Genomic DNA, 72,089 nt, shown 5'->3' with positions numbered 1-72,089 from the left:
TTAATATCAGGGCATGAAAGAAATGTTATGTTCTAGTCTGCACTTATTGTGCTTCTATTGATATTTTCTATAGGAAGCAATGATTTTCAGTGCTTAATAAATTGCAATATAGAGTATAGCTATTAGTCTTTTCACCCCTAACCTTGTGGAATGTAATCAGCAGATATACAAAATAAATGTTAGGGTAATTATGACCAGAAATCACTTCTTTACTTTTATCTTGAAATGAATTGCTGGCAGTCAAAGCAACAAGGAAATATGGGAAATCATACCTGAAAAGACCAATGTGCTCTCATTTGATGATGATCTTTTACAGGGCCTTGCCCAACAAATGAATCAGGCTATGTAGGACAAAGATTTGCTGCTCTTATAGGAAGAGGCAGATCAGTCCTTTATCCATCACATTCATAAACCATAATTTGTTTAGCCATTCCCTAATCGGAAGGCACCCCTCAGTTTCCAATTCCTTGATACCACAAAAAGAACTGCTATAAATATTTTTTTGTGTATATGGGCCCTTTCCTTCTTCCTTTGGTCTTCTTATAATATAGGCTTAGTATGGTATCATTAGGTCAAAGGATATGCACAGTTTAGTAAATTTATACAACAATTACAACATTATAAAAAGGATCGACTTTGAAAGATTTAAAATCTATTATTATCTTAACAACCAGACTTGATTGCAGAGTACCAATATGGAGAATGTTACCTATGTCCTAACAAGAGATAATAGACTCAATATGTGGTATAATGCACTCATTTTTTGGATATGAAGTATGTGGGAATTCGTTTTTCTTAACTTGCACATTTGTCATAAGGGTTTTTTTCTCCTATTGGAAGGGAGGGAGGTGATAGGGAGTAAAAAACAAACATTTATTAATTTAAAGAAATTAATTTAGAAAAGTCCCTTAACCATTGCTGCTTTAAAGTCACCATAGCAATCTGATGTTGAAGATCTTTGTATATCTACAACCTTTTTCAGAAATCCAAGGTAAAGAATATTCAAAATAGGGTTGGTGGAATGTGAACATATATATTTTACAGATACATATGTATATACGTGTGTTTATATACGTATATGTGTGTATAGACACCTATATGTATATATATATGCACATACATACACACACTTCACACTGTAAGGATTTATAATTCTTTTGGTGTGGGTACTATTTCCACCAATGGAGATCATGATCCTTTTATTCCTTAGTGGACAGTATCATGAGTTACTGTGGTTAAAAAATTCATCACCTTTCAACCAATTTAATCATGAGTTTCTCTGAAATTAGCATGGTCCTCATAAGACAGATATCCATTCAATTGCTGGACCTTTGTGTAGACCCTTTCCACAGAGTTAGGACCTTCTAAAGCTTGCTATGGGCTACCTTGTGAGAATGAAGCCTTAGATCAACTCTTTGGTTATCATTGTTGAAGGAAAGATGATTTGGTCTAGCGTGAGAGGGCACAGGTTTGAGTCCTGAGGAATTCCCCAGTAGAATTGGGGAACAGAAGGGAAAATCATTTTATTAAGCACCTACTATGTGCTAGACACTATGCTAAAGGCTTTACAAATATTAATCTAATTTTTTTCTCACAACAACCCTAGGAGGTAGGTGCTGTTATTAACCCTGTTTACAGTTGAGGAAACTGAAGCAGAGAGAGGTTTTGACTTGCCTGCGTCATACAGCTAGTATGTGACCAAAACAGAATTTGAACTCAGGTCTTCCTGACTCGAGGCCCTGCATTTTTTCTATTGCACCATCTAACAGCTGCTTACCAGTTGTGTGACTTTGGCAGAATCACTTCTCTCTGGGTCTAATTTCCCTCATCTGCAAAATGAAAAAGTTTTACTAGATCTCTAAAGCTCCTTCCAGTCCTAATACTCTACTCTCTAAAGACAAAGTGAGCTGTTTGAGGGCAGGAACTGTTTAATTTTTGTATCTATATCACTTCTTTGCATATAGTAGATCCATAAATGCTTATTGGATTAATTGAATTGGGCTTTTTATTTAGCACACATCGTTTTCAAGGTGTAATGGTCACAGCCTGGGTCTATCTAACCCCAAGGTTGGCCCTCTATCCACTATACCTACACCAAGAAGCCTTTCACACAGTAATGTACTAAGAGTACAAGATCAGGGTATAATGTAAAGGTTCCCTCCTGACATGAATATTTTTATATTTGAACTCCCACATGAAAGGAAGATATAGAACTCAGCTATAGATCCATGTAAATGGATTCACACTTGGAAAAGACCTTTAGGCTGGGTCCTAGCTGTAATATACCCACTCATGTAAAAGACTTGTTCCTATATAATAGGCAAATTACATGTGATTGAGTTCCAACTGTAATAACAACTACAGGTCCTAGGATAAATGATAATGTGGAATGGAATGGTTTCTCTTATGAGAATGATGTCTATGAGATGATTTTGATTTATATTCTGTCTCAGTTCCCAGTGGAGGCTAAAGATGTCTCCTGTTACTTTAAGAGCAAAATCTCAAATATCACCCTGAGCTACCCTCATTGTGTCATACCAGTCAGAATTTTGATAGCCATCAGCTTTTTATAACAAATAATTGAAGCAGAACCAGAACTGAAAGGGTTAATATTCAAGGTAACAGAAGTACCAGCTGCTTTTTGGCTGGTAGCCTAGAAGGGACAGATTGCATGTCTCTCTCCCTTTCTCCCTCCAACTCCCTAACTTCCCCACCAAGGGAGCTTGGAATTAATCATTCCATAGTCCATCTGGGAATTAGAGACTTTGAGTTAAATTGTTTTAGTGGACAAAGGGGAGAAGCAGAACCATCAAACAGCCTCCAGAAGTTCACCCTCACCAACATGTTATCAGCTCCAGTATTTTCTGCAACAACAACCCATCCAAGAAGGGAGGATGCCCAGAGAAGAGACATCATTGGATGGCCCATCTAGCAGATATTCTGCTCTCCCCTGTTCCCACCACACCCATTGTGGGTATGGCCAAAGGTAGGCTACACATATTACTCTTTCAATGGATCCTTGATTTAATAAATGTTATACCCCTTTCATACCTTCTCATCCTGGATCCAAGTCCTTCCGTAAATCCTCCGTAGACGTTCTATTCAGTTCGTGAAAGGTCTTCATCTACGTTTTGACATTCCATGGGTACTAATTAAATACTTGGGTATTACAACTTTTATCCCTTGCTCTTGCTACATGAGCCACTTTCTTTCCCAATTCCATAAGAAGCAGCTAGGTGGTACAATGGATAGAATGCTGTCCCTGGAGTCAGGAAGACCTGAGTTCAAATGTCGCCAAAGATACTGCCTGTGTGACTGTGGGCAAGTCACTTAACCTCTGCTTCAGTTTTTTCATTTGTAAAATGTGGATCACAATAGAACCTACCTTCCAAGGTTGTTGTGAGGATCAAGTGAGACAATATATGTAAAGCACTTTGCCAACCTTTAGTGCTACATAAATGCTGGCTATTACTATTATACTACCTGGGTGATAGTGTTTATGCCATTCTTTTGTACAAAGCATTACTGCTTTATTAGCTGCAGCATACTTAAACCCACATTGTATCTTTTGGGTTACCTGCAATTTTGGTTTTTCACACATTGTGGTATTCCATGACTTTTATTAATATATCTCTGGTAACACATCCCTTTAATTATGTAAGCTGTTTTTACACAGACACACAGACATACATTCAAAAAGCCTCAAACTCCTGGCTTGTATTTAGTATGTTATTACATGGAGCCTCCAACTTAAGTGTGACTTCATGTTACAATCAAATATATAATTAAGGAATAGAAGATACACATTCTCTGAGTTTGTTCTACTCCAATATTTCCCTGTCCTGGGATGCAGAAGGTCCTAGGAATTGAGAGGCTCCTTTAAGAATCCCAAGCAGTGCTCACAGTTTGATCACATTTAAGTGTTCCTTGAAGAACTCTGAACTTCCCAGAATGTCCTGTAGTCAACTCACACTGGGAAAAATACAGATGCCATGAATACTCTGATGGGTAAACATTGCCTGGGTGGTGCCCTTGATTTCCCCCACACCACTTTGGGGTGTGCAGAATTAGGCTTGGATTGACTTGCCCTTAGTACTTGATCCTTTCTGTAGTCACATGAGGGTCTCTTGTCTATTCCAGCCCGGGAATTTCAGAGGTCCCCAATCAAGAAACAAATGTTTATTCAATACCTATTATACGATATGCTGAGAATTTAGGTTCTGGAATGATAACATTGTTGTTGTTGAGTCTTTTCAGCTGTGTTTGACTCTTTGTGACTTCATTTGGTTTTTTTTTTTTTTGGTAAAAGATACTGTAGTGGTTTGCCATTACCTTCTCCAGCTCATTTTTACAGATAAGGAATTGAGGGTAAATGATTTGTCCAGGGTGACATAGCTAATAAGTGTCTGAGGCCAGATTTGAACTCAGGAAGAAATGTCTTCCTGACTTCAGACACAGTGCTCTATCCAATGCACCAACTAGCTGCTCCGGAATGATAACATAAAAAATTTTTATTTGTTCCAGGAAGTTTTCCAAGGTCCAGGATTATCTCAGTTTCTTAGGTGTCTGCTATGCAGACTAGCCCATCTAGAGAATTAACCAAATATATGCTCTAGGGTTTGTCTGTACTGAGAAGCAGTGTAGATTCCCAAGGAGATCCTTCAGTGAGGTCATAGGTCTTCTGGGGCTGCTTGGATACATACCTACATGACTGTGTTGAACACAGAGATACAATAACCTTCTGAAGCATTCCTATATGTGTGTGTGAGGGGGAAGGTTGATGGGGAGAACAAGCTGATGTTTGCATTGGCCTTTAGGAGAATGACAAAAATATTACTTCATATGGCTCCGGTTATGAAAGTATCAGGGCCTCATGATTTCCCAGTCAAAGGTTTTGGAGGTAGAGATGAGGACACTTTCTTGATGTTACAAGGAGCTCTGTGTTTTTAGGAATGAAATAGGGATTCTTGGACCATCTACATGAAACTGAATGAACGTTCAATCAGTTTTGGTACCAGGCAATCCAGATAAGTGGCGGTCAACAACCTATATTTAAAATAATCATGCCACTAACTTAACCATGAAATCTTAAATAATGAGTAGGTCAAAGAACAAATCATGGAAACAATTAATTCAGCTAAAGTAGGTCTTGGGAGGGAGGGGAAATAATATTCTTTTTTTTTGAGACTTTTTATTTTTAGTTTACCACACTCAGTTGCACATAATTTTGAGGTCCAGATTTTCTTCCCCCCTCCCTTCTCCCTCCCCAAAATGGCATGGAATCCGATATATCTTCTACATATAACTTCACATTGAACTTATTTGCACAATAGTCAGGTTGTAAAGAAGAATTATGACCAAAGGAATGAATCATGAGAAAGAAGAAACAAAACAAAAAAAAAATAAAAAAAAACCAAAAGAGAAAAAAAAAAACAAAGGGAAAAAAAAGGCAAGCATAAAGTGTGCCTCAATCTGCATTCAGACTCCATAGTTCTTTCTCTGGATGTAGATAGCTCTCTCCATCATGAGTCCTTTGTACTGCTGAGAAGAGTGAAGTCTATCACAGTTAGTCATCACAGAATCCATATATCTGTGGTTGTGCATAATGTTTTCCTGGTTCTGCTCTGCTCACTCAGCATTATATCGTGTAGGTTTTTCTAGGTTATTATGAAATCCGTATCATCCCCATTTCTTATAGTACAATAGTATTCCATTACCTTCATATACCACAACTTGTTCAGCCATTCCCCAATTGATGGGCATCCCTTTGATTTCCAATTCTTTGCTACTACAAAAAGAGCCGTTATAAATATTTTTGTACATATGGGTCCTTTTCCCACTTGTGTGATCTCTTTGGGATACAACCCTAGAAGTGGTATTGCTGGGTCAAAGGGTACGAACATTTTTATAGACCTTTGGGCATAGTTCCAAATTGCTCTCCAGAATGGCTGGATCAGTTCACAACTCCACCAGCAATGTAACACTGTTCCAATTTTTCCACATCCTCTCCAGCATTTATCATGGGAAATAATATTCTTACAAATATACATTAATAAAGAAGAGCTGATTAATGAATTGAATATGTATTAAAAATTTAGAAACCCAACATACACAAAATAAGCACAAAAGAAGATATAATAAAAATTAGAGGTGAAATAGACAATTTGGAAACAAACAAAACATAGAAATGATAATAAAACTAAAAATTGGTTCTTTGAAAATACTAATTAAATGGATAAATCCATAGCTAATCTGATTAAAAAGAAGAGAGTAGAGAAAAATCAATAAAATAGCCAATAAGCAAGATGAAATCACAGTAAAACCCAGAAAAATATCAGAATATATTATGTGTAGTTATATGCTAACAAAACTGAGAACACAAAATAAATAAAGGGATATCCTCAAAATTTTAACATCTTCAAACTATCAGATGACCAGATAGAGATATTAAATAACCCAATCTCAGAAAAGGAATTAGATCTACTTGTAAAAGAACTACCAAAAAAACAAAACTCTTGGCATTGATGGATTCATAAGAGAACTCTATTAAACTTTTAAAGAAAAATTAATACCTATACTTTACATATTACCCTGAAAAATTGAGAAAGAAGGCACCTTACTAGAATCTTTTTTTGAGACAAATAGAGTCTTAACACTTAAACCAGGAAAAGATAAAACAGAAAGAAAACTATAGGCCAATACAATCAATGAACATTGACTTAAAAAATTTAAACAAAATCCTATCACAGACCACAACAATTTGTCTAAGAAATCATTCATGACCAAGTGGGATTTATATGAGGGATACAAGGATGGTTCAACTTTAGGAAAACAATAAACATAATTGATCATATTAAAAATCAAGTATTTAAAACCACAGGATTATCTCAATAGATGTGGAAAAATCCACAGCTAATTAATTCAGCTAAAGCAGTCCTAAGCAGGGGTGGTGGTGGAGGAATCATATTCTTACAAATATACATTAATAAAGAAGAGCTTATTAATGAATTGAATATATATTAAAAATTTAGAAACCTAACAAATAAACAAAATAAGCACAAAAAGATTTATTAAAAATTTGAGGTGAAAGAGATAATTTTGAAACAAATATATTTTGACAAAGTATAACACTCTTTTATGCTAAAAACCCTACAAAGTATAGGCCTATATAGAGACATTTTTTGATATCACAAAAAAAATCTAAAACAAAAAGTAAACGTCATATACAATGGGGATACACTAGAACCTTTTCTAACAAATAAGAGTGAAGCAAGGATGCCCACTTCCCCACTCTTATTTAGTATAGCACTAGAAATTCTAGCAACAACAATAAGACAAGAGAAAGAAATTAAAGTTATAAATTTAGATAAAGAGGAGATAGAACTGTCCCTTTTTGCTGATGATATGATTATTTACTTGGAAAATCCTAGGGAATCAGCAAAGATACTAATTGAGGCAATAGCTTTAGCAAAATTGCAGGCTACAAAATGTAGCCTCAAAAACCAACAACATTTCTGTATAATAATAACAAAACACAAGAAGCAATAATAGAAAGGGAAATCCAATTCTAAATAAATACAAAATGCATAAATTATCACGCAAAAGACTTATATAGAGTTTATTTCAAAGAATCCATAAAGAAATAATGAGCAACTTAAATAGCTGGAAGAATATTTAGGGCTCATGGCTAGACCATGACAATATGATAAAAATGGCAATACTACCAAAATGAATTTACACTTTTAATGCTACAAATTACCAAGGGGATTTTTAATAGAACCCAATAAACTAGCAAAATTCATTTGGAAGACAAAAGATCTAGAATATTGAGGGAAATTATGAAAAGAAGTAGGGACAAAGAGAGAAAAGAATTTCCAGAGCTCAAACTCAGTTATGATGCAGAAATCATGAAAACCATTTAGTGTTGGTGAAAGAGTAGAGATCAATGAAACAACAGACTAGACAAGGGAAATTCAGAAACAACAGAACTCAATAACCCAGTGCTTGATAAAGTGGAGAAAATAACTTACCCAGGAAAAATTCCTTATCTGATAAAAACTTCTGAGAAAACTGGAGAGCAGGCTGGCAAAAATTAGACTTAGACCAACACTTTATACCTTATTTGACAATATTCCAAATGTATATTAGACCTTAAGATTAAAGATCATGCTATAAAAAAATTAGAAGAGAAATAGATAATATCCTCTCACAGTTCTGAGTGGTAGATATATTCTTAACAAAACAAGAGATGGAGGCACATGTAAAAGATAAAATATATAACTTTATTTAAAACTTAGAAGCTTCTGTACAGAAAAAATGAACAAACGTAGGACGAGAAGGGAATTGGTTGAATGGGAAATATTTTTTTTGGTATCAAATTTCTCTGATGAGATATACATACACATGTATATTTATACACATACATACACATATAACACACGTACTTATATATACACTCTCTCTATATGTGTATGTATACATAACGAAAAGAGTTCTCAAGACAAGAACTGCAAAGTATTCACAATAACATGAAAGAATGCACCAAATTGCTAATAATAAGAGAAATGCAAGTCAAAGAACCTTTTAGGTTTCACCTCACACCCTGTAAATTGGCAAAAATAACAAAAAATGGCAACAGACAATTTTGACAAGGATAAGCACACTAGTACATTGCTGGAGCTTTGAAATTGTGCAACCATTTTGGAAAACAATTTGGAATTATGCAAATAAAGTGACTAAGATGTCTGTGCCCTTTAAACCAGTTAATTTATTAAAGCCACAGATTTTTAAAAAGTCCCCATATACTCTAAAATACTTATAGTTGCACTTTTTGTGATAGCAAAGAATTAGAAACAATTAGATGCCCATCAATTAGGGAAGGACTAAACAAATTATGGTACATGAATGTAAAGGGATATTACTATGCTGTAAGAAATGATTTATGTGATGCACATGCAGAGAAGCATGGAAAAATCTATATGAACTGATGCAGAGTGATGTAAGCAGAGCCGAGAAAACAATATATATAATTCCTTTATTATAGTTCTTTAAATATTGAACACAGTTATCATATTCCTCCCTAAGTCTTCTCTGTTAGGCAAAGAACAGTGTTTCCTCTGGTCACTTCTCTCTGCATAGCTTTGTGTTATCTGTAATTTTGATAAACAAAATCTATATTTTTATAAATTATTGCTAATAATTTATTTACTTCTTATACTTATTTTCCTCCTGATTTTTCTTATTTTACACTTTACTCTTTAAATCAGTCCCTCTGTACTCTTTTCACCATCTCTCAGACAATGTTCAGGCTTTTTTTTTAAGAGATTCAAACAACAGGCAAAGGACTCCCTCACCCCACTTTAAAAGCCCTAGTCACATGAAAACAAATAATTCATTTCTTAGTGTTCATTACTATTTCAAAGTATTTAACTCCCTGCCGTTTGGTCTATTTGCATATTGAATGCCCTGTTCACCTCTAGGCTTTGTTGAAGTAATAATTTTAATTCTTCTCTTTCATTGAACACCCAATCTTATTTTACATTTAGGCTTAGTTTTGCAGGATGTGTTATGTTTTGGGGGCCAACTGATGTCCTTTGTTCTTTGCAATATCATAATCTATGTATAGATTTCATCTGATTCTTTATAAACATGGAATAATTGTGGTAATTCTTTTTGGAATTTGTTTTTCCCCTCTTGCTTCTCTCCCAAACTATTCTTCGATGTTATATACTCTATCTTTATTTATCATATCATATCACAATCATCTATTTATCTACCTATCTCTCTGTCTTATACCTTCTAAAATCTACTTAAAATTCCTCTGAGTTAACCTTTAGATTGTATCTTTGTAGCCTGTCTTTAACTTCAGTGTTCTTATTTTCAGAGCACTTAGATATTCTTCCAGTCTGGTTTCTTTTCTTATTCTTTTTTTAAAGTGATCCTACTGGTTTTCCTTTCACCTCTACATTTTTGCATTTCAATTCTGCTCTTCTCTTTATCCAAGAATTTGCTATGGAGAGTGTCTCTGACTTTTAAAATTCTCTGGTTTCTGGTTAGAGCTGTTTATCTCTTTCTTAAGAATAGGTCCTTTCTGTCTATATTTCCCAGATATTTTCACTTAATTTTTTTATTGCTTTTCCTGTGGTTCTTGGGGTTGTTCCACTGTCATTTCAGCCTTGTACATCTTGTAACAGCTTCATTTTCGTCAGGGGATTGTGACTGTGACTGTTTGCTTTTTCTGTGAAAAACTCCTTTGAGATTGCTCTTTTCTTTAAAAGTTTTTTCCTTCACAACTAGCTTTTGTCTTTGTCAATCACAGTTGATTTTTCCACAGTGTCCTCAGCTACATTTAGCTGCCAATCCTTTACCTTCTGAAGGCTCAGGACTGTTATGCCTCTCCTCCATTCTCTGCTCTCTTACACCATAAGAATTGGACTAAATCTGTTTCTTCCAAAGGGTGACAATGCCTATGTGGTTCACAGATACCTAGAGACTCGTAGTTGGGTCTCTTCTTTCCCTTGCTTTCACTTCTGCAGGCAACTTGTCTCCTCTTATGTTGTATCAAATAGTGTAATGATTATTACATTTCTGATCATCTCTCTCCCCCATTTTCTTGACTTTGGGGCTCTTCCTCCCTATACAGCTGTCCAATTTCCTTTCTCTACAGCTTGTGTGTTGGCCTGATTCACAGGTATTCACCTACCCTGGGAAGAATTTCCTCTAGGACACCGCCAAGGAGCATTTTCTGAAAATTGATGCCTAACGTTGTAATAATTACAAGAGCTGGTGGCCACTGGGGCCAGAGTGTGATGGGAGAGAAGCTGGGGGTGGCAGTTCCCAGAACCACTAAGTCTTTACCAGCCCTGGGAATTGGGGAACCCCTTAGGATTCTGCCAAGGTATTAACCGTGAAAGTCATTGCTAAATATTGCAGTAGTCCCAAGGTAGAGAGGCTGCCCTAGGCTCAGATGTGGGCTGTATTGGGGAGTGGAGGGAAGCAAGCTGGGGCCAGGAACACTATAAGAATGATGGTCTGATAAATTGGTCTTTAATTATGTTCTTTTACTTTGCTGCTTTCTATTATTAGTAAGTTTTCAAAATTTTGGTATTCTGCTCTTCATGGGCAGCTTCCTTTCCTTTTTAGAAATCAAGAGAAGTACAGGTCTTCCTCTGTTTGGCTTTACTTCTTCCTGGTGGGCCAAGGAGCTCTCCTTGACTCTTTGCTGCTTTTAGTTGACCTCATAGCAGGCTTGATTGCCAACATATTGTCATACCCTTTTCAGAAATAATTATGTGCCTTATTTCTCAGGATTATTGTTACAGATTTTGTTTCCCTGATTTGTTCATTAGATAGAAGTCATTTTTGATAGATTTGTATGTTTTTATTGAGCTGGGAATTTCCTGTGGTAGTCAACATGCTTAAAAAAATCTATCAATAAACTTATACAAGTATGCATGTCCATTATGAGCTAAGAATTTCTCTGATAGTCCATGTTCCTAATAATTATTATTAAACAGCCTTTATCTCATTCTCTCTTCCCTTTCCCTTTCCCATTTCTCAACTTGAACCTTTACTAGCCAAATGGCATTCCATTGGTCAATTTCTCAAAGATCCCAAGAGTATTAACCATCCATAGAATAAAGGAGGGGGTTGGAAGGCTTGGGTGGAGATGGTGGACAATGTAGGTGAGGAGTTTATTAAATATCTCTCCCTCTTGCTCTCTTGATATGTGTTGGCAGAATATTCAGGAAGTATGGGTCCCAGTATTCCTTTGCCAGAGGGAGTACCTACATCAGTGAGGTTAGAGATGGCTAATGCCTTGAAGTAACATTATCTTAGATTAGTTACTTTTTTATTATCAGTGCCCATCTAGCAATTTTTGACCTTTCCACTGTAGCATCATTCCACCAGACTTTGCTAGGAAACTCACATTTACCAGACTATTGGTTGAGGTCAAGTATAATAATAATTATCATTATTAATTATCTTCTGTCATAGTCTTGAATTTATGGTAAGCCATTTCATTAGCCATCCATGAGTATTCCTAGCCCCTTATTGTCCATGTCCTATCTGCTGATCCCAGTCCTGGATAACCACCATTCCTTTTCTTCTCTGTTATTTTGGAGTAGGCAAATAGAGTTAGGGGAAGTAGTTAAACCATGCTTATCGGCCTTGTTACAAAGTCACTCTATCTAGATGATTCCCAAGTCTTTATTTCTACCCTCCACTGAGTGCCAGTCTTTTATTTACAACTTGCCAACGGATATCTCTATTCTGAATAGTCCATCAACACCTCAATGTTGGGATGTCTAACACCAAGTTCATCTTCCAACCTAAACCCATATTTCCTCTTTACTTTTCTGTCTCAACCATCCTGCCAGTCACTTCTTCCTTATCCAATTAGCTATCAAACAAATCCTATTGATTTTTCTTCCATCATATCCATGACTTCCTTTCTACTGTCACTGTCACTACCCTAATTTTGGTCCCCTTCATTTCATATCTCAAAAATTGTCATATCTTTTTGGTCATTTTATTTTCAGTCTCTTACCTTTTCCAATATATCTATATTACATTGTAGCTATAGTAATCATACTGATTTGTGTTTTTTATTGTTGTTCCCCTGCTTAAACACCTTCGGAGGTTCCCCGCTGCTTGTAAAATAAAAACAGAAACTCTTCGTCCTGGTTTTTAAGACCCTCTATAATCTAATGACAACCTACCTTTCCAGCCTTATTTTACTCTATTCCTCCTTGTACATTTTATGTTCCAGCCAAATTGGACTACTACTAAGGGGAGGAGAAGGGAAGAAGTTGATTGGGAGAATCTGGTTGGTTGATCTCTATTGATCAATCAACTTTGTTCCAAAATCCTTCTCTAAACTGGAACAAATCCCATTGTTTGTTCAGGCTGTCTGCCTTTCCCCTGTGTACTGGAATCTTTGAGGCAGCAGTAATTATTGCCCCTCCTCTGCCCACAACTTTCTGTCCTTTAAACCTCACTAGATATGCAAAAGAATGGAGACAGTCTGCTCATCTTTCTGTGTTAGCTCACACAAAAGAGGGTTACTTTTATTTATGGTGTTGAGCTGATATGGCATCAGTGTTGTCATCCAGTCATTTTTTCAGTTATGTCCACTTCTTTGTGAACCCATTTGGGGTTTCCTTGGCAAAGATTCTGGAGTGGTTTGCCATTTCCTTCTTCAGCTCATTTTATAGTTGAGGAAACTGAGGCCAACGGGGTTAAGTGACTTGCCCACAGTTGTCATGTAGCTAGTGAGTGTCTGAGGCTAGATTTGAGCTCAGGAAGATGAGTCTTCCTGACTCCTAGGCCTGGCACTCTATCCACTGTATCATCTAGCTGCCCAAAAACATATATGTTCAATATTAAAAAGTAAATCCTTTATCTTAAGGATACATGAGATTGATAGAAAAGATGCTGGAAAGATGAGTCTTCCTGACTCTAGGCCCAGTGCTACCCACTGCACCATCTACCTGGCATCGATACAACATTCTAATACAGTAGAAAGTATTTTTGATTAGTAAAACCTCACATAACAGTATGAATTAACAAAATGAACTTATTATATAAGCCATATTTATGATATATGAACTTCCTAACAACTCTCATGATTATCTGACATTGTAGGAAATAAAGTACCCAAATTGTGAATAGAATCACCATTTAATTATGTTGAAGGTGGCATAACTGCATATCTTATAAAGTGGATGTTGTAGCTAGCATAGTGCTTTGTACATAGAAAGTTTTCAAAAATACTTATTTAATTGAATTATATATGACAACGACTTTGCAAACAGACATACAGAAAGATAGACACATAGCCTTTGACTGAATTGACTTTCATGGTTCAGGAACAATAGAATCAAAACAGCCAAGGAAGATTTCATCAGGGAGTAATTAACGGAAAACATGAGGGTAGTGCACAACATTGGTGATGATGCCTATAAGCTATTTAAATTCAACATACTAAAAATTGGATCTATGGATCACTGAAATTAAGGGCATTTGATTTAAACAAAGCACCCCAGGTCCCTAAGAAAATTATCCACTTATTTTATTATTCTTTTTGGGAAATAGGTCTAGAAATTGGGGCAAACAGGCCTTTCTGGAACAACAGGGTTAGTGAATATGTTAACAGTATTTTAGAAAGAAGAAAACATACACACGCATACATATATATACATATACTGTTGGCCATTAATAACAAATTCTTAGTAAAATAACAGAATAGATATTAAGAGAAAAAAATCTATATGTATCAAGAGGGTAATGAAACCACGAGTGATAAATAGCATAGGTTTATAAAGAATATATCATGCCAGACAAATTCAATTGCCTTCTTTTGATCAAATTACAAAGTGGATGAAGGGAATTCGGTAGATGTAATATATCTGGACTTTAGTAAATCATTTGCAACACTGCCTTATGAAACCTTACTTGAAAATTTAATTAAAATTAGCTTGACTGTTCATACTATCACATGGCCTGAAATAAACTCATAAATAGAGATGATGTTTCCAGAAGTATAGGGAGCCAAGGAAGAGGGCAATAAGAAGTCACAGAATTATTACTGGACCTTTGGGGATAAAGGGAAGAGAGAGAGGGGGGGGGGAGGGAGGGAGGAGAAGAGAGAGAGAGAAAGGGAGAGAGAGAGAGAGAGAGAGAGAGAGAGAGAGAGAGAGAGAGAGATAGGAGAAGAGAGAGAGAGGGAGGAGAAAGAGAGAGAGAGAGAGAGAGAGAGAGAGAGAGAGAGAGAGAGAGAGAGAGAGAGAGAGAGAGAGAGAGAATGAGAATAAGAATAAGAATAAGAATAAGAATGCCAGGATGGTGTTATTTACCCAGTGGGAACTTTAAAATAATACTGAAGAAATATTCCAAGGGACTTAAAATTATTTATTTTATATTCTACACATGGTGCAATGCCTTGTGGTTAATAAAGATTTGTTGAATTGAATGGGATAGAAATCTTGTTAATTTGTAACTGACATTTGTGTTACTGTTTATAGAGTTGCCTTGCCTATTCACAGTCCCCAAAAGCCTAGTATGGCTGTATTTTGAAGAAGTTGCTACTAGAGGGCACTTGGAATTAATTAGCAGAGACCTTTCACTCAAAGGATTATGGACATAGTTTGATACTGGATGATAAGCCATTTTCAGATCAGATTATCAAAATCTCATATTAAAAATATTATTGTATAATAAATAGCTCTCTATTAAACATAATTAACTTGGTTGTTGTTCACTGTTCTTGAAGAGGACAAAAATGACATCACTATGTTGGGGTCAAGGTACAGTGTGTCTGACTGTGGCTAATCAGACCAACACAAACTTAGAAGGCTCTATCATGAGTCAGGCACAAATAGTCCATATGAATGTTTGGAGTAGAGATGTCTCTAAATCTGTGCACCTCATGTTTCTTTTGGGCTGCTGCAATTCTGAGTTGCCCGTTGAGCACAACATCTTCTTAAATGGGGGCATGCCACGTTGAGTGGTCATGTGCCAGTGTCTCCCACGTTTCATAATTGATTCCAGAGTTCTTCAGAGAGACCTTGAGAGTGTCCTTGTATCACTTCTTCTGACCTCCTTGTGAGAGCTTGCCTCGTTTGAGTTATCCATAAAATACTCTTTTTAGCAAACATACATTTGGCATTCAAACAATGTGGCCAGCCTATCAGAGTGGCAGTCTCTGCAGTAGAGTTTGAATGTTTGGCAGTATGAGAAAGGACCTCAGTGTCTGGTACCTTATCTTGCCAGATGAATTTCATCTTTCTAAGACAATTCAAATGGAAGTGATTTAGTTTCCTGGCACAGTGCTGGTATACTGTCCAGGTTTCATAGGTATACAACAATGAGGTCAACACAATGGCTCTGTAGACCCTCAGTTTGGTAGGCAGTGTGATACTTCTCTATTAAACATAATCAACATAAAATAATATATGAGGAATACAAGAGAAAACTGGACCTCAGTTTCCTCAGTTGTGAATGGAGAGAAATATGATAGTTGATCTATCTCTAAGGTTGTCCTCTAGGTCTGAAATTTTATATCTTTATTTTTACGTACTTTTGATAAACTTACTGTCTCTTAAATACAAGTGCATCTTCATCCTACCATGAAATCATGTAACTGCAGTGCAACTGTTGTATCTGTAGGGTATGCTGGAGGCAGCACATACCAGCTTGCAGGAGCTGAGTATTGAATTTTCAGTGTGAGCATTTATATCCTGCGATTGGAAAATGGTACAAATCGGGCTTGACTTGTTTTGCTGATTTTTATCCATAAGAAAGTGAAGGAGAAAATGTCAATAATGTTGATTAAACTGAAAAATGTGTTGTGTATACATATATTTCTCTTGGAGAGTCAATTGCTAAACATTTAAGAACACACTACTGGTAATTCCTTTCCTAATATCCAAATTTTGCTGAACTCTTTACCCCGAGATGCAACCCCAGTAGGTATCTACAGGTTTTCCCTGATTCAAGTCTTACCTGCAGTTTTGCTTTTGAGCTCAGTCAGAAACTAGTTTTGTGTCTTTTATCTAGTTAAGTTCTATACTTAGTCAATCAATTGCTTGGTGGGACTATTACTAAGGAAGATTTTTCTAACTAAAACTTAAAGATCAGAACCTTGGTTCTGTTTCCTTGATCAATTGTTCAGTGACATGAAGAAAAGAAGACCCAACTTGTGAAGCAACAATGTCTGGATTTCTTCCGCATATTTTCTACCCTTGAATCCATTAGATTTCTGGCTTTTAAAATTTGTACAAAATAAGATAGGGATACTTCTCAATAGATTAGATTTTTATATCAGCCTGTTTCTTAAAGGAGATTTTCATTAAGAGGATAGTTTTTATTTTGCGCTGTGTAACATACGTATTTATGTATTTAAGTATTTTGTTGTTGGTGTTAAAGTAATTTTTCAGTTGTGTCCAACTCCCTATGACCCCATTTGGGGTTTGCTTGGAAACTATACTGGAGTGGTTTGCCATTACCTTCTCCAGTTCATTTTACAGATTAGGAAACTGACTCGAACAGGGTTAAGTGGCTTGTCCAGGGTCACACAACTAGTAAGTGTCTGAGGCTGGATTGGAAGATGATTCAGGAAGATGATTCCTCATAACTCCAGGCCCAGCATTCTAACCACTGTGCCACAAAGCTGCCTATATTTAAGAATACTCTAAAATATATTTATCATTTACTGATGGAAATATATCCTATAGCAATGGCTCATACAAGTTATTTAGGTTTTTATCATTTCTATATGGCTCTAATCCAAAAGCTATCCCCACCCTGCCCCCACAAACTTCACAAAACCAGGCATTGCAGCACATACCAGACTTCAACACAAAAGGTGACAGCACCTCCCTTTTCCCTTTGGATATTAGGTTCCTTTGGAATATAGACAGAATGTTAGAAATACACTACCTGTCCGAGGTTAATTCAGAGATTATTCAGGGAATGATTAAAGCTCTTAATTGTCTTTTGAGAAAGACATATTTTAAGTAAATGTTCCCTTGACTAGCAGAGACAGGCTTGACTATAGAAAGTAATACCTATTTCACTAATCATTGACATAATTACAGTATTTGATACCAGGCTTTACTGACTAATTTTTAAAAATTATTTTCCTTCAAGCCAAGAGAGCTTCCTGTCAAATTTTAGATTGCTAGAGTGGTTTTTTCTCTTTTTCTCTTGGTTAAATTTGCATGAGAGATACCAACAGATTAGTGTATAAATGAACAAAAAGTAAGAACCATTGAATCCCAGAATGTCAGATTTGCAAGGGATTCTAAAAGTCATTGTAACAACAATGCTGCTAGCAGCTGTTGTGGAGGTGTAAGACCAACAACAAGACCAACAACACCAGCACGCAGGAGGGCTGCTAGCACAGGTGCCTTGATCTGCTTTTTTTAAAGGAAAGCAACTTTAAGGGGTTTACAATCTCAGTTTAATTAAACATACATATATCATTCACTTAGTTCAGGGGAAAAATCCAGCACCCTGAACTTCAGAGAAAACACAAACATAAATTACAAGCAGAAATCATATAAACAGAGAAAATAACACAAATCAGCAGACAGTGCTTCTAACTCTCTGTCCATAGCAATACATACATAGTTACCAGAGAGAGAGGCACCAACATTTGGGTTTTCAAAGCTGGGGGGCTCCTTAATGGCTACCCAGAGTCTTGTCTGGCCAAATCACAGGAATGCTCTTCCAATGAATGAGTCCCCAAAGCAAAATGCTAACCTCAGAGTATATATACATTTCTTCAAGGTCAGCCCACAGAGGGCATTGAAGCCATGTGACTCAAATTCATGTGATTTAGACTTTCTTGTGACTTAGGCATGTCATCAAAGTCTCTTGATTCAATCAAAGACTCTTGATTCAAACAAAGGCAAGACTCAATCAAAGGCACTTGATTGCCTTAGTTCTGAGAAGAACTAGAACTCCGAAAGAAAAAAGAACAAAACAAAAAGTCCCACTTTGCCATTAAGGTCATCCAGTACAAACAGAATGAGGATGAAAATTCCCCTTATAAATTACACAGCAATAAGTCATTGAGATTTTCCTTGGAGACCTTTTGGTAAAATGGAGCCCACTTTTGATACAGCAAGGTCTACTTTGGGACAGACTCATCTGTTAGGAAGCTCCTGACATCAAACCTAAATTTGCCTTTTTGCATTTTCTAGTCATTGTTTTGAATTTTGCCTTCTGGGGCCAACCAGTAAATCTAATCTCTTCTACATGTTAGCTTTTCAAATATTTGAAGACCAAAGTTATATATTCATCCCCCTCCTCACTCCCACTGTCCCACCAAACACTGCCTTCTCCAGACTAAACATCTTCACTTTCTTCAATTGATGCTTAAATAGCAGGTTGGCAAGACTCTGTGGTACAGTAGGTGTAATAAGTGGCTTGAGGCAGGACAAGTGGGTTCAGGTCCTGCATCTAATGCATATTGCCCATATGACTCTGAGCAAGTCATTTTTTCATAATTTCTTAATTCTCAAGATGGCAATCTAAGACTATAATAATAACAGCTAACATTATGTAGCCCCTACTGTGTGCTAGGCACAGTGCTAAGTACTCTAACACTAGTAATAATAACTCATATAGCACCTCCTACATGCTAGCACTGTGCTGAGCACTTTAATAATCGTAATAATGACAGCTAACATTTATATAACGCCTACTCTGTGTCAGCCATTGTGTGAAGTGCTTCATTCGATGCTCCCAACCATCTTGGGAGGTAGGTGGTATTTTCATCCTCTTTTTACAGATGAAGAAACTGAGGCAAACAGTGGTTAAGTCATTGGTTCAGGATCACACACCTGGTAAATGTCTGACATCCAGATATAAACTCAAGTCTGCTTGATTCTAGGCCCAATACTATTCTTTGTGCCATCTAAATTATAGAACAGTTGCCCATCTGCTTTTGTAAAGGAAGTTTCCCAACCAGGGAGTTCCCTACAGTGATAATATCACCCATGTTGGCCACATTTTTTAAAATGGCATGATAAGTATGCTCTTCATCATTGTGGTAGCCCTCTGTTGGACCCCTCTAGCTTATCAGTGTTTTTCTTAAAATGTAGTGCCTAGAGCTGAACATAATATTCCAGATATGATCTGAATACAGTGGGCTGACCACCTTCCCAGTCCTGGATACTGAGCCTTTTGTGATGCAGCCTAACAATATTTAGCTTTATTTTTTTGGCTGCCATATCGTATTGTTGACTTATATTGAGTTTGTCAGTCAGTCACTTCTTGATAGATTGATGGCTATCTGCATTGGTGAAGGGAGATCCCATACCTGGGAGTTCCCCACAATGACAAAAATGACAGATTTTTAATACACTTATTTTTATTTAATTTTAGCTCAATAAATATTTGCTAAGTGCCTACTATAAGCCAGATGCTCTGCTAAGTGCTGGAGATACAAAAAGAAGCAAAAGACAATCCCTGTTCCTCAAAGAGCATGCAATCTAGTAGGAAAGAAAACATGCAGACAAATATATACAAAGCAAGCTATATACAGGATAAATAGGAAATAATCAACAGAGGGAAGCCACTGGAACTATGAGGAGTTAGGGAAGGCTTCCTGTGAAAGGTGGGGTTTAAACTGGAATTTAAAGAAAGCCAGAGAGGTCAGTAGTTGGAGTGGAGAGAGTTTCAGGCATGGGGGACAGCCAAAAAACATGCCAAGAGCTGAGAGATGGAGTGTCTTGTTTATACAACAGCCAAGAGGCCAGTGCCTTGGATGGAAGAGTATGTGTAGGGGAGTAAGGTGTAAGAAGACTAGAAAGGTAGGAGAAGTAGGTTAGGTCATAAAGGGCTTTCATCCAATGTAATTGAAAGAGCAGGGCAGCTAGGTGACACAGTGGATGGAGTGCTGGGTCTAAAGTCAGGAAGATTCATCTTTAGGAGTTCAAATCTGGTTGTGTGACCCTGGGCAAGTCACTTAACCCTGTTTGCCTCACCTTCCTCATCTGTAAAATGAGCTGGAGAAGGAAATCACAAACCACTCTAGTATCTTTGCCAAGAAAATCCCACAAGGGGTACAAAGAGTCAGACATAACTGAAAACAACTGAACAACAACAAATTGGAAGAATATGGCATAGAAGTCAGGATCCCTGGCTTCAAATCGTGACTCACTTATTCTACTGCATCTGTGACTAAGCTGACTGTCTCTGGGCCTCATTTCCCGCATCTGGAAAATGCCTGTCTCACAGAGTTTCTGTGAGGAACATGCTTTGCAAACCTTAAACACTTTATAAATGTGACTTCTTGTTATCCTTGTTTAGTTAATAGCACCTTGAGGTTGATTGTGGGGGCCTGTGACTTCTCTAAGTAAGGGTTATTGAGACAGTTTTTCTCCATGCCTCCACTGCTCATCTGTGACAGTCAAGTTCATTAAATATCTTGACTATCATAAAATATCTGCTTCTCGGGACTAATCATTTTCTGTTTTCAGTGTTCTGCCCTATACTGCAACAAATTATAGTGCTGGAAATTTCTGATTTAGATTGATTTTAGGGGCTTCTTCTAAAAATGGTGACCCACACTACTATAGCACCCCAAAGGTTTTCTTCAGAAGTTCCAACCCCATAAGGCAGCTAGTGCAAGTACTATTATCACCCCACATTACAGGTAGAAAAACTGAGTTTCAGGGAGTTTAAGTGATGTGCAGAATTTCACAGGACAAATTTCCTAAGAGTTTATGGCATTTTGACTTTACCCTTTGCAAGCTACACAGATTATTCCAAAGTACTGAAGGCTGGTAGTATCCCTGTGGCAAGGAGGCAATTGGTTTGGTTAAAAGAAATCCAAAATCAGGTAAGAGAAATAGTTTCTGACTCTTCGTGACCCCATTTGGGGTTTTCTTGGAAAAGATACTGGAGTTGTTTGCCGTTTCCTTCTCCAGTTCATTTTACAGATGAGGAAACTGAGGCAAACTGAGGGGCTAAGTGATTTGCCCAGGGTCATCATGCAGCTAGTAAGTGTCTGAGGCTGGATTTGAACTCAGGAAGATGAGTCTTCCTGACTCCTAGTCTGGCACTCCATCCATTGCACCACCTAGCTGCCCAAGAAAGATGTATGTTCAATATGAAAAAGTAAATCCTTCTTCCTAAGGATACATGAGATTGAGAAAAAGGATGCTGGATGTCACCTTTGGACTTCATTGACTAGTAGCAATAAGACTTAGCAGGGCATATTAGCATCTTGGTGATGTACTCCGGGCTTTTCTGTCATGCTTGATAGGAGAGAAGTGACATCCCTGCCACAGAGGCTAGGCCAGTTTTTCTATAAAAGGCCATAGAACTGTCCTCAAGTGCCAAAGGCCAGTGCATATGGAGTTGGGGGCTCCTTTGGTTTGACATGTATTTTCTCCAGATGTATCACAAATGCAGAGGCAGGAGCCATGCTCAGTCTAGATCAATGCTGTATTTTTGCTGATTATCATTTTTATGCTATTGTTACGTAAAACTTTTGTTAAATACTACATGACTCAGGAGTGTCTCTTTTCATTTTAACCCTAAGCCTGAACCACAGGACTGGCCTGAGGTGGGCGTGGCTCAGAACATTGGCCATTAGTTGGTGGTATTCAATGGGAATGACCTCATGGTTGAAGTGACATCAAGATTATATGGGGCTAAGGGAATTTCAGATGATTGGATGTTCTTTGTGTAGGTGCTTTGTACCCTCTGGCGGACATACTTCTGTGAGTACTTTTGGCCGCATGCTACAAAGTGGGTTCCCACTGATCCAGAAGGATTAAAAATGAAACTGCTTATGGGTATTAAGCAACTAGAGACTGTTATGAATGTGCTTTGGATTTTTAAGAACTGTGCCCTGAAGATGCAAAGTTTTATAACCTATCATTCATTGAATTTGCCTAATTTTTATTGGAGGATGATAGTAATCTTTCATGTCCTGGTAAGCCTGGACTCTCTGTGAAGACTGTTAGTTCGGAGATTGTCTAAGTACTATGCTGGTTGGACGTCTGAGACTCTTTATGTAGAATTTGGGAAGCCTTAAGGATTATACTACATAGATCTTGTTGAGATTCTTTAGTGACTCTTTCCTGGGGTAGATGGGAGCACTTGAAGAGATTTGCACCCCCTGCCCCCTGACAGAAATGCCAGAAACTCTTCTGACGTGGCATTGGTATGACAAATCTACTACCGGACTGCTTCGTGTCTCTTTCTCTGAACATAGGTGAGTGACCAGAGATTCTGAAAACATTCCTAGGTTTCAGAAGCCCCTCAGTCCCTTAGGGGGCATTGACTAAGCAGCAAGAGTTTCTGCATTGAAGAGGATGAGCCCAATACCTGTCTTGACTTGCTATAATCCCTTGGAGTTTCCCCAGCTATCCTTTGTGTCTGTTCCTTACCTCATCAGTGGATCTGCTAAGGGTATTGTGCTAGAAGTGGACATAACCATAGTAGTGGTGCAGGGGGACTCTGCTTAGGCCTGGGAGAATGGACACTGATGTGGGTCCTGGCAGAGTGGGCAACATCACAGGTTTCAAGAGCAGCATTGTTGGCCCCAGTGGCAGCAGAAAGGGCAGTGGCACAGGTCCTTGAAGTAGAAGAGCAGGATGTGGTATGGGCCCCAAATGAGTGGGCCATCATGGGGACCAGCAGAGTGGGTGGCAGGTTATAGTATCCCTTAATCTGAAATTAATAAGGTCCCTTCATATTGCTAAAAGTACAATATCCAGTGCAAACCCATCAAGGGCCTCTGTAACATCTGCTAAGGTCCCTGACACATAGGCTATGCTAGGGTTTTCCTTGAAATGTGATGAAACTGCCTTTGAGATTTGATTGGTTAAAGGTACTAAAGTTTGAGCTGTTGATGTGACTTTCTGATGGGTTTAGGACAAAAGCCCAGAGCATGAAGAGTTGTGAGCTACTCAGGCTTGACAAACCTTGATGACCAAGCATACCACCACGGTAAGTGTGAAGGCCAGGTTGCTGTGATCAACTAAATGAATACCTCTTATTAAATGCTAGATGGTTTTTAAGTGTTTCATTTATTATTTCCCCAAACCTGAACCTCTGGTTTGACTGGAGTCATAGGATTATAGATTTAGCCACATGCTACATTGAGCCATTGAGTACTGTAAGGCCTGTTTGACAGCTGAGGAAACCAAGGCAAAAGAGGTGAAGTCATTTGCCCAGTGTCACACACCTGGTAAGTGTCCATAGGAGGGTGTCAGTCCCAGGTCTTCCTCACTCCAAGTCCAGGGTCCTCTCTCCTCTGTGTCCCTCTGTGTCCCAATCCTGTCCCAGAACATCTAGAAAGCCTAATACCTTGGCACCAAATCTCATGCCAAGCAATGCAAACATATGGATTCTCATGGCAGACCCTGGCTGAATAAAAAACATTCAACCATTTCCACCTACAAAGTAAAAACATTGTCTACTTCTGCAAGTTTTCAAGATTCCCATTCAGAGATGTTTTTCAGTCCTTGTAATGTTCTCTTTGTCATCTAATTTTCCAGCCACCTACTTCTAGCTGTTAATAATAGAATGCATAATATCCAGATGAGTGTGTGTACCAGTCTCTATTTTGTGTGGACAATAATAGACATTACTCATACATAATAATAGAGGACCATACCTCTAAGTGAGACTGATTTATTTTTATTTGTGATGCCATAAGTTTACCAGTTGTCTATGCAGTGGGAAAATACTAAATTTTATTGCACTATTATAAATTATTTTATGAGGTTTTGAATACTTCGGGCATGCTTCATTGTAAGTGAAGGAAATAAATATTATTTCTGTAAGTGATACAGAGGAAACATTTAAATGTTGAGTAAAGCCTTGGAATTTTATGTTCACAACTTTGTCAAAAAGATTTTATCTTCCCAGCAGCATCATGTTATCAAAGATGTGAACCTTAAATCAACAGCTGTTACACCTCAAGCAAGTTATGAATTTCTCCTGATTTATGGCAGTCATTTTTTTATTCCTCCTCTCAGTCATGCAGAGAAGTAAAGGTTATTTTCATGCACAAGATAACCATGCCATATCTTAAGGTTTTACATAATCCACATTTCTTACCTTCCTAAATTAAATTCCTATAGAAACAAGCACAATCGCAGTGTTGCTTTTGATTAATCTTCCAAATATTGTCAGCAAGGAAAAGTGAGAGACAAATATTTATATACAAACAAAAAATAACAAACCTGAACATACCAGTCCTCATTTTTACGGTTTCCCATGATTTGTGTAATGGTGAAAGATCAGGATATTATGGAAATGGAAACTAAAGAGATTTGTAACAGCATAGGGGAGAAATAGAAGGGCTTTATTTTTCCTTGGTTTCAGTTGAACTGATAAAATCAAAGGTCTTTGAAGTATTTAGTTGAGCTGTTTTTATTCAAGTTGGCCTAAGTAGTTCAGAGGAGCTGCCTTTGGCAAATTTAGGTAAATAATATTCTAAAGGTGTAAATCATTGATTGATGTGAGAAGTTGAAAGAGTTTCATGCTCCTAACCCCTAACAGGATAAACATAAGTTCAGGCTGTGGTATCTCCACATAACTAAGTGTCCTCACTCAGAAGGACCAACATGTAGGAACCCAAAGTTGGTAATGGCACCATCAAAAAATAAACTTTGAAGCCAAACTTCTTTTAGGGGTGATTATGGATCTCATTTAAGAGCTGCTGTAATGTTCCATGGTTTGATGCAATCAGCACAATATTGATTCTAAGCAGACACATCTAGAGAATCCCATAATCCCTAAAGAATTTCTCTTTGACCTGGATTTAGTATTGGAGCTCCACCATGACAGCAGTGAACTCTTTGGGTAGCATGACTACATGTTGTATCCCTTGCTTGATGTTAGTGATCAGAAGCTTGTGAGGGTAACTCATCTGGATATTATGAATTCTATTATTACCAGCTAGAAGTAGGTGGTTGGAAAATTAGATAACAAAGAGAACATTCCAGTGACTGAAAAACATCTCTGAACTGGAATCTGGAAAATTTGCAGAAGTAGACAAATGTTTTTACAATGTAGATGACAAATGATCGAACATTTTTATTCAACCAGGGTCTGCTACGAGAATCCACATATCAGAGGGTTAACAAGGCTAAGTATTTTGATGGGTAATAGACAGACAGCCTATCTGCTCCACTTTTATACTTGAAATACTAAGAGAAAGGGATAAAAATCTCTACTATGTTGGGTGGACATCCTATGGTGAATTATGGGACGCCATGGACAGGAGTTGCACAGGATGGACAGGTAAGGATGGAATGTATTAACATTGTTTTCCTCCAACATAGAGGAAACATTTTCCCAGATAAAGTCATAGATCTATTCTTGTATTGAATTTTTTTTTGAGGCAATTGGGGTTAAGCGACTTGTCCAGGGTCATACAACTAGCAAATGCCTGAGGTCAGATTTGAACACTGGTCCCCTGACTCCAGGGCTAGGGATCTATCCACTGAGCACTATTGTTAATACACCCTCTTATACTGACTATTAAGGTTGAAGCTCCTGCATCCCCAAAACATTTAGTGCAAAGCCCTAGAGTGCCAGACTTTTCCACATTAAAATGTAAGCCTAGCACAGTGCCTTTTACCCAACCTGTGCTTTGATCAGTTTAGGGAGTTCTGAGTTAGGTCCTTCTTCCAATGTGGATGATCTAGCACCTTCATTGCAACTGATAGTCTTAGAGAGTAGCCTCAGAGTTTTAAATGACATGTCCAGCATTTTACAGCTAGTATATAGAGAAGGTGGGATGTGAATCTAGATCTTCATGACTCCAAGGCTAGGTCTCTGTCTATTACAACACATTGCCTCTTGTCTGGCAGATATTAAGTGCTTAATAAATGTTTATTGAATGAGTTAATGAAGTTCCCAGACAAAGAATTCCAACTACAAATATTTGATGGATGATTTATATTCTCGTTCACCCCAAGGATGAATCTCTAAAGTGCTTTTCAGCCCTGCAGTTCCATGATTCACTGGAAGTTGCAAAGAGAGAGCATAAAAGAATGACAGTTTAAATGCTTAGATCTTCCTAACAACAGAAAAGGCCATGTTATGGTGCAGGAAACTACTTGTCTCTAGTCAGGGTTCTTTACTTTTTTTCATGTCCTGGACACTTTTGGCAATTTGGTGAAGTCTATGAACCCTTTATCAGAATACTGTTTTAAGGTACCTAACATAAAATACATAGGATTACAAAGGAAATGAATTATGATTTTGTTGTTCATTCGTGTCTGACTGACTCTTTGTGACCCCATTTGGGATTTCTTTTTTTAGCAAAGATACTGGAGTGGTGTGTTGGTAAGCAAAATGGGCTCTTAGCACTTAGTTCAACCAAATGCCCTTGAAGAGTTTGGCTTTTGTTTCCTTTGAGTAATTCAGTGTATTTCATTGAGTCTTACTAGGTGCTAAGTCCCAGGCCCAAACCCCTATTAGGTGTAAAACCTATGTGGGTGTGGATTGGTAACCAAGGTGGGGCTAACTAAGGGCAGGGCGTAGTTTACACATGAGTTTGAATGACATGTCTGGGACAGCAGAGGCTTTTATACCACGTGAGTTTAAGTCGCCTCCTTGTGACGATTCTAGGTCACATGGGTGAGTTGCATGTGTGACTCACCCCTGACCCTGAAAAAGATATAAAATGAGGGGTTGGCTTTCTCTTCTTTGGAGCTCTTACCCACAGCAGTGGTGGTGCGAGTGACTCTGGGCCAGCCTTCGTTATGAGCTCCCGGGCTGAACCTAGATGTTGGTAACTATGAATCTGTATTTGGTCTGTCTGTCGATGTTTGTAATTTGTTTAGGGCTCTCACTTGAGATGGTGTTGATGCGGAGACTCTGGGCAGCTGTAGCTAAGAGCCCTCCAGCTTGTAACCTGGATGCTGAGACTTTGTTAAACTCTGGTAACTATGTATTGGGATTTGAATCAGACAAGATCTGTCTGTTGATGTTTGTAATTTGTTTGTATTTTGTTCTGAAGTTCAGGGTTCTGGATTTTCCCCCTGAACTAAGTGAATGCTGTCTGTATGCTGGATTAAAGTAAACTTGTCAACCCCTTAACGTTGCTTTCCTTACTAAAGTAGATCAAAAGAACCTGTACTTCTGCAGCGTGTTGGCAGCTTTCTGGGTGCGGGTTGTTGGTGGATCTTACACCCCCACAGAAGCTGCTAGCTGGATTGTTGAAACAAGTGGTTTGCCATTTCCTTCTCTGGCTCATTTTATGGATGAGGAAACTGAGGCAAAGAGTTAAGTGACTTACCCAGGGTCACACAATAAGTAAATGTCTGAGGTAGGATTTGAATTCACGAGGATGAGTCTTTCTGATTCTAAGCCCAGTGGTGTATCAACTGTGTCACCCAGTCACCCCTAAATGGATTATATTAAAATGCAATTATCAAAATAGTTTTTTTTCCTAAAAGTTCACGGGCACCAGATTAATACCCCCTGCAATCTAGAGGTTGTCAGAGACAGGATCTCAATCTGTCAGCAGTGTCATAGAAGTGATTTCTGCATCAAGCAAGGGCCTGGAGGAGTGGACCTTTATGGTTCCTTCTAACTGCAAGATCACATAACAGCAATGATAATAACAAACATTTATGTAGTGCTTTACTTTTTGCAAAGCACTTTCCATGTTTAATGCTATTGGATTCTCATAACAACCCTCCGGGGGGCAGCTAGGTGGCACGGTGAATGGCGAGTAGAGCACCGGCCCTGGAGTCGGGGGGACCTGAGTTCAAATCTAGCCTCAGACACTTGACACACTTACTACCTGTGTGACCTTGGGCAAGTCACTTAACCCCAATTGCCCTGCCTTCTCCCTTCCAAAAACAAATCAAAACAAGAAAAACCAACCCTTTGAGATAGGTGGTATTATCATTCCCACTTTACAGGTGAAGAAATAGTCTAAAGAAGATTAAGGGACATACCCAGAATCACACAGCTAGTATCTAATGCAGGATTTGAATTCAGGTCTTCTCGACTCCAGTGATGTATCCCCTACACCACTAGCTACCTCCTATAAATATCTTCCGTGTTTTTGCCAGTATGGATCTATGATATTATTTATGTGGGGAATTCTCAATGTGGAGACTACCTCTGTGAACGCAAATGGGCAATGTCTGTGTAATTTATAGTGTTGGAGATTTGCTGGAGTGTACTTAGCGTTTAAACAATTTGCTCCTGGTCAAGCAGACAGTGTGTGTTAATTAGGACTTGAACTCAGGTCTTTCTGCCTCTGTTCATTATTCCAGGCTTCATTTAATTTTGTGGGAAGTTATTTGGCAGTTTGCAACTTTTGTAGGAGTCACCACCATATTCTAGGGTCTTCACCTGCCCCTAAAACAGGGAAATTTTTCCCTGAATAGGAAAAGAGTGGGGGACAAAAGCCAGCATTTAGTACAGTGCCTGGCACATAGTAGGTGCTTAATAAATGCTTAGAAGATGGGAAGCCTTCAAACCAGTTTCACAGCAGCAGCAGCCAGGGGAACATGCAGCAAGGCATGGGCATTGGTGTTCTACTGATACAGTCCAAAATGCAAGTTCTTGGACTCATAGCCTATTTGCAAAATTAGGATAACAAGCATTTTAAAGTCTCATACTTTCCAAGTTATAGTGGAAAGATGTGACCTGTGGTATAGATAAAAAAGGACGCCCATTTTGTACATAAAATCCATTTCTTAATTCTCAGCTTAAATCCCATTTCCTCTGCAAAGTCTTTTGTGATTTTCCCATCTAGAAGTGATATTTTTTCTTATTTAGTTTCATAAGAGTTTCCATTACTTGTAGAAATTGGTTCAAATCTGGCCTCAGATACTAAACTAGATGTGTGACCCTAGACAAGTCATTTAACCTCTTTTGCCTCAGTTTCCTTATCTCTAAGATAGGGATAATAATAGTACTATCTCTAAGGGTGGTTGAGAGATTTGCAAAGGACAGTGTCTGGCACATAGTAGGTGCTATATTAGATAGTTTTTATTACATATTAGTTAGTTTTTATTAAATGTACTTCCTAAATTAGATTTTATCTGTCAGTCTCTCATCTCATTTCTAGACTACTGAAATAGCCTTCTAGTTGGTCTTCCTACCTCCCACTCCAATCCATTCTTCACTCATCTTCCAAAATGATTTTCTTAACGCAATTCATAAATGTCTATTGAATGAATGAATGAGTATGCCATAGCTCTTGAACATATATTTTTACAGTAGAGAAATAACCTGGCACTCCAGGTCTCTTTTCGTCTGTTTATTATATATTAGGAAGCTCAAAGGTTGACCAGAGAGAGGAAGACTGTGCAGGTTTAAGTTCTTAGTTGAGATTTTATGCTTCAGCTAGTCCCTTCTGCCATTCTTGGAAGAAGATGGAGCTGTAGCAGCTGCTACTGCTGCCAATCTGGAGCAGCTGGTACTAGGTCCCACCCTCTGTCTTAGTCTCTGGTTTCTGTCTCAGTATCCTGGTGATTCAGTGTAGGCTCTTGTCCTAAGGGTCTCTGTCTCCTTCTCCTTACACAATCCCAATTGGGGACTGGTTCCATCTCTTGCTATATTCCTGACTGGTCCCAGGGGGTTGTTGGATATCACACTGATTCCTAGGTGTTGAGTTTGCTATGTCTCCTGCTGTGACTCCTAGTTCTCTACGGAGTGAATGGCTGATTCCTGTCTTTCTGTCCAGCGACCTATGGGTTCTCTCTTTGTCCCATTTCTCTACTGGCACCCCAGGGTCTGAATCTGGCTTCATGCCTCTGTTACTGGAGATGGTGCTGGCTTGCATCTCTCCTGTCTAAAGTGTTAGCTTCAGAACCATCTGCAGGAGCCCATACTGATTTCCCTGGCTCACTGCTTCCCTCATCCTATGCCAGCTTATGGCCCATTTGTGAGAATTTTTGCTGATCCCTGGCATAACCTGTCTCTAGCCTCTGCCTTTCTGTTATTTGCCTGAACTCATGCTGGCTTCTCTGGTTTAACTACTCTGCCAGCCTCTACTGGCTTTAGGATTGGTTTACTTTTGTGCCACTCTGGCCCGGATGAACTTTTGTCTCTTTCTCTTCAGTGTTCTGCATCAGCGGTCTTTCTGTGACCATTTTTCAGATGCTAGCTAGTATCCTTTTAGGAGATCTGGGCCTTTCTATGACATTTCTTGTCACCATCCCAACCCAAAGTTTCCCACGCATTCTTTTGAACCTACAACAATCTTGTAAGGTAGGTAGTACACTTATTAGTATCATCCCCATTATACAGGTAAGGATACCTAGGCTCAAATGCACTAAGTGACTTGTCCAGGTTGGATGGCTATCAAGTGGCAGAGCTAGGACCAGGATGCAGAAATCCTAACTCTAAATCCAATGCTTTTTTCTGCCACACAACACTTGGCTCACTGAATGTCCATTTGTCTGTCGGGGGCTCAGAAACCTCACATCTCCTGAAAGTAGTATTCATCCTCATGGATGACCATATACAATGAAACTAATGCTCAATTTTGTCTATATATTGCTATTGGAAGATGAAATATGATATGAATTCTTCTCTAGCGCAAACCTCAACCTCATACTGGGCTGAAGAGGCTTAGGTAAACTTTGAAAATAAATCTTTAATTAAAAGTGTTATTTATGCCATAACTCACCAATTACTGGTGCAATCATCACAGCCCTCACTGAAGCAAGAGCCACCCAATGCCATTATGGAATAATTCCTCTGGACTCAAGGACTGTGATTTCTTACTTACTTTTCATCTGGGAGAATCTACAATACATAGATCATATTTTGGAGGTGTCAAGTTTTAGCCCTTATTTATGTCAGCTGTATTATTGACTGATGAAATCTGGGCATACTTTATTTCCTTTAAAATATCTTAAAGTGGTTGCTTTTGTATCTTACATTTTTGACAAGTGCTTTATTTTTTTTTCGTGCTGAAATCATATTATGTCACAGCACAGATAAGTGACTGGCTAGCATAAGCAGGATTTTCTAACCTAAAGCAGCTTCTTTCTTAAGTCAGCTTTGCTGCAGTTGATACCATGCATTCTGGTATGATTTCTTGAATGTAGCTTGAACATTTAGGCAACAGGTTAAGGTACCAGAGAGTTTGAGTTAAGTATGCATGCACTAAAGTGATGATAGGAATAATGGCCACACCTATGTAAAAATTCATGCTTAATTATCTTAAGTCATTTGTTAATGGTAAACTTCAGCACCTTGCATCTTAAAACAGTGACATCAAAATGCAGCCAGCATGGTGGTGAATGCCTGTAATCTTTGCTACTGTAGAGAGCTGGGGATGGTTGAGTGCTTGCATTAGGGACTTCTGAGTTCAATTCAAGCTGATAGAGTATCTTCATTAAGTCTAGCATTTGTATGAGCTCCCCAGAGCAGAGAATTACCATCTTGCCTAAGGAGATCCTGGTAGGAAAAATGAAGTCAGGTTAAAACTTCCATGCCAATCAGCATTTGGATCTGCCTCCCAGTGGTGGCTGCATTTCCAACCTGTGCAAAATAGGGAGATCTAGCCTCAAAAACAAACAAATAAATAAATAAATGAAATTAAAAATAAAAAACATCACAGGTGTTCCCCGCACTTATTTTACTCTGTCTTACTTATTTTACACTTTTCTTGGTCTGGTTTAGGCGCCTCAAGACAATTTTCTTTTCTTTCTTTCTTTTTGTTATTTTGGCAGGGCAACTGGGGTTAAGTGACTTGCCCAAGGTCACACAGCTAGTACATGTGTCAAGGGTCTGAGGCTGGATTTGAACTCAGGTCCTCCTGACTCCAGGGCCGGTGCTCTACTCACTGCACCACCTAGTTGCCCCTTCTTTTCTTTTTTTAAAGGACGACCTTCCTTCTTTCAAAGTGTTCTAGTTCTGCTTACCTCTATCTGTGCCATTTCATACCAGTTTCTCTGAAACTATCCCCTTCATCATTTCTTATAGTACAATAGTATTCTGTTATACTCATAAATCATAATTTGTTCAACCATTCTCCAATTGATGGGTACCCCCTAGTTTCCAATTCTTAGCTTCTGCAAAAAGAGCTGCTATATTTTTGTACATATGGGTCTTTTTCCTCATTCTTTCACCTTCTTGAGGTATAGACCTAGCATGCTTTTGCTGGGTTAAAGGGTATGCATGATTTAATATCTTATTGGTAATAGTTCCAAGGGGGCAGCTAGGTGCACAGTGGGTAGAATGCCAGGCCTGAAGTCTTTGAACTCATCTTTGTGAGTTCAGATCTGGCCTCAGACAATTATTAGTTGTGTGACCCTGGGTAAATCACTTCACCCTGTTTGTCTCAGTTTCTTCATCTGCAAAATGAGTTGGAGAAGGGAATGGCAAATTACTGCAGTATCTTTGCCAAGAAAACTTCAAATGAGGTTGCAAAGAGTCGGGCATAACTGAAATGACTCAACAATAAAAATAGTTCCAAAATTGTTTTCTAGAATGGCTGTACTAGTTCAGAGTTACACCAAGAGCACATTAATATACCTGTTTACCCAAAGCTCCTACAGCATTCATCATTTTCTCTTTTTGGTTAGTATTGCCAATCTGATGGATGTGAGACAAAATGTGTTTTAATTCACATTTTTCTCATTTTACCTATTTTAGAATATTTTTCCATGTGGCTATTGATGGCTTGGATTTCTCCTTTTGAAAATTGCCTGTTAGTTACCATTTAGAGAATGGGTCTTACTTTTATAAATATGAATCAGTTCCCTACATCTTTTATCTTTATCAGAGAAATATACTCCAAAGATTTTTTTCTCCTTTTAACAGCTTCTCTTCTAATTTTGGCTGCATTGGTTTTATTGGCACAATAATCATTTAATTTTATGTAACCAAAATTGTTTGTTTTACCTTGTTTCCTTCTCTATCCCTTTCATGTCCTCTCCTCTTCTCTCCTTCCTTCCCTTCCCTTCCATTCTTTCCCCCTTCCTTCCCTTCCCTTCCTCTCCTTTTGCTTCCTTTTCCTTTCCCTTTTCTCCTCCATCCTTCCCAATCCTCCCCTCCCCTTACCCTTACAAATCTCCCTTCCTTTCTCCTTCCCTCTATTCTCCCCTTTTTCCTCTCCTCTCTTTTTCATCTTACTTCTTCTTCCTTTTCTTTCAAATAAGAGCATTGGTTTATGAGAGGGAACTCCTCTCTGGAGCTAAAGCAGTTGGTTCCTCAAAATCCATATTTTTGAACTGAACTACCATATTAAGATCATTGTGGATAAAAAGGAAAATAAATCAGCTTGTAAGCCATTATCATTCACTTTACATGGTGAAAACAAATATAGATGCTATTGTCTAATGCTTACCATAGATAAATTGAAAATGTATATCACTCCTTAACACAGTAAGAAAAAAAGAGAGTGCCTGCTACTCAGTGATGTACACTATTTTGGCAATATGTCTTATTAAAGAAAAATAAGTGAGCTTCCTAGATTGTGATATTGCAAGCAAAACCCAACAGAATACTGAATTATAAAATTCTGATTTAAAGAAAATAATCCTATTCAGTTAAGTATGATCAAAATATAATTGTTTCTGTTTGCTAATATTCTCTTTAACCAATGGTAGAGGAGATGAAATATATGATATGTGGTTTCTGCTTGGAGCAACTCAATAAAAAAACACCAAAGCAGTCAAGTACTGAGCTCCATTAATTTCTGAAATAGTTGATAGCATTTTCAGAACACAGGAAAGGTATTAAAGGTATGTATTAATTGCAAGAATATTTCTTTGTAGCAAGAAGGCAATTAAATTAAAATGCCAATACCATTTTGGTCTAGCTCAATGAATATGAATTATATGAGAAGACAGGCTGAGACGTCTGGCATAGCATAAAGAGGGCCAGCCTTGCATTCTGGAGGACTGGAGTTCAAGATGTACGTCTGAGATATACCTACTTTATGGTCATAGGTAACTCACTCATTGCCCTCAGTTCTCTAAGATTATAAATTAAATATGCTTTGCCACTCTGCATCAGTGGAAGGTGTTTCCATGTCAGGAGACCCTTATAGCTAATGAAATCACAGCTTCTGGACCAAATACATATGTATGTAACACACCTACACAACAGGCAAAAACTTGGGGGTTCATAAGATTTCCATGGCTATCCTTATGGCTCATTAGGTTATCTTTACTAGTCAGTTTTTCATCTCATATATTCTGATACTGTATCATCAGACATTGTAATATCATCAGATGTATCACATCGTTAGATGTGATAAGATGTAGCATCAGATATTGGGTATATTCTGATACTGTGTCATCAGATATTTTAAAAAATGGCCCCAGATAATCATTTGCTCATTGATATTTCTTACGTAACCCTTGTATTCAGTGTTGTACCTTTTGTACCTTGAGGAGTTAGTATTCTAAAGAATCATGGCCTAGAGAGGCCCCTAAAGTTTATCTCTTGGAACTTATTTTCTTTCTTCTGGCAGGACTACACAGCAACCATTCATGTCTGATAAGAGTCTATCTTCTTTTCAGAGTTCTTGCAAAGAAGGGAATTCCAAATATTCTTTTTATGAATCTCACATTTGTGTAGTGCTTTATAGTTCGTAAAATACTTTACTGATAAACTCTCGTAGCTTATAAGTACTACCCTGTTGGACAAATCCGCCTTATCTCTAACCTAAATTCTGTATGGTGGGTGTTATTTTTGTCCTCATAGAGAGTTGGTTACTGATTTTTTTGGAATCCTTATTAGATTGAAATATAATTATTATGTCCTGTCATCCCTTTCACCAGTATAAATTATATTTGTTGTTTTAATTTAAATTAACAGGATCTTCACTGTGTCAGGTAATTCTTCTTTCTTATCTTACTGTAGAGCCTTTGGGAAAAATGGCTGGATGTCATCAGGGTACCTGAAATGTTTTTAAATAGTAAGTTTAAGTGGGATAGGCAGAAGAAATATTTCAAACACAAGAACAAATGTTTCAGGGATGCCTGATGAGGCAAATCTAATTAAAAGCAAACAAACAAAAAATTGCCCATTTAATTTTTGAAAAGCAGCACACTCAAGAACTGGGTCTCTGAATAAATTGTTCAGATGGAAAAGATCAATAAGATTGAGTATTTTCAAGAGAGTCTTCTACCAGCCTGGCTTGTTTGCCAGTTTTCAACCAGGTCCTGAATTCTTTGGTTTCTTGTGCTTTTGTTCATAGTGTTTCCTCAACTTGGAATTTCTTCACCCAATCTATGACATTTTCCCTTCCCCTGCTAATCCTCTGTATTTTCTGAGGCCTAGTTGAAATGTCATGAATTCCATGAAGCCTTTTATGAAGCTCATTCTTCTTTCCCAAAGCAATTTCTTCCTTCTCTCTATATTCACATATAGAATACTGATCAGCAATGGTAGAGGGAATTCCTTCACTAGGAATTCCCTACATCAATAAAATAACAAGTTTGATTTGAAAAAATGCCTTATGGGGCACAGTGGATACTGCACTGGCCCTAGAATAAGGATTTACCTGAATTCAAATCTGGCCTTAGACACTTGACACTTACTAGTTGTGTGACCCTGGGCAAGTCACTTAACCCTGATTGCCTTGTCAAAAAAATTGCTTTAAGGATCTATGTTAAAGATCTTATTTGGATTAACACTTGAATTTCACAAAAATTGAATCCTCATTTGTCTAGCACTTTTAACACTGAAAGGTAGTTTTCTTAGTTATGATGAATTTTATACAAAAACCCCAAATATTAATTAATCATGCTCTCAAGAAATAATCTGTTTTTTTTTCAGAATGGTCTGGAAGAGTGTTAAAAGGTTAATAAAAGCAGAAATGGAAAAACAAGGCTAGTCTCTCCAGAGATAAGATGACAAATTATGTAAACCCTAGAATCCATTTTGGTAGTGAGGAAATATGCTAAGGATCTGAATTCTCTTTATAGAAAATTTCCATGTCTAATTTCACTTGATCTTAGCCATAAGACTGAGAAGTGATTTTAAACTTCCTTGCTGCTACATTGTTGAAACATATTGAAAAAGAAACATTACGAAAACAACAAAAAGGGGATTTTTTTAACTATTAAAGATTTCAGCTTTCCTGTTTGTGTGTGTTAGCACCTGGGGAAAGTTAAATATGGAGTATGAAGTATAGAGGTTAATGCCATAAGATGATAGGTAATGAAGATATGTATTAGGGCAGCGGCAGTAGTAGAAAAAAGGGGAATGATGTGAGAGGTGTTACTGAGTTGTAGTTGAAAGGGATCCTATCAGCTGATTGGATGTGAGAGATTGGAAGGGAGAGTCACAGATAGCACCAGGATTTTGACCTTAAATTAGATGAATGGTACCAATGATAGAAATAGTGATATCAGAAAAAAGAGAAGTTTCTTTTTTTTTTTGGTGGGGAGAGGGAATAATAAATATGTATTTATAATGAGTTTAAAATGCTCGCAGAATATTCAAAGAGAGATCAACAGATAGAGATGCAAGTTTAGATCTTAAAAAAAGACATTGTTTTGGGGAGTACCACCTTGAAAGGTCAAGAAGCAGATATTCTACCCTCAATTTTCAAGGTTAGAACTGTGGTGCAGTTGAGGAGTACTCATTCTATAATCCTTTTAGAGACTGAGGTGTGATTATAGAAAGACTAGTAATTTGATAGGGGAAATTTGAGGAACTCTTACTTCTTTAAGTGAAAGGAGAGTTAGGAAACAGATAAATGCATAGATACATAGATGATAGATAAAGCATTTATTGTTTACTACGCGTCAGGTGCTGTCTTAGTTCTCATGATTGTATATAGCTTTAATAGGTTTTGTGGAAGAGGTTGTTGGAGTTGAGCATCTGTGTGGTCAGTAAGTAAAAGAGATGAGACAAAACTGAAACTCAAAAGGCTGATACTGATGCTAGGGTTGCTGTTGTTGTTGTCTTCCTAGTATTAATGGGATCAAAGATCTTCCCCACCCATTTAACAGACCTCAGGTGGGGCTAAATGGGAAAGCTTGATTATATCTTTGTTTGTAAGTAAGCCTAAAGCCTCTGCTTACTAGGTACTAAGCCTATTTGGGCATGAAGCTGTCAGGGCCCTAAGAGGAGTTTCAAGGACCAGAGCCAATGGTACGTGCACTGAATTCTAGTCAATCATGAATTCAGCCAATCAGAGACCTGAGTACGAGCCAATCAGATGCCAGCTAGGACTGTATATAAGGAGAACCCAGAGTGTGAGAGAGCTAGAATTGAAGAGGGACAGAACTGAGGAGAAGCAGAACTGAGGGGAAGCAGAATTGAGAAGCAGGCATCAAGAAAACATTGAGGCAACACATATCAAGACAGTGCTGAAGAGCAGACATTGAGAGAACTAAAGTCAATAGAGCTGCAGAAGAGAGTACGGAGCAGAGAGTGAGGATGTAATTGTTTACAGGAAGGCCCTAGCAGGGAGGAAGGTTACAGAATGACTTGGTTCCTTGCTATAATACTGTGTTATAATTTCTTTGTTGCTACATTGAGGTGGGCTTACTGGTTTTGGAATATAATTACTGCTATATTGAATTGGAATTACTGGTCCTGGGATGGGATCTTCTTGTGTTTAAATACATGTTATACTTTCTCCACCTTCTACCTAGAGAGTTTTTCATACTTTGCAAGTCCGAACCATTCAGGCATGTTCATGGTCATCCTCAAGGTCATGAATCTTGCCTTACTGATAAAGTCCTTTGACCATGACATCAGAAAGGTGATGCCATGACATACAAGTGAATTGGATTTAAGTGAGAGAGGACTGTGCAAAGTCACCAGCCTTACTTCGTCTCCCCGGAGTCATCTGGGTCAGTGGCAAAACATAGCTCATGATGACTGGAGATGGCCCTGGATGTAGTGGGAGACCTTAGCCTTTTTAAGCTAAGGTCTTTAACAGGTCTCAGTTTTACTGAGGCAGTGCCTGTTCAGTGATCAATGCTTAGTAAGACATGAGGCAGAGAATGGCATGTTTACCTAGTTAAAAAAAATTACTCCGGGAGGTGAAGACCCTGGGGTTTTCTGGGCAAAACAGAAATAATTGCTATTTACATTCCCTCTAAGCCAATTAGGGCCCAAACAATGACCAAGTGATGGAATGGGGAAGAAGACTACCAGCCAGAGGCGAAAAATCATTGAAAATAGTGATTGACTTGGATGTTGGTAGATGATAGCAGCAAGGACAAGGAAACTTTTTCCAACAGTCTATATTTTGTCTCATGCATGCTTGTGACTCAATTCTACCATTCCCTGCTTATATTATAATGATGCTTCCCCCAACAGTGTACTCCAAATATATTTTTTTAAAGGTAGAAAGGCAGGGCAATTGGGGTTAAGTGACTTGCCCAAGGTCACACAGCTAGTAAATGTGTCAAGTGTTTGAGGCTGCATTTGAATTCAGGTCCTCTTGACTCCAGGGCTGGTGCTCTACTCACTGAGCCACCTAGCTGCCCCCCAAATCAAATCTATTGTTAATTTCTTCTCATGTTTCTTATTCATTAGTTACAAAACTGTTGTGCATAGAAGTTAGTTTAACCCTCTTTTTTAACTTATCTCCATTATACAAAGTTTTTTTTTTTCAATATAGTGAAATTTTCCACCCAAAAAGACTAGGATGGAACCTGGGTATATGTAATTAAATTGAAAAAAATAATATCCTGAATTGTTCATGGGTCAATCACTGATATCAATTGGTTATTAATTGATGAACTATGGATTGTGGCTGTTATTTTTAGTATTTTAAAAATATTTCACTTTGTTTTTCTTTTATTTCTTGGTAAATTCCATAGTGCCTTTGTGCACAAGGTACATTCTGTTACTAATATTTCCTGGTGAATTTAATTTTTTCCTGTTCTGAAGGAAAGGAAAAGGAATATACTAGATGTTCTGCAGGATTAATTGAGCAAAAACATTTTTAAAAATGTAAAAAAATACCTCCTCTACACCACTGTATTCCCTTTATTACTGTGGTTTGGTTGCAAGCTACTCCATGGAGATGATTTGACTTGCTATCCTAAAGTATGGTATATCATCTCCTTAAGGAACTTTTTATACAGAGCAATTTAGTAATGAAAAGGGCAGAAAAGTTATTTTTGAATAAATTAAAAGATTTGTATTATTTATCAAAAGAAAAAAGCTATTCCCTTTATTATAGATGAACCTAAAAGAAGTAGGAAGAGAACCTGGTTTTAACAAAAACTACATAAACACAAACAGTGCTTTCAGATACCATTTGAGCAGTTTTGGATAGGAAATGAAGTGTGTTGTATAATTATATACGTAAAGACTCAAATACCCTTGTGAACAATGTACTATGATGACTTGCTCTTGTGGGAACAATTTGATGTTATAAAGGGGAAGAGATTTTGCATTTATTGAACATGAAATATGAATCTAAAGAAACAAAATTTTAAGGATATCAGATATTGCACCATGTTGGATATTTTATAGTTGCAAGGGGCTCAGTTCATTTGCACATATATGTTTTATGACTAAAGAGTGTAAAGCTAAAAAAAATGAGAAGTCATATAAAACTTTTGGATATTGAAGTATGATTAAAAAAAGGATTGTAAATTTGATAGTGGAAATTTGGGGAGCTCTGACTTCTTAAGTGAAAGGAGAATCATGGATTTAAGAAAGAAAGAAATAAATACATAGGTAGATGCTTGCTAAAGCATTTATTGTTTGTTTACTATGTGCCAAGCACTGTGTTAAGAACTGGGATACAAAACCAAGCAAACAATGTGGCCTCCACCATCATGGAGCTTACATTCTTAAGGGAGTTAGAGTCTGGGTTGGAGTTAAAGACATTTCAAGGAGTGCTATAAAACGGAGAGAAGGGGTAGGGCAAGGAGAAGATGTCTAGAGAATGAGTTGAGTCATGAGTGAGGTCACTGGTGTCAATAAGGGAATCATCAATCAGGATAGGAGAGCTTCATGGAGAAGTCCCATGAGTGAATTGAGGCATGAGTGAGACTCATGTAAGCCCAGTAAAGGAACTTGAAGGGAAGAGGTGGACAGAGGTAGAGCTTCTCATAAGGGCTTGTTGCTTTCTGCTGCCACCTCCTGCATGAGAAGGAAAAGCATAGGAGGCTTTGCAGCAACTTTGGTATTCTGAAAACCAGCTGGCTAGTTCTCTTTGCCTAGCTTAAAGTTAACGTGAGCTATGTTTGTTCTCAGCTCCATTCTGATTGAATAATACAACATCTGGGTGAGTGAATTGGTATTGGTTGAGCATAGTCCATACCCAAGTATAGTCAGTTCTCTACTTAAAGAGAACTGTGATTCATATTAAGAGGCAATACTTTTTCAATGATGATTGCCCGTTGAAAATTTATAAATGTTACGTCAAGCACAGGAGAGAAGAGCATTTCTCCAGGTAGAAGTGGTGAGGCTCAGTAGTGAGACAGTGAGCAGAAATGCCAGTTTGGGTGGTGTAGATATTCTTGAATTGACTCATGACAGCAAAAGCTGAAGTCAGAAATTGTGAGTTACCTTAAACATCTGACCTTTTCTCTCTCATGTTTTTTCTTGCCAGGTTGCTATAAGTAGAAACCTATTTTTTGACATAGATATTGAATGCATTGGTGGGAGTGTGTGACTCAGGCTTATGTGTGGATCATCATGTATTTGGTCACTTATGCCTTTGTTTTAATATATTAGTTATCAATGGTGTTACATATTTTGCCTTAAGTAACTGATTATATTTAAAATCTAAAAAATCTATTATTGAGATTGGCTGGTTATATAATGTAGCAGTAAGGCAATAATAATAGTGTAGATGATAATTGTCGAAATGCCTATGTGGTTCTGTATCACAAAGTATACAAGACTCTCTACAAAGAAGGCAGAAGTAAACCATTTATTCAGACACCAGAGAACCATGTCCCACAAGCCATTTTTCCAATCTATCAAAGCAGTAAAACATTCAATATATAATATCACAACATGGAGCATTACCACCCCAAAACCTCTCTGACCCCCTGCTGGGGTCTTCCCAAAGACAAACTCACAGTCCAGCTAAGTCAGTCTGTTCAGCTCTATCGCGATGGTAGCCATTGGCAGCCATAACTACTCTCTCTCTCTCTGCATTTCCTGTGACATAACTTCCTTTTCCTGTCAGGAAGCTCCTCCCACCACACATGACTTAAGTTTCCTGTGACATAAACAGGTCCCATGGCCTATTAATGGGTGAGAAAGATTTTCAAATCTAGATTGCTACTACATGTAATAATAATAATACAACTAGCATTTCTATAGCACTTTAAAGGTTTGCGAAGTACCTTTGATGCATTTGATACTCACAACTTCTGTATAAGGTAGGTGTTAATATTATTCCCATTTTTGCAGAAACTGAGGCTGAGAAAAGGGTAAATGACTTGTCCAAAGCCACACACACCTAAATGAATGTCAGAGGTAGAATCTGCTCTTTGGTTGTCCAGACTCCAAGTCCACGTATCACCTAAATGCCTTGTAAATATAATGCAGAGTGTAAGTATATTACATCATGAGTGGCTGGTTGTATAGACAGAAAACATCCAATGTGTTTGGCTACCAGGGTACTAGAAAGCCCTGGGAAAGAAGAGAGAATGTAACCCACCTGGCTTTCAGGTGGTGGGGACCATAGTAGTCTTTGTTACACTTAGGGATTCATGTAATTTAATTTTAACTGTATTTTGTTTGTGCAAACGTTTTGTTTCTGAGGAAAGTTAGTATTATGCTGAACCAGTATTACTCTGTAATCCATCTTATTCCCTATTTTGTCAAACCCCATTTCTCAGTCTACGTTACAAGACAGTTTCCCAGTCCAAACTAAAGATGTGGTTGAATAATGTAACCACTCCTAACTCCCTGGGCTTTGCTAGCTAACCAGCTTAAAGTGGAACCCTGAACCAGCTTGGGCTAAGCCCTCCCGGGGAGATGACTCCCCTGTCTTTGCTTTTCCTCTTCAATGTTAGAGGTAACTTCGTTTCCAAGGGGAAGGTTAATGGGCATGGGACCCTGATTGGGGTGGTTCTGTTTTTGTAGCCAAGATTTCTAGAGGCAGCTGTGTCTCAGAAAGCAATTAGTATTCTTTAATTGTCAGAGAAGGGTGTGATCAGTCACACCTGAAGACCAGCCCACTTTACCCAGCTGCAGCTAATCATAAAGCTTTTCTACTATTCTGTGGATCTCCCCACTTTTAGAGTCTCAATGAATATGGTCTCTTCAGTCCTTTCAGGATCACTTACCCACTGGGGGTAGGGAACAGTCTGACCCACTTATTAATAGCTACACAGGTCACTGTTAATAACTTGCTGTCTGGTCCAGAAATCTTTTCTCAGTTACCTCAGTATCATTTTTACTCACCACAGTTTAATGTGATCAAAATTGCCCATTTTGTTTCCTTATCTATAGATGAAATGCACCTCCTTCCTTGCTCCTTGAATTTGATTAAAATGTGACATTATATCTAGGTCATGTTTTCTTCTGGAACTTATTGTATATAGGGTGAGATCTTGGTCATTTCTGCCAGAGTACTTTCCAATATTTCAAAAGTTTCGGTTAAACAGAGTCCTTATGCCAATAATTGGGGCCTTTGAGTTTATAAAAATATTGCTTCTAAGCTTTGCTTCTGGATCTTGTGTACTTAAGCTGTTCCATGGGCTGACTTTTCCATTGTTTTAATTAAACCAAGAGCTTGGTGGTTATTGCTTCTAGATTTGGGAAACGGCATTTCTGGGAGTTTCCAATTTGTAATTTCCTTCAGGAAGTTACTAGTGGATTTTTTTTGGTCGTCATTTTATCTTTTAGTTCTACTAGGTATGGGCAGTTATTTATGATTTGTTTTTGAAATACAGTATAAGAGTTTATATTTGTTTATGATATTTAAGGTGTGTGACGATTCTTAAATTATCTCTCCTTAACTTGTTTTGCAGGTCACTTGATTTTGAAAGTGGATACCTTATATTTTCTTCTATTTTTAAAAAACCTTTTGAATTTGTTCTAATATTTTTTGTCATAAATTGAGTTCTCTTTTTCCATTCAGGGGGTAGCTAAGTGGTGTAGCAGTGGGCCTGGAGTCAGGAAGACCTGAGCACAAATTTGGTCTCAGACATTAGCTGTGTGATCTAGGCAAGTCACTTCACCTCTGTTTGCCTCAGTTCTGACATCTGTAAAATGGGGATAATTATATCACCAACCTGGAAAGTTTATTGTGAGGATCAAATGAGATATTTGTAAAGTGCTTAGCATAGTGCCTGGCAGATACTAAGTGCTATATAAATATTAGCTATTTATTATTAATTATAGCTGTTCTTATTATAGTGTTCAGGGAGTCTGTTGGAATAAGGTTTTCTTTCTGTTTTATTTTCCTTCCTTTTTCCCCCTTATTTCTATTTCTTCCAGGCACTCTTGGAATCCTTGAGGCCAACCTATTGTTTTCTCAGAGGGTCTGTTTATATTTGTTGTGGAGTTAATCTTTTCTTCTGGGTTTACCTCTTGGTAGTCTGTTGATCCATAATTTTTCCACGGTGTGTTCACTGTTTTCTTCTGTTTACTCCAATCTCCAATCTTCCTATTTTGGGATTTTTTTTTTGGCAGGGTCAGACTTTCCTCTGTATTGAATTTTTGGATGGGCTGGTAAGTCCATATTTAGTGCTCACTTTGATTTCCTAGCTCCTGCCACTGGCTTACCTCCTCTCATGTGTTTGCAGTTAGGGTACTGGCAGGTTTCAGTCCCTCTGGATCACCTGAGATTAGAAAACTGCACAGGACCCATGTATCATTTAGGATAAGAATGCTGCAATAGTCAGCCTTCCTTCTTTCTTGTGTATACATAGATATGCACATACTCACAAAATCACAGGTCCCTGATGCATATACTTTTAATGCACGTATATACTATATATAGATATGTATGTACATGTATATCCTACACCTATATCTATGTCATACCTATAGATCTACATGTTGGTATAATTTTTGTTGTTGTTCAGTTGTTTTCAATTGTTTCCAACCCCTTGTGACCTCCATTTGGGGTTTTCTTGGCAGAGATACTGGAGTGGTTTGCCATTTCCCTCTCCAGCTCATTTTACAGATTAGGAAACTGAGGCAAACAGGGTTAAGTGACTTGCCCTGCATCACACCGCTAGTAAGTGTCTGAAGCCACATTTGAACTCACAAAGAGAAGTCTTCCTGAGTCCAGGCCCAGAACTCTATCTACTGTGCCACCTAGCTGCCTGATGGTGTATATACATACCTAAACTAATATATCTAATATATATATATGTGTGTGTGTGTGTATATATATATATATATATATATATATACACACACACCAATATGTATAGGTTAAAATCAAGAAGTTGAACTTTATGTCCTGCAACTGTAAATTTAAAATGAACTGTAGTATTATATGATAAAATCTAATTCATACTAGGAATTATGGAAAGAGATAAGCACATCACAATAGTGAAAGTAAAAGTGAATAACAAATATGTAACAATTCTCAATTTATATGTAAACATTTTGAGAGTTAAATTCACTAATAGGTCAGCAGCAATAAAATAAATAGACAAAACAATAATAATAAGGCTGTTTATACTCATCAAAAAAAGAAGAATCAAATAAAGTAATAAAAAATCACACATTTGAATTATTCATTTAATAAATTAGAAATAAAGATATATGGAGACAAATGGGAGAGGCAAGGAAATAATCATTTTCAGGCATACAGAACTTTATAACATACTGAGTCATAAGAAATTTTATAGAAGTTCAAAAAGGCAAAAACTATATATGCAGAAATATTATATTTTCAAATGATAGTACAACAAAATTAGAGTTAAACTGTAATGATACGAACAAAACTTATAAAACTACATAGAAAGTAATGAGTCTATTCAGAAACTATTATCAAACCATCAAAAAAGTAAGAAGAAAATGAATATCGGCAAAATTACAAATGAAAAGGAGACCACAACAAATTTGAGACAAATTATAAATGTTACATGGGAATATAATTAACAGCTCTAGTACAAGATGAGTAAATTTAAAGGAAATAGATAATTATATAAAAATATAAATGTTCCCAACTGGAACAATGGGAATTAAAAATTTAATTAAATGAAAATTAGAGAAGAATCACTTAATATCTTTTACAAGCAAAATATGGTGTTGCTTTTGAAACCTAGCCAAAAGAAAGTTATAGACCAATTGCCCTAATGAATGAAGATGTAAAAACATTAAGTAAAACGTTAGCTAAAAGATCACAAAAATATATTAGAAAATTCATACTGACCCCAGAAGACTTTATCCCAGTGATGCGAGGTTAGTTCATATTTTTACAAATGATCAAAATAACAAAAACACACATATAGGATTAATACAACCTTGATTATATTCAGATGCAGAAAAAGCCTTTGATAACCACTGACATTCATTCCTGATATAGTAAAACAACAGCAGCTGAAGGATTCTTCTTATAGCATAATGTAAATGTTCTGTACTAAGAGCCAACATAACATGCAAAATAGAAACAATGTAAGCTTTCCCACTAAAATAGGCATAAAACAATTATGTCCAACTAAAATGACTTCAGTTGGCACAATACTGAAAATTCTAGAAACTGCAGTGTGATAGGAAAATATACTAAAAGGATTAATGTTGGAAATGAAAAGGACATATTATCATTATTAGCCTATGAACTGATATATTTAGAAAATCCAATTATCTCAACCAAAAATTAATTGAGACAATAAATGAGTTGATGCAAGATTAACCCACAAAATACTGCAAATTCTTATTTACTAGCAATAAAAATCTAGATGGTGTCATAAAAAAGAAATCTCGTTTACAATAACAAGAAAACCAACAAATATTTGATAATTAGCCTATTTAGAAATATCTATGACCTGTAAAAAGACAACTATAAAACTATAATAAACCAGAATGATTAAAATAAAGGAAGACCTAAGCAATTTGAGGGATCTTCACTGGTCATAGAATGATCAGATCACTATAATAAAATGAGAACACTTCCCAAATTAAACATTACAAATTAAAAATTAAACAGTCAGTGGATTCCAATAAAAATATCAGTTCAAGGAACTGGATAAAATCATAATAAAGTACATTTGGAAGAACTAGGCAAGAGAACCTAGGGTCATTCTGACAAAAAAAACCCCAAACAAATAAAAACAATGAAAAAATAAACACCCCTCCCTTTCTCCATCTACTAATGTTGGCTTGTATGGTCAGACCTTAAAATATATAATGAAGCTATTATCAAAGCTATTTAGTATGGAGCAAAAGCTAGAGAAATACATCAGTGACAAAGAACAAAGAGATACTTGATATCTAACAAAGTGCGTACAATAAATTTAATGTTTGATATGCTCAGAGAAGACAAAAAGTGGGGAAAGGATTGACAAATGTACTTGGAAGAAGTGACAGTTAACTTGGTGGGAAATGTATTTAGATCAATATCATGTATAAATTTAGATTAAAAAACCCTCGTGTAAAATGGAGAAAATGATAGCCCTTATCTCCAAGAATTGTTTTGAGGACAAAATTAGATCATATTTGCAAAGCATGTTACAAACATTAAAGCCCTATATAAATGCTAGCTGGTAAATACTTCAGTGAGTTCCAGCAATATCATATGTAAACAGAAAAGGAGCTTAGAAAAAAATAGAATTTATCTTATTTATCTCAATTGTGGAAGGGAGAAAACTTTTTTTCTGTGAAACTGATTTAAGAAGCTGTTAAGGACAAGAGAGATATGTTTGACCACATTTTAAAATTTCTGTACAACAAAAAGAAAATAATAAATATAATGTTAAAAACAGACTTGAAAAATGTAAATATATCATAAAAATTTGATATCTAAAGTATATTAGGAGCAGTTGAAAATTCTAATAATAACTCTGAATTCACAGTGAAAAAATAATCAAAGGATATGAACAATTTTCTTTTTAAAATAAATTTTATTGGTAGCTTTTATTTTTATATCATCTACATTTCTTGGGATATTTATCACCCCCTCTAAGAGAGTAATATTCTATAGCAAAGAGGAAAAAATATAGTTCAGTAAAACTATCCCAACATGTCCAAAAGTTTTATAAACATTCAGTATTTAAGTACTTTCTCTTTGATACTTCTACCCGTTGTTCTGGTTCTGCCTCCGAGGCCAAAAAGAGCAATCCAGAGTCCCCCTCTTCTCTCCTTTGAGGCCAGTAATAGTCATAATTTCATAGCATTTGGTTTCTGTTTGGACAAATTTTTCAGAGAGGAACCTAAAGTCATTTATTACCAATTGAAAAATTATCAACCTATTAATAAAAAAGATGAAAATTGGAACAACTTTGAAGTGGCTATCTCATACTTATAAAATTGATGAAAATAATTAAAAGCAAAGAAATTCAAGTTTGACAGGGTCGTCATTGTTTATTCATTCCTAGTATAATTATAAGCTTGTAGAATCTTCTTGGAGAGCAATCTGGCAGTACATAATAAATAGTATAAAAATAATCACAACTTTTGATCCAATAATTCAGTAATTGAGATTATACCCTCAATGTGCTATTCTTTAAGATATTCCATAAAAGAGCAATCTGTCCAAAGATTTTCAAAGCAGCATTATTAGCTCTACATACTAGAACTAGAAGCAACAACACTAGAAGCCACCTAAATGTCCAACCATGGGGGAATGGTTGAATAACTTGTGCGTATAAACACAATGGAATACTATAAATTAATTAAGACCAACACGTATAAGAATATAAAGAAAATATGCAGATACCTTCATCAAGTAAAGCAAATCAAACAAAGGAAAACCAGAAATAATAGTGGATACTGAGAAAAGGGGGAAAATGAATGAGTATAGATTGATAATCCTGATGGACTGATGGAGACATAGTGGAGAGGACCAGGCGGTCATGGCATGTATGAATTAATTAATTTTAACATAAATAATTGTGCAAGTCTAGTTTCTTGTATTGTTTAATAGTAAGTTTTTTATAAGCCATTATGATACTGAAAAATAAATTAACATAAAAGATTCCTCAAAAGATTCAACAAAAGGAAGAATTTTATTGACTGTTTTTCTGATTTCTAAATCAATCAAGGTATACAGTAAGAATTGATATACTTGCCAAAGGTGTTTGCTTCTGTCGAAGAGGACGTTTAGTGCAGAGTCCAAATGGAACATGGAGTCTCTATAAATACTGAAGTCCTCTGGATACTCCTATTTGTGGGTGCCATCCAAAATTTGAGTCGAAGGGACCCCAGTGGGCCATCTAGTCCAACTGATATATGAAAGGAATCCCCACTATAACATAACCACCAAGTAGTCATCACGCCTTTGCTTGAAGACTTTCAGGAGAGGGGACTCCATCACCTCTCCAGGCAGCCTTTTGCTCAGCTCTACTTCTTAGGAAGCTTTCCCTTATATCAAGACTTAGTTTACCTTGATTCTTTCACCTGTTTCTGGTTCTATCTTTGGGGAAACAAAGAGCAAATTGAATTATTCTTTGACATGACAGCCCTTCATATATTTCAAGTCCATAATCGTATCCCTCCTGAGCCTTTTCTTCCCCAGGCTAAATATATGATCCTTTTTTCTTTTCTACTTAGTAAAGTAGAGTAGGGTTGGTCCCAAATACAGAATTAGGTGGAGAGCTTGAACGGGTTGGTTCACCATAAGTAGGTGACCTACAGTGAGCTCAGAGAAGTCAGAAACCTTCCTTGAAAAGGTAAAAGCTCATTGTATCTTGATTTTCATCAAGCCTGAACCTTTTAGACTCTCCTAAATGAGATCGAATATCATTAAAAAACATAGCCTAACAATATACAAGTATGAGAAATGGCTAATGTTGAGACTATGAGTCTCAACATGAGACTAGTCACCCAAAGGGATGGTTAATCACTACATATGTCTTGGTTAGCCTTATCAGATGAATTCTGAACTGGGCCCAGCTGGTTTGCCTTGGGGAAATTATGCAGTGCTTTTAGTGAGCCCAAGTTTTTTCTAAAAAATAAAGGTCTATCTTTTTAATAGTATTCTAGTGATACTTTATGGCTGTCCACTGGTGGGCTGGTAAATGTTTAGCAACTGGATTATTGACACACTTTTGAATTTAATCTAAATTATTAACATTTTCTAAAGGATATAAATGAACAAAATAATGAATCAATCCCTGATTTGTGGCATTTGCTAACTTCCAAGGTGTAAATGCTTGCTCTGATAATTTAGCTATCAGCTCTAGTGAGCTGGTTACAACTGGCTCCAGCATATTTCTGGCTGTGGGTCAAGTAATAACATAGTCTCTGAAGAATTAATGTTATAGGTCACACATAGAGCAATGCAGAGGTGCAAGGGGCATGAAGAGGATACAACATATCATCAATGAAAAATTATATATAAGAAGTAGCACAAGAGATTTTATCGGAGCAATGTATGATCAGAAAATGGATTGGGTCTTTTATGTAGCAAGAATGAGTGATAATGTGTGAACATTATGAATATTCTGCTTAATATCAACATATTTAGAAAATATCCCAAAGAACAGTGGGTGGAGCTTGTGTAGGGGATTTGTGGAAAGAAACAGATGGTCTTACAGTATGAAAAGGCAAGGAACAGTAGCAAGCTGTGCCCATGGAGAAAGTATCAACAACACTGAAATAGCAAATTCATCTAAATATTGAAGTCATGTACACTTTGACTTAGAGATACCACTATTGGATATATATCCTAAGGAAGTCATTGATTTAAAAAATGCCCCATATATACCAAACTATTTATAGTTATATTTTATGAAGTAACAAATAGTTGGAAACAAAGTAGATAACTACTGATTAGGGAAATGGCTAAACTAGTTGTGGTATATGAATGTGATGTAATATTAATGCTGGAAGAAATGTTGAGTGTGATGAATATAGAGAAACAAGAGAAGACTCACATGAACTGATACAGAGTGAAATAAACAGAGCCAGGGTGATGTAGGATGATAGTAGAGATGGAAGGATCAGATGAAAGTTTTTTTTAGGATGGGGAGACATGGCATGCTTGTAGGCAGTAGGAAGTAGGCAGTAGGAAAGGAGCCAGCAGAAAGAGACTGAAAATAAGTGAAAGAGTTGGGAATGACAGGGGGGCAATATGGGAAGAGACGAGATGAAATGGGATCACTTGAACAAATAGAGGTTAGCCTTGGTAAGGAGTAAGGCCCCTTCATCATGTGAGACAGGGGTGAAGGAGTAGTGGCAGAAGGCAGCTGAGAGATGGGAGATAAAGAAGAAGGGAGAAGAGGAAGCTCAAGGCATGTGGTTTTAATTTTCCTGGAAACATAAGGCAAGATCCTCAGTCAGGGCAGGTGGGGAAGGGAAACCATGAGAAGTTTGTGGAGGGATGAAAAGGTTTGGAAGAGCCTCTGTGGAAAGTTGGATAGTGAGTTGATAAGGGAGGTATAGCAAGATTGCTTAGCAGCAGTGAGAGCTCAGTTGAGGCTATGTAACATAAATCTGTAATGGACCTGTGTGATTTTCTCCACCTTTGTTCAGCAGCATGTGTATAGGTGTGAGGTGGGACTGATCCAAGGTTGAAGCTTGGTTGAGTGTAATCACTGGTATGATAAGGGGGCTAGGGGTTCAAGAGAGAAGGACAGTGTATAGCTGAATTGGTTCACTAAGGAATTGTTCAGTCTTTTCATTTCTACATAAATAACATTTCTTGCAACTTTTCCCCTCTCTACACTCATACTACCAATATCCTAGCTCAGGGATTCTTATTATTTTTTCACAGACTCTTTGGGCAGTTTGGTGAAGCCTATGAACTCTTCCAAATAATGTTCTTAAATAAAGCAAAATACATGGGATTACAAAAGAAACCAGTTACAGTCAGTCCTCAACAATCATGTGTTTAACTTTCAGGACTTCAAGCATTCATGTGATTGTAGTGGTAACTTCATTTTCATTTTTGCTTTGGCAACCATGCATATTCGTGGCTGTGTGCAGTAGAGGAAAAAAAATGAGAGGTGAGATGCACCTAAATTTGTGGAGCAGCCAGTATCCTACTAGGTATTTCACTGGTCTTGTTCACTAGTCAGCTGTAAAGATCATCCTGTGCATTTGTTGCATATTTTCATCGTTTGCCTTTAAAACTCAAGTTTTGTGTTGCAATTATGCTGCCAAAGCATAATGCAGGTCCTTTGGGCTCTAAGCCCGAGTGTGCAACGTCAATGATATAGCTTAGTGAGAAAATAAAGGTGTTAGATAAACTTCCTGCCAGAATGTTTGCAACCGCTGTTGGCTTTGAGTTTGGTGTTAACAAATGAAGATTCATCATATCCGCGAAAAGGAGGAAAGTATTCTTAAAAGTGTTCTGGAATCTGCTCTAGAAAGTGCTAAAGTAATCTTTAGGAGGGAATTTTAAAAAATGGAAAAGTGGCTAAATTGGTGGGTCAGAGAATTAATGTTTTGTTAATGTTAATGTGCTAATGTTTTGTTATGAAAAATTGTATGTAGAAAAGATTAGTTTTTGGTGGTTGCTGGAATCTAACCCCCATTTCCCGTAAGTTCAGTGTATCAACATTCATGTTTTTTTGACTTTCTGCAACATTTTCCAGAAACTTTACCCATGTACAAGAGGACTGACTGTATACTGATACGCAGTTAACACAATACTAAACAAACACATTCACAGTTCCCCTGTTAGAAACCCTTGCCCTCATTCATTTCTCATTACCTCTCCCTTCTACTAACGATATAACCTTGCTGGTCTTCCTGACTCTAACACCTCTCCCTCTAATTCATCCTTTACAATCTGCCAAAGGAATCTAATGACACAGTAAAAAGGATGCTGGCTTTGAAATCAGAGGACTCAGGTTCAAATCTTGCTTTTATAATTTCCTAATTGTGTGATTTAGGGAAAATTGATTAAGTTCCCTGAGTCTTAGTTTCCTCATCTAAAATGAAGGGGCTGAACTAGATGCTCTCTAAGGTCCTTTCCAGCTACAAATATATGGTCCTATAATCTACTCACCCCTAAACTGTTGGTGATTCTCTATTTCCTACAAAATAACATTTAACTGTTTAACTAGCTAGTCAGGCTTATTTGATCTATGGGGAAAGGGAGAGAGGAGAGGAGAGGGAGGCATTTAGATGGAAATAGAGTTATGGAAGAATATCCATGAGTTAAAATCCTGACTCCAAAAGAAGCCTACCAACCCCTTTGCTTAATCTTATCTGTTTACCTAAGACTGGTAAAATTGCAAAAGGCTCCCTTTGCCCATTCCTGAATACAACCACAGAGCCCCCTGGAATCAGTGGAGCTTCTATAACCAGTCAGATGCCTGGATTGGACTGGTTTCCTGGGATTCAGCTACTTATTTGTGTGGCTTCATTCAGCATCCTAGGGATAATGGTAGTTTAGAGAGTACACACGCATAAGTGAGTACACTCCCTAAATCAGAATATTTATATCAGTAAGTCGTGTAAATAAATCAAGTTATTATGCAGTTTTGTTGATGTTTCTTGAAATTCCTGAACCTGAATAGCACATGTGGTATTCAAGGCCCTCCACAAATCTACTTTTCTATTCTTATTAAAAAAATATTTCCCAATGAGCATGTGGTATTCTGGCCATCTTGTTCAATTATCTTCTTCCTCTTTAGCTTTGCAAGGGAGTACCTTTGCAGGTGTCAAACACATACCCAATGGGCATTCTTCTTGTCCTTGGAGACTCAGTTTAGAGGTCATCTATTTCAAGAAGTCTTTAATGATTTCTTTTCACTCTCTGGAAGTTAGAAATGACTTCTCTTTTTATGACTTGCCCACCCCACTCTGTCATCTCAGTGATGCACTTTATTTTTGTTTATATCTAACTGCTCTACTAGATTTTTAAATTCTTTAAGTCTTAAAAAAACTGTGTATGTCTAGAACCCAGCATAGTGCTTTGCAAACAGCAGACATTTAATAAATGTTTGTCGTATTGAGTGGAATGGAATTGGCAGAGCAGAAGCTGGCCACTCAGGCAATGAAGAGCATTCCAGAGGCAGCTGGAGTAAAAGTAGAACGACAGACAAAAATGTGTTGTCTTAGTTAATGTGATTTCTACTAGCTAATGTACAAGGCATTGCTGGAGAATTAACATAGGGAGCCTTAGGCAGTCAGATCTGAGGGATCATTCTGTTTATTTTATAATGTGGATTATATTTTATACTGTCGCTAGGAATTCATTATTTGCACATTCCAGAAGGTGTGTTTCCCATTCCACACATTTAACAAGAGCACAGCTCCAGACAAAGCTCATGAAAAGTACAAAAATGATTCCACAATTTAAATTTTGGATTTACCACAGTTTGGGTTATTATCCTTCACAGTAGTTTATTTTGCTATTTGGTGTTTACATGGGCGGTCAATTTCGAAACGACAAAGTGCCTATGCGCATTTGAAAATACATCTGCAGTTAAGCAGATAACAAAACAAGGAGCTTCCCAAAAAATCCACGAGCATCTATGTATACACATATAGAAATAAGACATAATGTCTAACAAAAAGTGTTTGTAAACATTAATGTTAACTTGTGGGCATACATTGATTTTAAACACATCCTTTACTTTAAATAGCTTTGATTTTCTGTCCAGAAGACAAAAGAGAACATTAATAGCCATCACTTACAGAGCTTACCTAGTTACATGTTAGCCCTTCTAAAAAGATTCAATGTTGATCACTCTACCAACTTCAGACATTGGATGGATATTCACACCACTAAAGATTAAGGGAATACATGAGCTCTTGCAATGGGAAATGGAATGATTTTAAAGAGGAAGAAAACAAACTCCCTTGGCTTTTTGAAAAAGGTATAGATACCAAAAATGCCTCTAGGGTTAAAATAAAATACTTATCTGCCTGTGTACAATGCATTTGCATTAACTAGGACTCAAATTATTTGGAATTTCTGATAATTCAGATGCGGTCTGTGTCCTTTGTGGTCTGCAATAATTGCAAATAATGTATAAACTGTCAGTGTGGGGTACATAGCAGGTCTTTAATAAATACATTTTGAATTGGATTTATTTCTAATCAAAAGTTTCTTTTTGCTCAGATTGGTATCTCCAGTGCTTAGCATGATGCCTGGAATATAGTAAGCACTTAGTAAATGCTTGCTGACTTTTCACAGTTTCAAATTTTTAGCAATTCAAGTGGGATTCTCTATCTTTTGTCCCCATTATTTCATTCTTCTTCCCAAAAGTATATTATCCTAATACTTACATACTCTGACAGAGACATCACTTTAACATAGACATCACAAATAGAATAAGGGAATATAGCTCATCTTAGGTATCAGACATGACATCGTCAGGTAGAAAAGTTCTATCTTGTGTCATTTATAATTTTGAAGCTTGCATATACTGTTCTCCTAAAATAAATACTTTACTAAGACAATGAAAGCCATGCATTCCATATTAGAAAGTTAAAGAATACGCATTTAAAAATGTAGAGAGCTATAGTACTCTCTACTGGTAACCTTTTTGTTTTTTGTTTTTCTTTTTAAAAAACTTTTTTTGAATATTTTATTTTCTATTTCCAATTATATGTAAAACAATTTTTAACATTAGTTTTTTAGTTTAGTTTTCTCCAAGTTCTCTCCCTTTCTTCCCCCCGCCCCCAAGACAGGAAGCAATTTGATATAGGTTATACATATGCAAATCATGCAAAACATATTTCCATATTAGTCATGTTATGAAAGAAAATTCAGTACTGGTAACCTTCTTGAGGTCAGGGAAACTGTGGGATTTCCCATATCATCTCGCTCCATACATGGTAGGCACTGAATAAATAAATATTTATTTAATTAATGAATGGATAAATGGATGTGTAGTTGTTCTATAATAAGATGATCAAAGGCTATGACGCTGTTCCTGGAAGGGCGATATGCATTCAGGAGATTCTCTCTCTCTCTCTCTGTCTATCATCTATCTCTATTGCTATCTCTATCTGTCTATCTATCCATCCATCTATCCTATCTATTCTATCTTTTATCTATCCATCTATCTATCCATTCACCTATCCTATCTTTCTGTCTTTTATCTCTCTATCCATCCATCCATCCATCCATCCTTCTATCCATCTATCTATCTATCATGTGTATATGTATGTATGTGTACATGTGTATAAACATACACATATACACACAGCACAGTGCTTATCTACCCCCAGAATATGGTAAATCAGAGCCAGGCTTTGGATGGAGTGCAAGGAGGAAGGGGTTGCTCTGCTTATAAAAGTTATCTGGGCAGTGGTTCAGTGGGGAGCCTCCTGCTGAAAAAGCCCAAGGCCACAGGATCACACATTTAGAACTAAAAGAGACCTTAAGGGTCGTCTAGTCCACCCCTTTATTGAATGGATTGGGAAACTGAGGAGCAGAGAGCTTATGTGACTTGCTCAAAGTCACAAGACGGTAAGTGGACTGAGTCAGAATTTGAACCCTGCTCCTCTGACAATAAAACTTTCCTTCTATCTCACTGATGTGCCTTGCATATACACAACCATTAGAATCTCACCCTCTTAATCGGATTTCTCCAAAATAAAAATGTACACGGTATGAGGGAAAACAGTGTGATTTTACCTCAGTCCATGCCATACCACTGATCATCTAGTCTGGACAAAATACTAGTAGATGAAATTTAAATCGTGCTTTTAAGGTTTGTACATTTTGTATGTTGTATCTCATCTGAGCCTTATAATATCCCTGTAAGTTAGGCACAATTATTATACTGATTTTTCAGGTGAGGAAACTAAGGTTTAGACAGTTGAGGTCACTTGCCCACTGCGGTCATGTAACTAATAAAGCATGTGAGGAAAGATTTGAACTTGGGTCTTCCTAAGTCCAAATACAGTACTTTAGCCACGTCTCTATGCTGACTCACAAAAGAAAGATGCACAAATGTTAGGGAAAATTGACTTGTACCAATGTGGAAGAAAACCATGACTCTAGTTTTTACTGGATTCTTTCAGAGGGTAGTAATTTACTTGCTCAGTGTCAACTATGTCATGTTGTACAACAACACAAAGAGAGGTGTAGGATTCCAGCTTGTTGGTTCAGTTTTGCCCAGTCTTACCCCAGTTGGGATAAGAGGCAGGCCCATGGGATGGTGGATAGAATTCAGCTTCTGACACTTACTAGCTCTTTGATCTTGGCCAAGTCACTTGACCTCTGCTTGCCTCAGTTTCCTCGTCTGTAGAATGGGGATAATAATAGCACCTACCTTTATAAGTTGTTATGAGGATCAAACTGAGATAGTACTTGTAAAGTGCTTAGCACAGTACCTGGCACATAATTAGCACGCAGAGCTCTAATGATAAAGGTCAGATCATCGAATTAAATCTAAGCCCAGATAAGTAGGTAATGTAATGCAGGGTTTAGATGAGTGACCTGACTCTGAGATTCAGGTTGCAGAGGGCACAGTAATCAATTGCTTAATAAACAAATTAAAAATAAACCCCCCTGACTTGGCATGTAGGTGGCTTTTGTCCCATGAGCAAAGTCCTGGCAATGATAGTCACAAGTTCAAGAATGAAAAATGGCTTACATTCAGGGGCCTGGGACACCTTAACAATAGTATTTGGCCATCCCGATCCTATAATAGGATTTTTTTGCAAGCCTATAAAATACTATATATTTTTTTTGCTTGTGTGCTTCCAGTATAGATGACCAATAGCTTAGGACGTTAAAGTCAGGGGTCAAATCTAAGACCTTATTCCACATCCAGGGAAAATTACATTTTTGAATAACAGGTACACCCTTCAACTCAGGAGGAGTTCAAATCTCAACACTTAAACATTCAGAATGACCAAATTATACATGATTTTCCCTTGCTCTCAAGCTGCTTTATCATAACTCTTCTCAAACTTATTTCTCCATCACACTACAACATATATTATGTTCGCAGATAAATTCTAATACAATTCAGTGATTTCCAAAGAAGTTCTTTTCACTTGGCTAGTCAAAATATTTTCTCACTACTTGGGAGATCTTAGAGAATTTGAACATTTTCATTTGTTTTCCATCTAGTTTAGTTTAGGGTTTACACATGCTTTTCTCCCCTCTCTTACCCCTTGGAGATCTTGTATAATTAATAAATGAACTGAACAAGGAAACCTAATGCAAATACAGTCTGCATATTAGAAGCACACCAGACTGAATCTGATATGGTAGCTTTTTCTAAAATGGGATTAGGCAGTGTTTCAAATTGTCAAGAATCAATTCTTGTGGGACACCATTGCAGAAATGATGATACAGAGATAAGAAAGCATTTTTCATATGGCAAAATCACAAGTCAGAGCTTGCCACTTACATTATCCAAGATAAGTTTTGTGATTATCCTTTAAATGAACATTGATTTTTGTATTCCTTCCAATCTCTTTGTATTCCTCTCCAATCTTCTGGTTTCCAGAATAGGCATTTGCCAAAGTGTATCAAATATTTTCTCACGGAGTGGTTGCTTTTCCAGCCAAACAAAGACATTTCTTCATGTATGAGATTTTTGCCATATGATGTTTTATACGAACACAATATAAAAAAAAAATCCTGTATATTTATTTTTATAGGGGAGCCCACAAGGTGGCACTAAAGAGAAAAGTGACTAAAAAAGTGAAAAGTACAGGCAACCAACTTAACAATTCTGAATCAACACTATTATAAAATTATATCCATTTTATGAAACTACAATTAAAATTTTAGTCTGAAAGGAAAGTAACTACAATGAAAATTCTGCATCTTTTTCCAAAAATGATTTGGAGGGGGGAAAAAGAATTCAGTTAAGCAACTATTTACTTTAAAAATATACCTCTTTGTTTGAATAAATTTAAATCTTGCCCTATATTTTGTGAGGATGGTGGGTGGTGGTGGTGGCAAAGAAGGGTTTGCTGTTGTTTTTTAAAGTAGATTTAGGGACTTACTTCAAAGCTGATAAACTGTAGGAAGACAGAGATTTTGTTGCAGCAGAAAAACACTGGGTTTGTATTCATCAGTCCTGGGTTCAAATATCAGCTCTGCTACTTATTATCTGTGTGACCTTAGGTAAATTACTTAACCTGTTTGGGCCTCAGTTTCCTCATCTGTAAGATGAAGTTGGAATAGGTGATCTCTGAAGTCCTTATCATAACCAATGCTTCATTGTTTATTATTATTATTATTATTATTATTATTATTATGTTTCCACTGCTTGCAGAGTTCCTTCATCGATGAGGTTTGAAATCTCCCTACACCTTAGGAGACAGCCTGAGTAGTTGTTGTAGCAAGTATCTTCCCCCTACTACCTGTCATCATCCGGGGACCAATCTTCTGTCATATCAAGCTGATAAACTTCTCCAAACTTAACTAGGCAGACACAGAGACCACTGATGAGGCCGGTTGTGAATTTTTTCCAGAATTTGTTATCCAAACCTACCATCTCTTGTTCTTCATGTATGTCACAGCCTTCAAGAATCTGGGTCATTTTTGCTGCATAGCGAGGGTTTTTGAAAGGCTGTCCATCACAGTAATACAAAACCCAACAATTAGGTACTTATTTTCAAAATATAGTAACATGGATAACTTTAAAACCTAGGCAACAATAAGATATATTGGTCAAATTTCAATTATTTGCATCTCAGGAAGTTTCTTTCTTTTCTAATGTTATATAAACAGCACCAAACAGCACCCTTGATTTGGATGGATAATTGTTTCTCTGAACATTGGTAGAGGTCATGGGGTCCTCAGAGGTCATTTATATACTGAGTTTATGTATTTTCATTGTTATGTAATCCTGAAAGGGGAAGAAAAAAGAAATATTTACATGTTAATATGTTAAATTGATATAATTAAAATATTCAAATAATACTTGAGAAGTCTCTGTGCTAGCACTTAGCACAGGGCTTAGCACATAATAGGTGTTTTAAGAAATGCTAGTTTAATCGAATTTGCACATACACAAACAACGTTCATCATCTGAAATTTGACTACCAGGTGATGAAATTTCTGAGCCACAGAAACTCATTAAGAGCTTCTATTGTGGTGAGTGGGTGGGCAAGGAAGGAGGGTGGCAGATTGTAATTTGTGTTATTGAAAGGGTCACTCACAGTGATGAAACCATGGATCTTTTTAAGTGCTGTAGAAAGTAGTACACTATATACTTGTATAGAGCTGGGATTCTCCACTCCTTAGGAGCACTTGCTTTGTGTTGACAGTAGAGAAGGAAAGGAAGGTAGATAAAGTCATCTTTTTTGCCATCTCTACCCAAGTTACTGCATGGCACATTTTCAACAGAAGGATATATTATGAAGTCCCTAGATCTTTCAATGACATACTGATTTGCCTTTGTTAGAATGTTGTACTACTTGTGGGATCAATTAAAAAAGTACTGGATTTGGCATCAAAAGACTTGAATTCAAATATCAGTTGTGCTGCTTAATACCTATAATTAGTCGATTCACTTACTTAACTATAAGACCTCGGTTTCCTCATCACTAAATGAGAGAGGGTTACTAGGTGACTTCCAAAGTACATTTCTGCTTTAAATCTCTGATCCTATAACCTACTTGGAAAAAAAATCAAAGTTACTTTGGGCCAAATCTAGCCTTTTGATAGTGACATTTCAGTATATAAAATTTTAGTATATATTTCTTCCCTTCTTCATTTATCACATCTCAAAATGAAAGAATAAATTTAAGAAAATAAGATCGATAACTATTTAAAGGAAATATCTTGTTACTATATGGTTTTTTATTTATTGGTCAAGTGTTGTTTGGCTGTTTCAGTCATATGTGACTCTTTGTGACCCCATTTGGGGTTTTCTTGGCAAAGATACTGGAGTAGTTTGCCATTTCATTCCCCAGCTCTTTTTACAGGTGAGGAAACTTAGGCAAACAGGGTTAAATGACTTGCTCAGGATGACACACCTAGTAAGTGTGATTTGAACTCAGGTCTTGCTGACTCCAGGTCTGGCACTCTATTCACTGGGCCACCTACCTACGTGTCCCTGATCAATTGAACTATAGTTGAACAAACATTTATTAAGTGTTTACTGTGTACTAGGTCCATTGAATTAAATATGAGCAGACCTTAAAGGATATACAACCTTGTTTCTGTTATTAAGTGGATCAGTAAAGAATCAGCATTATTGGGTATGAACAGGGATGAACAGGTTGGATCAGAAGATACATGGGGAAGAAAAAAACCCAAAAACACATTTTTGCTGTCTCTGTGTTAATATTTACGCCCCTGTGTATAAAGCAGATTATTGGCATGATTTTTTTTTAAATGTGAAATTTCATTCAAATCACGTAAATGTAGAACCATCAAGTAAGCCAGGTAAAAGATATGTTTTGTTAATGACTACAAGAGTTAAGATTCCTAAAGCATGTAAACTCCTTGTTTTGCCGTATGAAAAGAAGCTCCAGTCAACAATTTCAGCTCCTTAGCTCTGAATCAAGAATGATGTTTGCGTTCTTTTCTGTCACTAACTCATGAAAATTAAAAGTGTATTTACTCAGCCCAGGACTGGTCTACATTCTTCCACATTAACACACATGCATGTCTTCCGACGCCTGGTGGAACATTTTCCATTAATAACACATTATAGTGGGGGCTGCCAATAGGCAAATTTGAACATTTAATATGAGCATTTTGCTTTTTTTTTTTATCTTCTCAGCCAAATGTAGGCAGAGTCAATACATTTGCACAACTTGTATTTGCAATAAAAATGATGCCCATATATATTTCTATTATCTAGCTATTCAACTATCAGTGAAATTGTTGAGGTCGACAGCAACCTTTACCAAGGTACATGTGACCTATTCGCTTTGTATTAGTTACCTTATGTTACATTTACAGATTTCACAAATAAACTGAAGACATCTCTATGATATACAGTTTACCCTTTTTTAATGAATTTTCCTATTAAGACAATAAACCATGAAAAGAAGAGCCAAGGCTTCTAACAGAGAACCCAGAGATATCTCTTCATTGGACATAATAGCAACTAACGATAGAATTAGGAAGTATACTATTTGCAGTTTAGCTAGGTTTTTCCTTGTAGTTGTTGTCTAGGGAAAATATCTTCCAATGAATTTTGAAAGTTGCGCTACTTATTTTGTTTCCACGCACTTATAATGTATGCTGGTATGTTGAGGATTTAGGAAAGAGTTTGATTTAGTTTAAGGTTTAATATTGTCCTGATTTCTCAAAGTTAGCTTATTTATTGGGCATATTCTGTATAGGAAAAGGTGGAGAAAAACCAGTAAGAATTTTCATTCATATGCTAAACAAACAAAGAGGCAACAACTTGGCAAATACAGAATATAAAAATGTATGGAAAATAGGAAAATAGAATATATAAAAATGTAACTAAAAACTAGAAGGGATCTTAGTAAGCACCAGGTCCAACTCCCTCTTGTTATATATTTGGAAACTGAGGCCCAATCAAGTTAAGTGACTCACTCAAGGTCACATAGGTGAAGAGAAACAGAGTTGGGATTTGAATCCAGGTCCTCTGCCTCCAGCTGCAACACTTGTTCTCCCACGCCTCTTAGCTAATGGTTTTCCTTATGTCAACCAACTTGCATTGAATCGTTTTTAATGTAAATGCTTCATGCTGTTTATTTTATCTGGTGGATTGTAAATGTGTTGGGACTTCAGCCTTCTTGTTCTCTGTATAGTTCGGCACAGTCGTATTTTTTTTCAGGATGAAACTATATTTTCGATGGTTTTTCTCTTTCCATTTTCGAGGTGAAAGAGCTGCAGATGTGTTCTAAAAGGGAAATTCTTTCAAGAAACTTTGCAGTCAATGAATAATGTTGATTTTTACTGGCAGTCTGACTGCTAGAAGACCTGCCACCGCTCTTATTTTAAACTGAGAATGATGCATCTTTGTATATTCATCATGCCCATTCAACTTGTTTGTTTTTCTTTCATTTCTATATTTCTACTAAGCATGTTAAATAAAAACAATATGTAAACTTGTGGAAGGCAAAGATGATGTTTTTAAAAATCATTTTAATTGACTTAGGGCTGGAAGGAAACTTACATTTTTTTTAAACAGGGAATTTCCTTTAGAGATGAAGAAACTGAGACCCCGAAAGGTTAGATAACTTCATAGAATTATAGTTTTTATAGAATTATAGGGCTAGAAAAGACTTGAATGGTTAATTCATCCAACTTCCTTATTTTCTGAGGATGCAACTGAGGCCTTGGGTGGTTAAGTGACCTGTCTAAGGCCATAGAAGTAGAAGTATCAGAGCCAAGATTCAAACTTGGTCTGGGTGACACCAGTTTCAGTGCTGTTTCCTTTCTATTTATCTTGTCGAAATTCACATAGCAAGAGGGAGTCACTTAGGGTTTGTGAGCAGCGGAGTGACTTGGTCAGACTTGTGCCTTTGGAAGCTTATTTTGGCAAGTATGTGGAAGATGGACTGGGGAGGGAAGATAATAGAATTCAGGAGGCCAATTAGGAAGCTAAGGCCAGGAGAGAGGTAATATGGGTTTAGACTAGGGTTATGTAAGAAGAGGGAGGGGCAAGGATGTGAGAGATTTTGTGGAGGTAAAATTGACTATGACTACTAACTGGATAAGATGGGGGGCAGGGAGAGAAAAGAGTCAAGGACTAGTCTTACTTTACAGACCTAGGTGAACTGCAGAATGGTGGAGCCCTCAAAATAAATGATGAGTTTGGAGGAGAGATAGATGGAAGGGGAGGGAATAAAAGTTAGAAAGATAATGAGAGATCACTGATATGCCAAAGTAAGTTCATTAAGGTTGCATCGATATGGGAGCAAAGTGTTATGTTGATTTAATATTATAAACACATAAGAACATATTAGAAACATGATTTATTTTTAATTTTACAAGTCACTGAATCAAATATGGCAACTATACTAACTGCATTTTTATAATATAATCCAAAAAATCCATCATTTAAAAAATTTTCCAATGTGTAATAGTCTTCCAATAGTCTCTTGAAAGTAAGTAAATGGGGCACTCTATTCAACTGATTTGGATTGCTGTAATAGGACCATGGACTTAAGAGCTGGAAAGAACCTCAGAATAAATCTAGTCTGACTGATGCTCCCATTTTACAGATGGGAACAGTGAGACCCAAAAAAAGAAAGTGACCTGTCTTAGATTACAGATAATAAGGTTTAGAGCGTGGATTTGGACTCTCATCTTCTGCCTCCAGATTCAATGTGCTTACCAACGCATCATACATTTGGTGAACTGATCTATAATACTAAAGATAAGTATTATGGTAGGAAGGAATCGACCAATCAACAAAATGTATTTGTTGATTTATTAAGCCCTTATCACGTGTCAGGCAGCTTATTAAGCACTGGAAATATAAGTACAAAGAATGAAACAATTCCTACTTGCAGAAAACTTCTAATGGAGAAGATGAAGTACAAAATAAATATATACAGCATAAATATTAAATGAATAAAGATGAGTACATACAATGTAGTTAAATACAAGGTAGTATGGGAGGGAGGGCACTACAGAAGAGTGAACAGCAAAGGCTTCATGCAAGAGATAGGGCTTGCGCTGCATCTTAATGGAGGAGATAGACTCTTTGAAGAAGAGGTAAGAAGGGAAGACACCTGAAATTTTACTGTTTCTATTTACATCTGAGGGTAGCACGATCAGTCTTGATAGGACAAATGTTAACTCAAAAGTCTAATAATTTTGCAAAATTACATCAGCATTAGAGGAACAGAACTACGTATACTTCAAAAGAACGAATGCATGAATGAATAAAAGATAACATTTATATAGCATTTACTGTGTACCGGGCACCATGTTAAGTGCTTTACAATTATTATCTCATTTGATCCTTACAACAACCCTGGGAGGTAGGTCCTATTATCCCCATTTTACAGATGAGGCAAACAGAGGTTAAGTGACATGCCCAGGGTCACACAGCTAGTAAGGGTCTGAGGCTGGATTTAATTTCAGGTCTTCCTGACTCCAGGATCAGCACCCTATCTATCCACTGAGATAAAAACAGTAGAACGTTGATGACACTGTCCTTCAGGGGTGGAATTAGAACTTGGCCAAAAGATTAATATTGTGGGAAGCTATGATGCTTCAGGGAATGATTCCCCTACAACCTGTAGGAAATAACTGTGTTAAAATGAGGTTCTGGTGCACTTGCATATTTAAGCTAACTTCTTATTAACTTGAGACAGTAAGTAGCTGGCATAAGATATAAGCCAACTCTATTTCAAAATGTATCAGTAGTGTCTCATGCCTGTTTCTTCTAATAACTCACACTTATAAAGTGCTTTGAGATTTATAAAGTGCTAACTAACCTCACCTGTAACCTTGTGAAGTAGGTAGTGTAGGGATGATCTCATCCATTTTACAGATGAGGAAACTGAGGTTTAGAAAGGTTAAGTGAATTGTTCACAGTCACACAGCTAGTAAATTTCAGAGGTGAGATTCGAACCTAGATCCCCTGCCTCCAAGTCCAGCAGTCTCTAATTCCATTTGGTACCTAGTTGTTTGAATGTCGTCTCCCCCATTAAGACCATGAGATCCTTGAGAGGAGGGACTGGTTTTTGTCTTTCTTTATATCCCCAGAGCTTAGCACAGTGCCTGCCACATAGCAGGCATGTAAATATGCTAGCTGACCCACTGCCATCTATATATATATATATATATATATATACACACACACACACACACACACACACACACACAGTAGAAAACCTCAACAGGCAAAGAAAGAGTTTAGGAAAACTGTTGATACTTTAGACTGTCTTTGTAACTTTTGTGGACTAGTAGAATTGTCAGTCTTTAGAGATCATCTTGTTCACACTGCCCCCCTCCCTCCATTTTACTGGTTGGGAAACTGAGGTCCAGAGAGGGAAAGTGACAACTAAAGCCACACAGGGAGTTTCCTTTGCTTAACTGATATATATGATGAAACAGAAAAAGAAACCAACTCCCATGGAGTACATACAACCAAATGCATATGGATTGCAAGAGCATGGTGACTTAAAAACAGCAGAAAAATTTAACTTGAGCAGCATGTGGCATTTCCCTTTGTCTGTTACTAGCGGCCCACATAAAATGTGCTTTAAAACACCCTGCCACTTCTTTTATATTACATTTTAAAGGCTTTAAATAGATACTTTGAATCTATGGCATTGGGCATTTCTCCCATTTGGGGGATGGTACCTTGCCTGGCAGGGTAATTGCCTTCTACTACTACTAATAACCTTGATAGCTTAGTAGATAGAGACAGGTGCCAGACCTGTAATTAGGAATACTTGAATTCAAATTCAGCTTCACATACTAGCTGGGCAAGTCACTTAACTTCTGTTTGCCTCAGTTTTCTCATCTGTGAAATGGGGTAATGATATCACCTACCTCCCAGGGTTGGTGCGAGGATGAAATGGGATAATAATTGTAGAGCCCAGACACTGGGTTAAGCAACTATATAAATGTTAGCTATTATTATTATCAATACTAGTTCAATAGGTGGGTGGACAATGGAAGCTTAGTTGTGACTGGTCGGTTTCCTGTGTGACATGTTCAACTTTGTCCTTATGGGACTCCAGAAGCAGTATAGCTGTAGCAAATTGCTAGGACAGGTCTGTGAAATAATTTTTAGAAATGGAATAGTTTTCATAATGTTAGCTAAATGTGAAGACCTCAGAGGCTCTGCAAATAGCAGTTACTTCCCACCTTCATCCTTCAAACTACTGTTTAGGCTCAGGCCCCACAGGGCTTTGTTCTTCTTAAATCTGGGGATTCCTGTGTCTTGTGTCATCTTTCAGGAAATGGCTTCCTGAGAATTGTTCTAATCATGTTTTTGCCACACTAATTCTGAAAGGCTGATGTGTCCTATGCTCATATTCTCCCTGCACTAAAATGAAAAATTCCCATAAATGTAGCCAGTTCATTAACAGGTAGAGTCCTCCTCAACATGCTTAACTGCACCCTGCTGTCAAGTCTGCCTTATATGCAACCCAGAAAACACTTTCTGTTGAAATAACTTTTCCAAGAAGGTTTAAGCAACTTTTTTAGGATTAAAATGGGAAAAGCCACAACAAACAATCCTGGCAAAGTGAAACAGTCAGTTAACAGTATCACAATGCAATCGAGCACTGTTATACTGTCTTGGGTAATTCAGAATCAGATCTGAATTAGCTGGAAAACTGCTTCCATTCTTAACTTGATCAGAGCACGTATGATCTTATGGACCACATGGTTGATATTATGTTATTAATTAATTCTCTAACCTAGAAAAATTTTTAGAAGGTGAATATTAATCTTAGTTTACACGGGTGGGGTTCTTTCTCCTAAACTTGCTCACCATTACTTCTTCTTAAAATTATTTTTCCAATTAACAAGAATTTATTTTCTCTCCCTCCAAATTTTCACCCACCCAAAAATATACCAACATAAGCTCCAAATGTATATATGCCTTATATATAAGAGGTCACATCATTTAGAGGAGCAATGAAGAAATTCCCTTTCAGATCTATTGACAGGGAGAGAGTTCATGACTAAAAAAGGGACAGAGAGGATCAAAAGGCAAAATGGACAATTCTAATAATATAAAATTGAAAAAAGTTTTTGCACAAATAAAACCAGTGCATTCATCAGTCCTCATTACAAGCCTGAATGTATATAGTATAAATATAATGCATATAGTAAGGATTTGTAGAATTTACTTCAATTTCCATACCGTCCCGGAAATCCTCTGGAGAGGGTGATCTGTAATCTGACACATGCCACATCTCATCAGAGGCTGCTCTGCCTTTGCTACAGGGGTGTGTAGATTCGCCTAGGGCTCCTACGATTCCTTCAGGCGGAGCCATGGTAGGGGTGAGAAAAGGGAGGAGAAGAGGGGTGACAGTGGGGCTTGTTGCTCTGAAGATTTACAATGTACTTCTTGCAGGCTGCTCAGCAACCCCCTCTGGAGCTGTGGGTGTCTTGTGTGACAGAGCGGAGAAAAGCTCTCTAATCTCTCTGTGCCTGTCTCAGCTGCTCAGCCTCCCCCCTCCCCCCCTTCCTCCTCTTTCTCCCTCTCCTTTGCCTTTCTCTGGGAGTTTCAGTCACTGAATGCAGCCTGGGTAGCCTTTGCAATCTAGTCTGGGCGCGTGTATATGCACACACGCACACACACATACACACACACTCGCGCGCATACACACACACACATACACACACACACGCACGCACTGTCTCTCCCCACGGGGATATATATACTGGAAGGGAACCCAGAGCATCACCTACCTGAAGGTGCAGGCTGCCTGGACACTTCTTGTTCACTTGGCCATCTCTGGAGGGAAGATACATCGGAGCCAGAGATACCAGCTGTCCGATCCTCAAGCCCAAGCCGCTCGCTAGCTGCGGCCAAGGTGGTGGAGAAAAAGAAAACGAACAGCGAGAAGGGGGACTCCCAGGCACTGCCGTCACCCCGCGCCCTCCTTGCCTCTCAAGCTGTGCGGTGCTTGGCTCGGGCTCCACTCGCCACTGCTGCTACTGCTGCCGCCGCCGAGCTGATCCATCCTACCAGGAGCGCTGAGAACCACTGCGGGAGGTGGAGTCGCATACGGTGGGAGCTCTAACTTCCCCAGCCCGACTCCACCTCGGTCTCTCTGCAGGCTGTTTTTTCTCCTGTTCCTAGCCACTGGCAGACGCTCTGGGAAGCTCCCGCGGAAAAGGAGGCTAGAGAGCGCTGCTGTGTGGAAGATGCGGGAGTCAGCCCGGTGGAAGAGGGGCGGGGGCAGCATGTGCTGAAGAGTCCTGGCCGTCCAGCCCGTGGCACCCAGGCGCAGCTGGAGAAGTAGAGGGCGCGCTCGAGGTGGGGGTGGACCGGAGAGGGGGCACAGAAGCTTCTCCAAGTTGGGTTTGTCCCAGAGCCTTTGGGGCCGACAGTGCATGGAGAGATGCCGGGACTGAGAGGGAGCGCGGACGCTGTGGGGTGCTACTGCTCGTGCCCCCCCTGAAAGCTCCTGGGGTCAGCGAACCCCGGATCGAGCCCCACTCCCCAGCTTCTCGGTTTGCGCCCCGGGCCCCCCCCCCGGCGTTCCCTCTGATGTCTGTGCTGCTGGTGGCAGCGGAGGCTGCGGCTGCGGCCGGCCCGCAGGAGGTGCCCGAGGGAGCCGAGGAGGGGGAGGCCGTGTGATGGCCCTGGACGGAGAGCGGGAGCAAGAAGAAGAGAAGAAAAAGAAAAAGAAGAAAAAGAAGAAGAGGAGGAAGAAGGAGGGGGCCGAGAAGAGCAGCGTGCCCTTCAGCCCCATGATGATCGAGGACGACTCCGCGCTCCGGACCGGCGGCAGGGGGCTCTCGGACCAGTGGGCGGACTCGGTGGGGGTGCGGCCCCGCACTACTGAGCGCCACATTACGGTGCACAAGCGGCTAGTGCTCGGCTTCGCGGTGTCCATCCTGGCGCTGCTGGTGGTGACTATGATCGCCGTGCTCCTAAGCTTGCGCTTCGAGGAGTGCGGGGCCAGCGCTGCAGCCGCTGCCGCGGGGGCCGAGGCAGACGGCGCTCCTGGAGGTGCCCCGGCTCGGACCAGTAGCAACAGCAGCGTAGCAGGCTCGCCCCACCGTCCCGAAGGGGAGCCCGGGAGGCCGGGGGCGCCTGGGGGCGTCGCGCCTGGGAGCCCTGCACCAAAAGAGCCGTCGGAAGAGGAGGAGCAGGGACGCTGGCAACCCTGGACTCAGCTGCGCCTGCCTGGTCACCTGAAACCCCTACATTACAACCTGATGCTGAACGTCTTCATGGAGAACTTTACTTTCTCTGGGGAGGTCAACGTGGAGGTAGCGTGCTTGAACGCCACCCGCTACATCGTGCTGCACGCCTCCAGGGTGGTGGTGGAGAAGGTGCAGGTGGCGGAGGATCGCGCTTTCGGGGCGGTGCAGGTCGCCCATTATTTCCTGTACCCCCAAAACCAGGTCTTCGTGGTGGTGCTCAACCGGACCCTGGAGGCGCAGAGGAATTACAATCTCAAAATCATTTACAACGCCTTCATCGAGAATGAGCTGCTGGGCTTCTTCCGCAGCTCTTACGTGCTTCATGGGGAGAGAAGGTACGGGGAAAGAGGGAGAAACAGAGAGGAGGGAGGCGGGTCTCCCTGAGCTGCCCCACCCCGGGCAGACAGTCCCTGTTGTTTTTTGTCACTCACCCCTAACATCGTATAGCTCTTCTTGGCCCTTGGGGAAGGAAAAAGGGAGTGGGAGTGGGTAGCTAGCTAGCAAGCATACCTGGTTTCTCGCCTCTTCTTTTACTGAGATCGCTTCCAGCTTCTCCTGACCCTTGTAAAACCATTACCGTGTAAGCACCTCTAGTCAGTCACCAAAGTTCTCTAGCCACCGGCAAAAGGGTTTGTTTACAAGTTTGTTTGGGGGGAATATGCAGTTTAGCCCATGACCCTGGAAATCTGCCAAGATGACAGTTGAAGTAAATTTTTAAGCAGTAGCAGAAACCAGAAGCAGATTTTCATGTCTATTAAAAAATCCAGGAAAAAAATAGTGTGTCTTAGCACTGGATTCAGAACCGTGCGTGCAAGATTGCTATCCATTCTTTAAACTTTTTCGGGGGTGGGGGAGACAGGGAGAAGGGGAGACAGAAATGGGGAGGGAGAGAGGGAGAGAGGAAGAGAGGAAGAAGGGGAGAGAGAGAGAGGGAGAGAGAGAGAGAGAGAGAGAGAGAGAGAGAGAGAGAGAGAGAGAGAGAGAGAGAAAGGAAGGAGGGAGGGTGGCAGGGAGAGAGAGAGATATGGATATGCTGGCAGATGAAACTTTGCTAAAAGCAGTTTTCAAATGGCCAAAAGTTAAGCACAGGAGAATTTAGGAGTAGCAGGGTTTAACCGGGTGCTTCTTTACCGATGATGGCTAGTGTTGTGCATTTATGCTTTCAAGCAAGGTTCCTGCCTCCTTAGCACAAGAAAGCTGATTTTACTCATAGTAACTCTAAGGCCACCGTTCACAAGTTGCTAGTATCGTGTGGAGTACTTGCCAGCTAGGGTACTTGAGGAAAAGCATCTTCAGGTGTCACTGTCAGAGATGGCCATTTGGTGCTTTTTTGATTAGTACAGCTATATTTTTACATTTTTGGAGGTTATGAGTAAGTGCTGCTCTCGCTCTATTTCTTCCCTTGACCCATTTTAACAGTAACATTTACTTTATTTTGAAAATTAGTCAAATGATTAAGTAGGTCAGTGCATGTCCAAAGGGGAAATCATAAAAGATCAACAACTTTAGAGGTAGAGTGAGATAGTGGGGGGTCTGGAAAGGAGCTGCAAAACCCAAGACGCTGCTGAGGTGCTTTCAAAGGGAAGCTATTGTCACATAGTAGTTTGGCTGAGTCATAACATCTTCTGGGGTACAGAGAAGTTTTTATTGTATAGGGTGAATAAGTGCCTTTATCCTAATAAGACACTTAATAAGAAGCCCAGTGATGGAGGAACAGGGAAATATTGAGCATGTTTTCCTCGTAAGTAGTATGATAAATGCATGGAGTATACCAATTGTAAAGCATCTCCTATCTTTCAAATAGATTTAAAAGGCATACCATATTTCTTTAAGAAACCAGCCCTTATCACATCACATATGGGGTGGTGTTGAGAGAAGCTTGAAAGGCAGAAAGCTAATTTATAAGTCTTTTTAAAGACTATTTTGGGGAGGAGGGTGTTCCCAGCCAGCGAGTTCATAATTTTCCCAGTGTGGAAACTACCTCTATCCTTTAATGAAATACAGCTCCTTCTATTGTTTATAAATCTTGAAGGATCACCTGGAGCATTTAGATGCTGAATGACTTTCCTGTGGTCATATAGCTGGTATGCATCAGAAATAGAACTCTAACCCAGGACTTTCAGACTCCAAAGTCAGCCATTTAGACCATGCTGCCCCTCTCTTTAAAAGGCTTAAACTTTTAAAATCAGAATTTTGCTAGCTGAAAGTATACATTGCTACAGAATAGCTCTGATATGACCAAATAAATATTCTCCAAAAACTGTTTTACACCAGAATGAAATGTTCAGATTTCTCCTGGAATTATTTGTCAGATAACATTTTTTTTAGTCAAATACTTTTCAGTTAATAACTCTGTTAAAAGGTCAAATGTTTCTGCATTTTCTACTGCTGGTTTCTAGTATAGCATTGTACATATTTGCTTTCTACTTCCTTTTTACCGATTTCCTCAAAGTCTGAATTAGCTTGGTTCAAAGTTTTACAGAGTACACATGGTTCAGAGCTATGCTCCAATAGAAATGCAGGAGTCCCCAAGTCCTATCTCTGCTTCTAGAAATACCAAAAAGTTCTAATTCTAAGCAGTATGTTAATGAAAACTGTTGCTGTCCTTCATACTCCTACCCTGATTCCATAATAAATGTCATTTCTTGGATATTTACATGAAGGACATAGAAAATAAAATCCCCCCCCCCCCAATTCTCCAACTATGTCATCAAAACTACAGTACACACACACACACACACACACACACACACACACACACACACACACACACACACTCTCTCTCTTTCATTACTATGTTTTTTTAAACAGACCAATATTATTTCACTTTTATGATTTTATCATCATTATGGAAGTAAATTGGCATTCTAAAAGTGTCATTTATCTGAGAGGA

This window comes from Trichosurus vulpecula, chromosome 5 (genome assembly GCF_011100635.1).
Source record: "Trichosurus vulpecula isolate mTriVul1 chromosome 5, mTriVul1.pri, whole genome shotgun sequence".
Classification (NCBI taxonomy): domain Eukaryota; kingdom Metazoa; phylum Chordata; class Mammalia; order Diprotodontia; family Phalangeridae; genus Trichosurus; species Trichosurus vulpecula.
Note: the sequence above shows the minus strand (reverse complement) of the source record.